The sequence below is a fragment of the Lepisma saccharinum genome, assembly GCF_977018435.1.
Source record: "Lepisma saccharinum chromosome 12 unlocalized genomic scaffold, izLepSacc3.1 SUPER_12_unloc_1, whole genome shotgun sequence".
NCBI classification, from domain to species: Eukaryota; Metazoa; Arthropoda; class Insecta; order Zygentoma; family Lepismatidae; genus Lepisma; species Lepisma saccharinum.
Window position 1 is genome coordinate 9,981,683 of NW_028142891.1, and position 72,089 is coordinate 10,053,771.

Below are 72,089 nucleotides of genomic sequence, written 5' to 3' on the forward strand. Positions count from 1 at the left end.
CATTGTCATGTAGAATCAGAATTCGACGATTTGCACCTTCGCGTCGTTTATTCTGAACTGCTCGACGTAAATCTTCAAGTGTTTTTTTTTGTAAGTAGTCCCTGTGATGGTATGTCCCTTTGGTAGAGGTTCAAGCAAAAGAATTCCTTCCCTGTCCCAGAAAAGAGTTTCCATAACCTTGCCAGCCGATTTGTTTGCCCTGAATTTTTTTGGAGTTGCTGACCCCTGATGCTTCCACTGCATGGACTCTTGTTTAGATTCTGGGTCATACCAGTGAGCCCATGTTTCATCCCCTGTCACTACATGCTGGTAGAAGTATTTATCTCCTTCCATAAAATCCAAATTTTCCTGACACATTTGCACTCGAGTTTGCTTCTGAAAAACGTTCAAATTGTGAGGAACCCATCTGGAACAGACCTTTGCGAGCCGAAGGTGTTGGTGTAGAATTTCCCAAACACTATGAATATCAATCCTTACTTCCTCCGCTATCTCTCTGATCTTTTTTCTTCGATCGGACATTACCAATTTTTGTACAATTTCCACGACCTCAGGTGAAGTTGCTGTTTTTGGTCGACCACTCCTAGGCTCATCTTCGACGTTTGTTTTACCACACTTAAATGAGCTTATCCATCGTGTTACCTGTCTATGCGACAGTGCATCATCACCATACACTTCCACCAAGTTTTGATGAATTTCATTAACACTGACGCCCTTACGAAAGAAAAAACGAATCACATGTCTCTGTTTAAAATAGTGTTTTCTGGGTTTTGCTCAACTTGTGCACTTGTGGAGGCCCTGGTGACCCGGTCACTTGACATTTTCGCTTGAAATCTTGTACACCTTCCTAATATGCTTGTCCTTTATGGCTAGGTTGCTTTCATTTACCTAGAAAAGAAAATAGAGTTAATTAGACATGACTTTCCCAACACCCCTCGTAAAGAACTCAAACATTCCATCTTCAATGCGTTTCGGCATTAACCATGACCACAAAAATATGACTTTTTTTATTTTTTTTATTTTCTTTATTTTTGCAATACCCTTTCACATACTTATTTATGTACATTAGCTTACTCACCAAGATATTCAACGTCGCTGTCCACACAGTTTTGCAGTGGGTCAACTTACTCTGCAATTAGGGCGAGTAGTTTCCCTGATGTCAGTTTTTGGTATGAAGCTTCCTCCGCCTGTTTTATGATTCTCCATCCTGTCGTCGGCATCGTCCCTTCTTGCCTTGCGTTTTAGGTTGTCGTAAAACGACTTCAACTGCTTTACTGTTCTTTTTGTAACGCGTGGGTCACAATTGAATCCTTCTGCCAGGCAGTCTCACACATTTTGCTTTTCTCGCAACAACGGCCCGTCAGTTTTCAGACTCTCAATTGTCCGTTTGTATTTGGGCAAAATCACAAGAAATAAATTTATTTTCAAATTTGTGTAATTTGATGATCACGATCTTTTTGGTTTAATTTTCATTGCAACAGACCCACAGATACAATGTGCTAAAAGAGAAGAAAAAATCTTTGCAATGCAGCAACCAAAACAACAGATAACTTTGTTCTCTTGTTTTAGGCACAGATTAGTTTGAGCTTAGGCACAATTTACTGTCGGGGTGTAAGGGGTGACCTTCCATGTAGTACACCCAAATGTCAACCTCACTTCCACGTTAGTACACCCTGGACTGAAGACTAACGAGGCTCTGGCGACTGGCCCCATGGCCAGTATAATTTTGTTTGTCTTGTCCTGTTCTTTGGTCCTTATGTGTGCTGGGTGCCCGTTTGCAGCCTCAGCTTTTAACGAAAGTCAGAACATTTTAATATTTTATGATTTTAGTTTTGCAACGTTAGAGTTGTGATTTGTAACGATAAGGGGCTGGACCCCGTATAATGTGAAGGGTGCAAAATAGCCTTAGTGCTGACGCACCCAAAATTTTAAATTCAAATTCACAATTTACTGTCCATTAGCAGCAACCAATCAAAAGATTGCATTTATCGTGTGAAGTTGTGAGAATAGGAAGGCATAATGCCTCTAACATGGCATTAGTTAACAAGCCTATAAAATCGCTTGAGCGAACATTAGAAGTTTAACAGGCTGGTAAATTTTAATGAAGCTTTAGCTATCAGCTTGTTAAGAACATTAAGCTTAGACGAACCGGCCATGGGTGTATTAAATGAACTTTTTACACAAGTACCGAAAACTATTATTTGGGCATATGGCGCAGTTCCACCGAAACTAAAAAGGAGCCAAAATATACCGATTCAATTTGTGGAAGGAATACCCAATATAAACAATATGGGAATTGAAACTCCAGGTTAATTGTTATTGATGATTTAATGAGTGAAAGTGGAAAGGATTCAGCTGTTGCAGATATTTTTACCAAGTATTCACATCACAAGAACATGAGTGTCATATTTATTTATTGTACCAAATGTATTCCACAAAGGTGCAAAGATGCGTGATATAAACTTAAATGCTCACTATTTAGTATATTTTAAAAATCCTCGCGACAAGCATCAAAGGGTCAATCCATATGAAGTGGTGCAAGATGATTGCTTGACCATTTTATAAAAGTATATTTTTTGTGTGGTGTGAGCTTCATATGTTGACAGTTCAGAAACACTGTTTATTTTTATCACTGATTTGAAGATGGCAGGCATTTTTTTTATCATGCCACGCGTCATTTTCTCCATTCGTAAGCATCAGCGGCAACGTTTTTATCTCAGCTCTGGTAAGTCCTACAACAATGACACAATCTGTGATGTTAAGCAGATTATAGGCTACAATTATATTTGTGTGTAATTTTCTAAATATTATTCCTTCATAATAAATTGTAAGGTCAAAATTGTGTATTTTAATCGCTCACAATGACATTTTTGGACATTTAGGGAGAAGGCAGTTTGTTTGACACTTGAATTTTTTTGTGCAAGTACTAATAGTGTGTGTCAAAATTATTTGAAGCTTGAGACTTTAATCCTTTTTTTTCTACAGCGTCATAAACGTACTTTTTGTTAAAAAAAATCCAAGTTCAGGGTAAACTATCTCTGGTGGGCAGTTGTTTAAAAATCTAAAATTAGTACACAATACAGTACTCCATGATAAGTAACTTCAGTAAAAATTTTGAGTTTGATATTCAGGGGTGTAATGGGTGACCTTCCACATAGTACACCCAAATGTCCACCTCACTTCCACATTAGTACACCCTGGATTGCAGACTAACGAGGCTCTAATTTTTGTTTGTGTTGTCCTGTTCTTTTGTCCTTGTGTGTGCTGAGTGTCCCTTTACAGCCTCAGCTTTTAACGAAAGTCAGAATATTTTATGATTTTAGTTATACAACGTTAGAGTTATGTGTAATGGTAAAGGGCTGAACCCCGTATAATGTGACGGGTGCAAAATAGCCTTAGTGCTGACGCACCCAAAATTTTAAATTCAAACCATAAAGGAAGGAGTTTGAGATTCAATTAATTTAAGAGATACAAAACCCGTGAAAAATTCAATATTTTGCGGGGTGTAAGGGGTGATTTTCCACGTAGTACACCCAACTGTCAACCTCACTTCCACGTTAGTGCACCCTGGACTGCGTTTTGCAGACGAACGAGGCTCTGGCGACTGGCACTCTGGCCAGTATAATTTTGTGTGTGTTGTCCTGTTTTTTGTCCTTGTGTGTGCTGAGTGCCCCTTTACAGCCTCAGCTTTTAACGAAAGTCAGAACATTTTAAGCTTTTAAGATTTTACTTATGCAACGTTAGAGTTGTTCTTTGTAAAGATATGGGGCTGGACCCCGTATAACGTGACGGGTGCAAAATAGCCTAAGTGCTGACGCACCCAAAATTTTAAAATCAAATCAAATCAAATCAATATTTTGCATTAAATATGATATGCCTAATTTCATTTCTTATTGACATTTTGTGTTACATTTCAAGTCAATCCATACCTGTAATATCTATGACACACACAAACACAGAAAATATATGCAAAATGAAAGCTGATATGTCCATTAGGGGTGTAAGGGGTGCCTTCCACTTAGGCGCCCAAAAGTCAACCTCACTTCCACGTAGTGCACCCTGGACTAAAGACTAACGAGGCTCTGGCGACTGGCACTATGGCCAGTATAATTTTGTGTGTGTTGTCCTGTTTTTTGTCCTTGTGTGTGCTGAGTGCCCGTTTACAGCCTCAGCTTTTAACAAAAGTCAGAACATTTTAAGATTTTTAGTTGAGCAACGTTAGAGTTGTTATTTATAATGATAAGGGGCTGGCCCCCATATAACGTGACGGGAGCAAAATAGCCTAAGTGCTGACGCTCCCAAAATTTTAAATTCAAATTCAAAAATTCGCGGCACCAACTTTGCGCAAATTTTCTTCATTTGCAAATTTTCGTGCACAATTTCATGAACTTGGGTTTTAGCAATGCCAAGTTCATTGGCAATCATGCGAACAGTTAATCTTCGGTCACTGTCCAGCAAATTCTTCACTCTTGCAACATTTTCCTCAGTTTTGGAGCTCGAAGGTCGTCCTGACCGTGCGGCGTCTTCAACTTCCTCTCTCCCCTTCCGAAACAGCTTGTGCCACTCAAAAACACTTGATCTTCCAATGGCGTTATCACCGTAAGCCGTCTTGATCATTTCATGGGTCTCTTTACCAGTTTTACCGAGCTTCACGCAAAACTTGATGGCGTAACGCTGTTCGAAAAGTTTGTCCATGATGCAGCGTGACGAGGGGCACTCGCAGAGGTTACGATGACGAGCGATCTTCACTGCTATGGCTGGCAGCCGACTGGCGCTGCTTCCTGCCTTTCCTTAGACCCACCTCAACCAACAACTGGTGGAGTAACCGCCGTCAGTCTGTAAAAAGAAAAAAAATCAGTCCTACTACTTTGACAGACCCTGTACATAATGGTAAGGGGCTGGCCCTCGTATAATGCGACTAAAGCAAAATAGTCTTAAGTGCTGATGCTCCCAAAATTTTAAATTCAAATTCAAAATTATAAGACTTTCCCGCTTCTCCATTGAAGGTTTCAAACTTCTATGGACAGAGGGTGCTGAACTATAACGAGAAAAATGGCAGCATGTAACATGCAATGTCGGTGGAGCGCCTGAAGTAGCTTGGCGTGATCGAGTTTCTAACCGCAGAAAATGTGCTACAAATTTACATTCATCTGAGACGGAAGGCATTATGAACCAAAACGATGTCCCTCGGCAAACTGATAACATATCGTGGTCATTTTTTCAAAGGAATTAATGAAAATTAATATTTGTTTAAATCATATCTGATGAGAAATTCAAGTCGAAATTTTCAGTATGTACCCAGTTACCGACCCAATGTTAGTTGCGGTGTAAGGGGTGATTTTCCACGTAGTACACCCAACTGTCAACCTCACTTCCACGTTAGTACACCCTGGACTGCGTTTTGCAGACGAACGAGGCTCTGGCGACTGGCACTCTAGCCAGTATAATTTTGTGTGTGTGTTGTCCTGTTTTTTTGTCCTTGTGTGTGCTGAGGGCCCTTTACAGCCTCAGCTTTTAACGGAAGTCAGAACATTTTATGCTTTTAAGATTTTACTTATGCAACGTTCAAGTTGTTCTTTGTAAAGATAAGGGACTGGACCCCGTATAATGTGACGGGTGCAAAATAGCCTTAGTGCTGATGCACCCACAATTTTAAATTCAAATTCCTCAAATTCCAATGTTAGTTTTCACTTTAAGTGTAATAAATAAAATTACTATGAATCGACAACTTATGAACAATGTATTAAAAGAAAATTAACAACATACACACTTGCATTTTCATACTATTCAATATATACAGGGTGTTTCTAAAGGTCGTTTACAACGCTTGGGAGGTGATTCCTCACACGAAAACAAGCAAAAAGTCTAAGTTCCATTTTTACGACTGAGGCTTCGTTTCCGAGATAGGAGCCTCGCAAAAGGTGACAAAGTGAACGTCACACCTGACTGGGACGAATACTATAACAGATAGAGAGGCGGTTCCAAGGGAATCATAAAGGAATCGTATGTACTCAGTCCGGAAGTCACTATGAAAAGTTCACTGCACGCATGCGCAATGGAGTCCTCAAAGGAATTGGGGATTTCCAGCAAGAACAATACATGGAAAGGGTATGTAACGCAGCAAGAAAGACCGTGACAATGAGAAATGCGTTAAAGACAACACATCCCGACCTCAAACATCAAAACATGAGCACGGAACACAAAATCCGAAAAGTTGAGCACGGTTGCATACCCCAGTTACACGCGAGGAATGAACGAATCATGTCATGTGGCATACGAGAGACACACTACTCCACCAGGAGGAGGGAAAGAAAAACACAATATCAGATGATTGCGACAACGTGTATTTTTACACGCGACAACTACGTAATATCCCCCCACACACAACAAACAACAAATGCTACAATATCTTACGCACAGACAGTTCTGTCACTGTACACCAACTGAAGATGTCACTTTCACCACACAAAGGGGGTGGGGAGCAATACCAAGAGTGTTCTCACTGAGATTGCTGAGGATAATAATCACAGACGGTTTTCAAAATGTCTGGCGTTTACTTCTACGCAGAGATGACAGCTACGAATCAAGGATTGTCGAGTACGAGCAAACAAGCCAGGTGTATCTGCTACCGTCGCGGCGGCGACGTTGATGCGAGCAACGAGGTCCTCAGCTGATGTGACAGGTGTGTCGTATACGAGGGTTTTCATTTCTCCCCAGAAGAAAAAATCGAGAGGGTTGAGATCTGGCGACCTCGGTGGCCAAGGCACAGGCTCATCCCTACCAATGAACGTATTGCGAAACACGTCATGCAGGAAATGTCGTACATTACAATCGAAATGAGCTGGTGCACCATCGTGTTGGTACCACATTTCTTGCCAAAGGTACGGTCTCCAACAGTTCAGGCAGAACCTCACTAAGAAATGCATGATACGTGCGACCATTCAGGCGAACAGGGAGAATGTATGGTCCAATTAAATGATCATGTACTATCCCGCACCACACATTCACTGAAAACCTGTGCTGGTGATGGGCCACAAAAAGTGCATGTGGGTTGTCAAAGTCCCATACATGACTGTTTCTACTATTGAAGACATCCATCCTGGTGAAAATGGCTTCATCTGTCCACAATGCGTTTGCCCCGAAGTGAGGGTTTGTGTCCAGCTGATGCAACAACCATTGGCAAAACTCCATACGAGGGCGAAAGTCACGAGGTAACCGTTCTTGTACTTTCTGCAGTTTAAAAGGGTGCATTCCTTCCTCTGACAACACTCGCCACAAATTCACATGAGACGTGTTTCGTGCCCGAGCGAGCACTCGCGTACTGGTGCCAGGATGTTCTGCGACCGCTGTTAACACATCTTCTGCAAACTGATGTGTGCGTACACTTCGGGGTCTTCCAACTTCTTGCCGCGGTGGTAACACTGACCCTGTTTCACGCAGTCGACTGTCCACTACCTGAAAGAAGGTGTGAGACGGTAAACGTCTATGTGGAAAGCGTTCTCCATAAGACGCCTTGCCTCACGGCTATTACCACGTGCCTCCCCATACATGAGATGCATGTCTGCTAGCTGCTGGGTCGTATACGCAGCCATCTGTGTAATAGGGAGCTGGAACTGCAAAGTATTGTTTTTGTTTAACACTGGCCCACTGCACAAATTGGCCGTATCACCGTACGAACACAACTGCTGATCATATCCCAGCACCTGCAACACGACTGGAACGACTGCCGGAGAGAACCAACCCTTCGAGCATTTGTTGTTTGTTGTGTGTGTGGGGGGGGGGGGGGATATTACGTAGTTGTCGCGTGTAAAAATACACGTTGTCGCAATCATCTGATATTGTGTTTTTCTTTCCCTCCTCCTGGTGGAGTAATGTGTCTCTCGTATGTCACATGACATGATTCGTTCATTCCTCGCGTGTAACTGGGGTATGCAACCGTGCTCAACTTTTCGGATTTTGTGTTCCGTGCTCATGTTTTGATGTTTGAGGTCGGGATGTGTTGTCTTTAACGCATTTCTCATTGTCACGGTCTTTCTTGCTGCGTTATATACCCTTTCCATGTATTGTTCTTGCTGGAAATCCCCAATTCCTTTGAGGACTCCATTGCGCATGCGTGCAGTGAACTTTTCATAGTGACTTCCGGACTGAGCACATACGATTCCTTTATGATTCCCTTGGAACCGCCTCTCTATCTGTTATAGTATTCGTCCCAGTCAGGTGTGACGTTCACTTTGTCACCTTTTGCGAGGCTCCTATCTCGGAAACGAAGCCTCAGTCGTAAAAATGGAACTTAGACTTTTTGCTTGTTTTCGTGTGAGGAATCACCTCCCAAGCGTTGTAAACGACCTTTAGAAACACCCTGTATATATATATATATATATATATATATATATATATATATATATATATATGTATATATACACACACACACACACACACACACACACACACACACATTCTGCGCGGAAAGTATAGACGCCACACCAGTGAAAGGAAGAACTACAACAGATGTATACACCAAACAGACAACAAAATCAATGTTGTACTACTCACCTTGTAGTCAGTATTTTGTCGACCCTCCTTTATGCTTCCGGCATTCTGTCAGTCGTTTTGGAACACTCAAAGCCAGGTTTTGGAGGAGATTAACTGGCAGATTGACCCAAATGTCCCTTATGGCAGCTTCTAGCTTAAGGAGTGTAGATGTGTCCCTGTTCCTTAAACGTTGCTTCATGATAGACCACGGTTTTCAATCGGGTTGAGGTCGGGGCTTTGTCCTGGCCAATCATGAAAATAAGGGACACAAGCATCTTTGAGCCATGAAACCACACTTTTGGCTGTGTGACAAGGAGCCCCATCCTGTATAAAAAAAGATGCTCCACTTTTTTCAAAGAACACTTCCAAAACATCATTTAAGAGCTCAAAATAGGAGTACTGATTCATGGTCTGGTTTTTAGGAAGAATAAACTAACTCTCCTACACCACCATAACTAAAGGAACCCCAGACCATAATACTGGGAGGGTGTTTTATAGTTGGATGTGTGTACTGAGGAAGGGTGGGATCATCACCGGGAGAACGGTACACTCGCTTGGAACCACTACCAGTAACAAAGAAAGTGGCTTCATCACTCCACAACATTTCTTTCCAGTCATGAACAGTCCAGGTACTGTATTTCTTACAGAAATCCCGTCTTTTCTTACGATGTTTCTCTGTAAGGCAAGGTTTCGGGCGAGCTCTGTAACTGCGTAGCCCTAAGTCGTCATGGATCTTCTCCTGAATTGTCCGGAGGGACACATTATCAAGCAACAGAGGATTTTTTCTTTCAGTTCCCTAGCTGTTAACGAAGGTTGGTTCCTTAGCTGCCTTCATGATGTGCAGTGTTTTTTCAGACACTTTCCTAGGCCGACCAGACTTAGGTTTTGGGCAAGGCATTTTGACCCCACCTTCGTTCTTGAAGCGTTTCACCAAACGTTGCACTGTTCTCAGGTTCACGCCTGTTTGTGTCGCGATTTCTGTGCTTTTTATGCCTGCTCTAAACAAGGCAATCATCTGCTCAGTATCACCAGGCTTCAATATGTTGTAAGGCATCGTTTCACACACAAAATCAACTCAGAACACCAACACAACAGCCCAAAATTCACAGGAAATACCACACGCACGTGCGCACGTACAACAACGTCTCCCACTCGAAACTGAGCGAGTTGAAACTTGCAGCTACAAACAAAGGAAGATCGCAGGTGGTAGTTTACTGCCCATGAACGACAACTCTTTTCACGGTGTCGTTTAGGAGATAGGTGGTCCTACGTAAAAACGCGAAAATAATTGACGTCAATGCTGTTGGCGTCAATACTTTCCGCGCAGACTGTATATACATCATAAATTAAGATTTTGCATTTTTCATTTCACTCTTACTTTTTTTTGTTGTTTTCCAATTAAACGAGATACCATGTCACTTTGTGTCCACATGTAAAATCATTCAGTTTGCGAACTTTTGATCGAGATAACCAGTATTAATTATTCGATTTTGTCGACTAACAAAACTAGCACATGCAATATCAAAGTTCTGCGGATTCGTCAAATTTAAAATAAAAGATTATTGTCCACTTTATTGACTTATATCTTGCATATTTTTGGCAATTCGAGAATACTTATCTGAATGTTCCTTATGAAGATAAGATGGCCGACCATTTTCGTCTTTCCGACACATCACTATTTTTATGTCCTTTGGACTTTAAAAGCCCTTCATGGCCTTTTTTAAGATCCAAACACAAATACGATGCTTCTTTCCACAGGATTATCACCTTTTACGGATACATCTTTTTTTGTGAGATAAATAGACCCAATTTAAGTCTGTAAAAATTAACGACTCCACTCCATCCTCTGAGTCCGCAATCTTTTAGATGATGCAGTGTATAAAAAATCACACTGTTACAATCATATGCACAGAATATAAACTTGTTCATATTTTTCAAGTGACAATTGTACAGGGTTAATACATGAAAATGATTGTAAAACAAAGTTGGTACAATAAAACAGATATTACAATACTCTATTACTTGTTTATGTATTTCCTTTTTACCATTGAAGGTTATTTTAAGTTTTATAATTTTGGTGGGAAAAAGGGTTTTTTACGCACAAGATTTTTCCCTCTGTGAGAGTCGGCTATGTTTCACAACTTTATAACTTTACGATTACTCTTCAAGATGCTTATTGTAACAAATCTTAATTTTATTGTCGAAATTCCACCGAAACTTATTTCAAATGGTTTGTACGTGTTGGTAATCCATATGAAATACATGTTCGTGCCCATATACTTATGAATGATCAAGTAAAATCTGTTGAAACCAAACTTGTGTGCGTTTTTGCATTAATTTGGAATCTACGGCAAGTACATTCCTGATCCAACATAGACCAAATTATTTCGTTGAGTTATAAAAATATTTTCAAATGCTTGAAGTTTAGATATGTACTTCTTCTAAAACAAAGCCAAAGTGATGTAAATTTAATTTTGAGCAAATATAAACCACTAAGAAATAACTCAAATCAGTAGATTTCAACTGATTGCGTAATTGTTTTTATTTTTATAATGGTACTCTTTATGGAACCGTTATAGCATTTTATGGAGATGAATGCGTAGACATCAGTACTGTGCGATCTTGGGGTTTTCACGCTAGTAAAGAAAACTCCAGCTGAAGAACTCTCGGCGTATGTGAGAGGATGGAGTAGAAGGCCACTGACTACAACTGATGGAGGTCATCGGAATCGTGTTAAGCTGGGGTTTTCTTTACGAGCATGAAAAGCTCTAGATCGCACAGTACTGATGTCTACGCATTCATCTGCATCAAATGCCTTCAGTCTCGGATGAATGTCAATTTGTAGCACATTTTCTGCGGTTAGAAACTCGCAAGGCACGCTACTTCAGGCGCTCTACAGACATTGCATGGTTACATGCTGCCATTTTCCTCGCTATAGTTCAGCACCCCCAGCGATAGAAGTTTGAAATTTTCAATAGAGAAGCGGGAAAGTCTTATAAGTGCATTGTATGGTTACTCAAAATCCAAAATGCATTTATAAGGTGACAAAAAAAAATAGAAACATAGGAAGCTGTACTTTTCACAGTGTCCTCGTATATACCAGGTAAAATACGAAATATCTCGAAAAGTACGCATCTGATCAAAAAAAAGTTCTGAATGAAATTTGTTCGTCACGAAGGGGCTCATCCAATGATGCCAAACTTCACCCCCCTGTGGGGGTGGGGCGAGGGGCAACTTTAAAATTTCAAATGGGAACCCCCATTTTGTATTGCAGATTCGTATTCTCCAGACAAAAATACGTAGGTTTTGTCTTAAACTTGTTTGTAAATTGTGATAGATGGCGCTGCAATCGCAAAAATGAAATATTGCGGAAATGGTAAAAAATGCACTTTTCATCGCAAAATTACGTGAGGCATGTTGAATTTTTATAAGAAACTGCATTTAGCATAACCCAGGAACAACGATGTGGACGTAGCGGTAGTTTGTTCCCATCGGGGTGCTTTTTTTAAGGTGAGTCCCCTCGCCTGTCACCATGGATGTGCTTGTTTTTAATAATCGGGGTGTAATAGGTGCTCCTTCCACGTAGTGCACTCAATAGTCAACCTCACATCCACGTAGTACACCCTGGACTGCAGACTAACGAGGCTCTGGCGAATTTTGTTTGTTTTGTCCTTGTGTGTGTGTGTGTGCTGAGTGCCTCTTTACAGCCTCAGTTTTTAACGAATGTCAGAACATTTTAAGATTTTAGTTATGCAACGTTAGAGTTGTGTGTAACTATAAGGGGTATAATGTGACGGGTGCAAAATACCCTTATTGCTGATGCACCCAAATTTTAAATTCAAATTCAAATATTTAATAATAATTTTACAATAGGGGTGTAAGGGGTGACCTTCCACGTAGTACACCCAAATGTCAACCTCACTTCCACGTTAGTGCACCCTGGACTGAGGACTAACGAGGCTCTGGCGACTGGCCCCATGGCCAGTATAATTTTGTTTGTGATGTCCTTTGTTTTGTCCTTATTTGTGCTGAGTGCCCGTTTACAGCCTCAGCTTTTAACAGAAGTCAGAACATTTTAAGATTTTTAATTATGCAACGTTAGAGTTGTTTTTTGTAATGATAAGGGGCTGGCCCCCGTATTATGTGACGGGAGCAAAATAGCCTAAGTGCTGACGCTCCCACAATTTTAAAATCAAATTCAAATTCATTTTACAATAACTGCTCAAAAATGTCACCACCCACTTTGATACAATGATTTATCCGCACTTGGAATGATTGGACACAACTGAGAAGCGTGCCCGGTGTAATCTTTCGACATGCATTGGTGATTCGCTCAATCATGTTCTCACGCGTTGTTGGCAGTTCATTATAAACTTCACTCTTCACGTAGCCCCACCAACAAAAGTCATGCAAAGTAAGATCTGGCGATCTTGCAGGCCAAGACACTGGACCACCTCTTCCGATTCACCGACGGTTGTACACCCGATCTAATACTTCCCGTGCTGCAATGGAATAATGTGCTGGACAACAGTCATATTGAAACCACATTGTTTGTCGCATGTCTAAGGGAAGGTCTGCAAGCAATACTGGAAGTTCGTTCTGCAAGAAGTTTCGATATTTCTCACCATTTAAGTTCCCATCGATAATATATGGACCAATAGGTTTATCGCCAATTATTCCACACCAAACATTTACATTCCAAGGGCGCTGGCAAGGGCGTAACCAATGCAGGTTTTTGACACTCCAATAATGCATGTTGTGTGGATTAATCATACCGTGGTTTGTACAAGTACACTCGTCAGAGAACAAAACTTGAGTAAAAAATTGGGGTGGGTCTCCTTGTATTTGCTGAAGCGCCCATTGACAATGTCACTCGGTTCCGAAAATCATCGCCATGAAGTTCTTGATTCAACGAAACATTTGGCACACAGTAGTCTGCAAAATTCCCGTTTCACGAATTATTTGTCGAGTACTAACGTGTGGGTTATGAGCCACTGCAGCTAATACCGCAATTTCATTATTTTCTCGAGCAATTGTTCTTCGGCGATTCCTTTCTTTTTTTGGTTGTACAGTTCCCTCGGTGGAGAACTGTTGAATAACTGCGAAAAGAAGCGTGTGATCGCACCCGGTCTGGAAAACGTTGAGCATAAAGAATCACAGCATCATTGATATTCCTTCCACTTTCTCCATAAATGTACACGGGGGGGGGGGGGGGTGTAAAGGGTGACCTTCCACGTAGTACACCCAAATGTCAACTTCACTTCCACGTTAGTACACCCTGGACTGAAGACTAACGAGGCTCTGGCGACTGGCCCCATGGCCAGTATAATTTTGTTTGTATTGTCCTGTTCTTTTGTCCTTATGTGTGCTGAGTGCCTCTTTACAGCCTCAGCTTTTAACGAAAGTCAGAACATATTAATATTTTAGTTCTGCAACGATAGAGTTGTTATTTGTAACGATAAGGTGCTCGACCCCGTATAATGTGACGGGTGCAAAATAGCCTTAGTGCTGACGCACCCACAATTTTAAATTCAAATTCAAAAATAAATGTACACCATTTCAATTTTCTCTTGCACCGTTATAGCCTGCCTGCATTATAACCACTAGTGGAGTCAAGGAAGAAAAACACGACTTCCGTCCTCTTCTTCAGGCTTCGTGGCAGATGACGACGCTGTTTTTGTCTGGAGAACCTGAATCTGCAATTATAAATGGGGGTTCCCATTTGAGATTTTACAGTTGCACCACGCCCCATCCCCAGGAGGTGGTGTGGGGGTGGAGTTTGGCATCATTGGATAATCCCTTTCGAGACAAACAAATTTCATTCAGGACTTTTTTTGATCAGACTCGTACTTTTCGAGATATTTCGCTGTGTCAAGCTAAAAAACTCACCCGGTATTTGCAGGGAAATGTGCTAAAATAAAAATTCACTGACGAAACAATAACACATAAAAATCAAAGTCCCTAATTATAGGCATGCTTTGTGGGAACTACCGAACATGCTCATTACGGCTTTGGTCAATAACTTGGAACCGAACATGCTCAATACGGCTTTTGTCAATAACTTGGAAACAGGTACATTAAAATGAAGATCAAATCATTACAGGGCATGGAAACAAACAACTGCAGAAGAACATAAGATATATAATGATAGACTGATTAGAAAAATTTAGATGGAGCTAACTTTCTTTTCTAAGCTGGAGCATTTGATTAAACATTTCATTCCTTCATTTCTGAATCTCGTTGCTCTTGTTTTAGAGAGCATTGTTCTCGTGGATGGCCAGCCTTAACCTTTGAACCTCCTGCACCCTTGCTGCTGCTAGCTTCTCCATTTTTTTCCGGTGGACGTCAAGCTTCCGCCTTTTGGATATATGTCCATGTGAAACAGAGCTATTGCTGCTGAAGGGGGAATGGAGGAGGAAGAGGAAGGTACTGGCACCAATGACCCCAAGGAAGACGTTGACATAGGAAGGCCGCAGGAAGAGGCCAACGTAGGACCGAAATTTACTGTTCGATCTGTATCGAACAGTTCTAGGAATGTGCTGAAAAATTCCCAGCTTACATTTCCTCTCTCTTAAGCCTTCTTATTATCTATAATTGTAGTGAAGGTCTTCTTCATATTGCGAAATTTGTGGTTCAGCATGTCTTCTGTAACATCGTAACCTTCACTCCACAACAAATTATTTTTTACCTTGGGGTCTCGGAACTTACGTGCCATCTTCCTGTACTCCTCCAGAAGCAGCTTCGTGGACTCCTGCTTCCATGTAAACGTGCCTAGAAAAAAAAACCCTCTCCTTTATTAAATAAATGTTGATTTGACAAAATAAATGTTGATTTGACAAAGCAGTGAGTGCTACAAATAAAAGGGGAGTAGTTATTTACTTCTTGTAAACCAAGCTATTGTTCAACATTGAAAGTGCATCAAGTCTGTGAACACTTGATATTGGACAAGGTCTTATTTACAAGGAAATATTTTATTCAGAAAAGTCAACATGTAAGAAAGGGATGGCTGATTTTTTTTTGTTCTGTGTGAATGAACTACTTTCACATGATATGACCTTTGGCCAATTAAAATATATGCATGGTCACTCTAAACAATATGCTGTGAATCAAGTTTTTTGCTTATTGCATTCATTAAATTGTACTTTACTTTTGTGTTTGCGAAACGCATACATTGACTGAGGTTTACACAATCTCTTTGTAATGAATCTTCTAGACCTGAACTTCCTTGTGAAACCACATGTTCATTTGATATGCAATTTTCGTTAGATGCAAATGCAAGTTTTACTCTATGATCACTTATACTGCATTTCCTCCACTGCATTTTCTTCCAAGCTTCTGCCACCAGCTAAACCTGCCAGAAAAGAACAAAGGGATGTGATGTTTGAAAGTGAAATTTTTACTTTAAACAGTTCTGACTAGGGCTGAGCTGACACCACTTTCAACCAAAGCTGACATTCTGATTCCCACTGATACAGATGTAAAATAACTAATGCTTGTTATCGAGTCATACTAACTGATCACATCACATTCCTTTACGGCCATTAAGTAACTCCCAAGCTATTATCATATAGCATTACAACACTTTAAAGTGTCTTGCAAGCAGCTTTTCAGCTTCAAGAACCAAGAGAATTTTGCCTTCGTAAATTCAGACAACCATACAATATAACATTTCAGATACGAGGGTGGTTTGAAAAGGTCTCGGAATCACCACCAGATGTCAGTGCTAGGACAACGAGGTTCCCGCATAGTAATAGGCCATCCTTTATTAATAAACACGTGGCGCGTCAGTGTTCTGGGTAGAGATCTGTGGTGCGGACGTCACTTTGTAGTTGTTCCCGTGCAGTGCTTTGTGAAGATGGAAAAATCGAGATTCAAGCGGTGATTAAGTACTTCGTAAAGAAAGCCATGAAAGCAAAGGAAATTCATGCCGATTTTCTGAACACACTTGGGGACTCTGCTCCTTCATATTCAACTGTTGCAAAGTGGACAAACGAGTTTAAATTTGGTCGGAACAGCTTAGAAGATGATCCACGTAGTGGTCGCCCAAAATGTCCTACTACCCCAGAAATTATTGAAAAAGTGCATAAATTGGTCATGGAGGATCGCCGACTGAAAGTGCGTGAAATTGCTGAAGCTATAGGAATGTCATCCGAACGGGCGTATCACATTTTAACAGTTGAATTGGATATGAGAAAATTATCTGCAAGATGGGTGCCGCGACTTTTAACACAGGACCATAAACGCATCAGAGTGGACATTTCCGAACAATGTTTGACTCGTTTTCAGAGAAACCAAACAGATTTTTTGCGCCGGTTTGTGACGACAGATGAAACGTGGGTCCACTACTATAACCCAGAGACAAAACAACAGTCAAAGCAGTGGAAACATGTTGATTCACCACCACCAAAGAAAGCAAAGGCAATACGGTCGGCCGGAAAGGTAATGGGGTCAGTGTTTTGGGATGCGAAAGGGATTCTGTTGATCGATTATCTTCCCACTGGTCAAACAATTACGGGACAATACTACGCTAATCTCCTCGACCAACTAAAGCATAAGATACGGGAAAAGAGGCCAGGTTTGGCAAGAAAGAAAATCATCTTGCATCAGGACAATGCGCGCCCTCACACAAGTGTCGCTGCCATGGCAAAAATTCATGAACTTGGTTACGAATTGTTGCCACATCCGCCTTATTCGCCTGATTTGGCTCCCTCAGACTTCCATCTTTTCCCCAAACTCAAAAGTTTCCTCGGTGGACGGAGATTCTCTTCAAAGGAAGAACTAATAGTCGAAGTTGACACGTATTTCACAGGCCTGGAGGAATCTAATTTTCGAGATGGGATCAAGGCATTGGAACATCACTGGACCAAGTGCATTAGTGTACAGGGAGACTACATTGGGGTAATCTTCCACGTAGTACACCCAAATGTCAACTTCACTTCCACGTAGTACACCCTGGACTGAAGACTAACGAGGCTCTGACGACTGGTCCCATGGCCAGTATAATTTTGTTTGTATTCTCCTGTTCTTTTGTCCTTATGTGTGCTGAGTGCCCCTTTACAGCCTCAGCTTTTAACAAAAGTCAGAACATTTTAATTTTTTTAGTTATGCAACGTTAGAGTTGTTATTTGTAATGGTAAGGGGCTGGCCCCCGTATAATGTGACTGGAGCAAAATAGCCTAAGTGCTGACGCTCCCAAAATTTTAAATTCAAATAAAAAAAAATCACTGTTATGAGTCGTTTCTTTCTATTCCATTCCGAGAACTTTTCAAACCACCCTCGTAAAATAAACAATACCCAAGGGGAAAACAAGACAAAACAGGGCAATAAGGGGGATTTCATATATTCAACATATATGTGGTGCTGAAAAACAAGTATGTATCAACTCAGCATTTGCTGGAAGTTCCTGAGGGAAAATAATAGATTAGTAAGGACCGAGTTCGATGTCTGAACGAACTCCTATGGTTTCCTAGCTCTGGGCACTGAGATCAGTCCTGCGTTGGAAAACTGAGAAAACGCACCTCCACCAACTGTGACTGTTGGCGGGCCTGTGCCCAAGCACTACCGTTAGGGGTATGTAGATCAGACGTCTGGGCTCGAGCTGTAGAGGAATACATTAATGTTATGGTAGTCTTAATACTAAATAGGAGAACCTGTAATGTGTAGACATAATTAGGTGCATAAGTAATGATTAACAATAACAAGGTTTATTATACATAACAGATGTGGCTGATATATGCAGAATATCCCAACCTATGGATTAAGGGAAGGGAGTTGAAATGAGAGAAGGGTAGATTAGCGATACTTAGTAATCTTGAAGTGAAGTTCCTTGTCCATCTTCTAAGTACCTGAAGACAGCCTTGACTTGGCTGGGTAGATAGCCATCTTGGTTGGACACTGGACAGTGCCTCCGGCCGTACCTTGGATCTGTTGGTCGACTACCCCCACCTTTCGTCTTGTGACTAGAGCTTATATACTTTGGGTGTGGCTGAAACAACCTTAGACAGGGTTATTTCTGTTGCCTCGTGTCGTTGTCAGGAAGTGTAGAAGGTCAGGGAGGCATGGACAGAGGTTAGACTGTCATTGCATCGCGTCATCGGTCGTTCTCGCATGTGGTGTTCTCACATGTGGGGCTCTCCGCACGTGGAGTAACTGATTGTATCTGGTTCGTAGAAACCTTTTCAGTAACCACAGCTTTCCTGTTGTTGCCGACCTTACTTCACTGAAGGGTAGCAAGTACATGTGGACAGAAGACAGGCGAAGATAAGACCCACAGTGCCTTGAGTGCTTCCTGTTGTGAACCGCACCCATTTCCAAGTTTACAGGAAGTCGTGAGCGTACAGAAACTTGCACGTTACATTATTCACCCCAAATCAATGTGTTGGCACGACAATTTAAACCAGGAGAAAGTAAGTGTTTTTTTAGCATACGAAGATGCTAGTCAAACACCGCTCAGTTACTTATTATTTGATATAACGCAGATCTGCCCTGAAATTCTAAGGATGAGCACGCATATTTTTCCTGGTGAACAACTGACTATATATGCCTCTGGCAAACATGCAAACAAAACATTTCTTGTGCGATCGCCATAATGATGTCACTACTACGAGAACACGCTCCCGCTCTCCATCTTTTGATTTTTGTTGGGTAATTTTTCGATCCCTTTCTGCTTTCTGTTACTCTTTTTCTTTAATGTATCCACTTTCTTCTCTGATTATGTGGTCTGGTGACGTCAGGACTGTTGCTCTCTTGCATCTTGCTGTAGCTCTCTTTCTGGGTATTGAAGGAATAGGGCATAAGCCTGACCATTATACAAGACTAAGTAACAATACAGTTTCGTTTGTGGCTCATAGATGGCAGCACCTGTTGCCTTCACATAGTATATATATACATGTAGTATACACTGCCTTTGTATACTACAATGAACACATGTTACTGACATAGGATGCTCCTGTTTGCAACACACATCTAACACTAATGCTACATAAGAATATAAATCAACAAGAAAACAATATGCCTGTTCTTTACTCACCGTCAGACACAATTGTTTCATTAAAACTTACGTACGACTGAATAGAGCATGAAGCTCAACATTCACTGCCACAGGATGGTCGCCCTAACTCTCAATAACAGTTCAGTAGTACCCGAACAGATGTCTCTTCATTCGTCGTGGCACAGCAGTACAAAATATAATTTCTGGGCATTTTAAAGGACTGGCCGTATTACAGGACGTGACCTTATATATTATATGCCATTGATGTGTTTTCAAGGTTAGCGTTCTGTGTGCCAGTCAAAAGTAAATCGGGGTGTAAGGGGTGATTTTCCACGTAGTACACCCAACTGTCAACCTCACTTCCACATTAGTACACCCTGGACTCAAGACTAACTAGGCTCTGGCGACTGGCCCATGGCCAGTATAATTTTGTTTTGTGTTGTCCTGTGTTTTGTCCTTATTTGTGCTGAGTGTTCTTTGCAGCCTCAGCTTTTAACGAAAGTCAGAACATTTTAATATTTTATGATTTTAATTAAGCAACGTTAGAGTTGTTATGTGTAAAGATAAGGGGCTGGACCCCGTATAGTGTGACGGGTGCAAAATAGCCTTAGTGCTGACGCACCCACAATTTTAAATTCAAATTCAAATTCAAAAGTAAATCGGGTGAGATTATGGGGAAAGCAGTTATTAAGATTATAAGTATGTTAGAATAGCTTCCCCTGTACTGTCAGACAGATCAAGGGAAAGATGGGTGTAAGAGGTGAATTTCGACGTAGTTCACCCAATTGTCAACCTCACTTCCACATAGTACACTCTGGACTGCATTTTGCAGACAAACGAGGCTCTGGCGACTGGCCCTGAGGCCAGTATAATTGTGTGTTGTCCTGTGTCTTGTCTTTATGTGTGCTGAGTGCTTCTTTATAGCCTCAACTTTTAACCAAAGTCTGAATATTTTAATATTTTAGTTCCAACATGACATTACAGTAATGTTTATTTTAGTTCTGCTAGCCTGTCAGAATATTTTAGTCTTCCAATGTTAAAGTTATGTTATTAGTTACATTTTAGTTTAGGTAAGGGGCTGGACCCTGTATAAAGTGACGGGTGCAAAATAGCCTAAATGCTGACACACCCAAAATTTTAACTTCAAATTCAAAGATCAAGGGAAAGAGTTTTATAATGCTGATGTCAAGGAGATTTTTAACAAGTATGACATTCAACATTATAGTGTTTACTCACAGTTAAAATCTGCAATGGTTGAACGTTTCATTCGTACTTTGAAATGAAAGCTGTATAAACATTTCACTGCAAACAACACGTACAAGTATGTTAATATTCTTCCTTTGATAGATAGTACAACCACTCGTACTACAGAACTATAAGAATGGCTTCTGCAGATATTAATTTCGAAAAAGCTTTAGAAGTTTGGACACATTCTAGCGTCGTTAAGCCAATAGAAAAGGTCCAATTTAAATTGAATATTGGCTATTTAGTTCGCATTAGTAAAAACAAACTAAAGTTTGGAAAGGGTTATTTGTCCAACTGGACACGTGAATTTTTTTTTATTACTCAACGTATGAGTACTAATCCACCCACTTATCGTATCAAAGAATGGAACGGGGAAACTATAGAGGGTATATTTTATGAACGAGAGTTACAGAAAGTTACTCTCGGCCCCAACATAAAATTCGGTATTGAAAAAATACTGAAACTGAAAGGGGAGAAAGTGCTTACAAAGTGTAAGAATTTTCCTATCAGCGCTTCAATTTGGGTTATCGTGAGCCTTATGGTCATTGAAAGACAATTCTTTAAGAATGCGACAAAGTTTGTAATAGAGAATATTATAGAAACTTCAAGGGTTATAATTATTGTTTGACGCATAGAAAAATCACCCGTATGGAACATACTGTTTAATCTTTAAAATATTGCCATTGTACACAAATTAGTTCTACATATCACAGCTGCATGTTTACCTTTTGTGTCACAGGAGGTGCTCTGCTTGACATGCGGGGGTATAAATACAGCCTCGAAACCTAATTCTGGGGCATTTTCATCATGGACTCCGATGGATTAACATATACTCAACTCCCTTTATGGGAGGGTTCAAGGTCTTCGTTCTCAAATTGACTTACACATTTTTATTGTCGTATGGGTAGGTTCGCCCTGTAGACATGCTAACATGTCACCATACGAAAGAATAAGTTCATTTAAATTGTACTTAGAAGCTTTCTGAAATATTAGTTAAATCTTTGTTTAATAATGTTAAATTTCGACACAAATCTCAGAACTTATTGTTATTCTGACGCATGGTTAGATTCGCCCTGTGGACATGCTAACATGTCACCATGCGTGAGAATTAGTTAATTTAAGATTGCTTTCAACTTTGATTTCTTCGAAACTTATACATAATATTTTTTCAGTTTTGCATAAAGCACAGGACTTAATGTTATTCTGCCTATGAGTAGGTTCGCCGTGTAGGCATGCTAACGTGCCATTATGCGGAAGATAAGTTCAGATTATTTCATCCCCATGATTATTAATAATTTATCAGGTTATTCATTATTGATATATGGCATGGTTAGGCTCACACTGTAAACATGCTAACATGTTGCCATACCCGATATGAAGTCGATGTCTCTAATATTTTACGAATTATCGCAGTTTTGTATTCCTTCACATATCTTGAAGCCAGACCATAATGTCCAATTATATTAAATCGAAGTCAATACCCAAATTGTTGCCAGTCATGTCAAAGTTATGCTTTTATTATGTCAGCGAGCGTTCAGAAAGTTCCAAGCAAGTGCCTAGTCATCTTTATAACGGATTTGTCAACCTGATCCATGTTCAGAAAATGTAATATGAACTGCAAGAGTTGCGTATATTTGATTATAAGAAGGAAATTTGTTTTGTCCTTTGTTTTTGGAGATCTGTAACAAAGACATGTAAATTTATGAAAGTATCTTAAAAATAAACCATCTTCAGAAAGATAATTGAATTTAAAAAAGCCTACTGAATACTCAGACCTTTCTTCAGAAATAGACATTGTTCATTTATCTATTCTCCTTTTCTGTAGCCTGTGTCAAAATGATTTAGTATATTTGAAGCCTCATACCTAGTGCACTTCTCTTGCTATACCCGTACCTGAGAGGGGTAAGCATCCCATTATCCCATTGAGTTCAGCCAAGGTGAAGTAACAGATGAAACTGAATATGAAAGTGATCGATGGCAGGAAGGTAAAGATGAGGATGGACGCTTTCTCTTCGTGATTTTTTTTTTTAGCAGCTGCAATTGTATAATGTTTCGAAGGCAATTTATGCTCGAGGACACTGACGACAGAGGGTGGCCTAAAGGTTTGAGAGGAACCGCCACGAATCCTAGTTCAGTATGAGAGCAGCCTAAAGAGTCGCGATGGATGCTCCCGCTTACTTTCTTCGTCTCCTTGGAGTTCAGAGCTGGCGATCGAACACAGGTCTCCCCCAGCCATGCAGCTAAGCTATGATGATTTTAAAAGGATGATACATGCTTGATTTTTATTTTGAGCATTTTTCCTCATCATCCCGGAAGTTATTGTGTTTCCCTTCCTAATTTTGCGTAACGCTGTGTGTCGTTTGTCTGTTGATAGATAAGTTGAAATGATATGGAAGGAAGGTTACACACCTTTAAATACGGCTATCATCAGTTACAAAAATATCTGGGCATTGTCTGCCTTTAGCAAACTGGCCTCTTTTCCTTTCTAACTGCCTGCTTTAGTGCTCTATCTAAACTTTGTTGTACGTCATCATCATTTAGAGAATTGACCATCCCTTTTAACATGGTAAATAGCTTTCTGTGAACTGTTCCAAAAATGCCTGAAGTACATGGAACTTGCATAACAGCATGCACTATGTGGATATTTAACTTTAATAGCATATCTTAAACTACGCCTATCATCAGTTACAAAAATATCTGGGCCACGTCTCCCTTTACCAAAAAAGGCCTCTGCAGGGAATGATGACGACAGCAGCTCTAAATATTTGGTAATGACAAACTCAGATTCAGAATATCTTATCAGAATCCTTAACGGCAATCCTCCACAAATGCTTTGTCTCATCAAAATAAATACTCGATTGTTGTGCTTATCCATATTACTAGAAAAGTCAATGAACACAACTTCCCCAGATGCTTTCAGAAGGTGATGGACTCTCTTCATTAATTGGGAACAAATAGCAACATCATCTGATTCATCCAATGTGGCACATACATCACTCACTTTGTTGTTGTATCGAGTTACAATTTTTTTTCCCCCAAAGATTCCAGCATTTTGAGTCCCTCAGAAGCTCCATATTCTTTTGAGAATATTTTGTAATACTCTCTGTAACACCACTGCAAATCTGAGCATAAGGATCAATAAGCAGCGATCTAAAAGAAATGAAGGCAGAAAGAAAAGAAAACATTTTTATTATTCTAAATTTAGATTTGGAAGCACATACAGTGTGTGCATGGGGTGTAAGGGGTGACCTTCCACGTTAGTACACCCAAATGTCAACCTCACTTCCACGTTAGTACACCCTGGACTGAAGACTAACAAGGCTCTGGCGACTGGCCCCATGGCCAGTATAATTTTGTTTGTGTTGTCCTGTTCTTTTGTCCTTATGTGTACTGAGTGCCCCTTTACAGCCTCAGCTTTTAACGAAAGTCAGAAGATTTTAATATTTTATGATTTTAGTTGCAACGATAGAGTTGTTATTTGTAACAATAAGAGGCTGGACCCCGCATAATGTGACGGGTGCAAAATAGCCTTAGTGCTGACGCACCCACAATTTTAAATTCAAATTCAAAAATTAACAGTGTGAGCATTTGAAAGAGTAATATAGAATTGAACTGTTGCATTCTTGAACAGAAATTTGACACATCATCGGACCATATCATGACATCATGCTTATACAGTGTGTTTCAAAAGTTGTGCAACCCAAACTTTAAAAATTTATATCATGAAAAAACCGTAAGAGATATTTACACCGGGTTTTCTGCATTGTAAACCCTAATTTGTTGAGATATTTTTTAATGCTTAACATCATCAGGTCATCTCCGTAGCTGGCTGGCAACACTAGCAGGTCGAAATTTGTCAACACTTCGTCAATAATCCGCTCTTTTAACTCTGGTAGGGTGTGAGGGCAGGTTTTGAAAACCTTTTCCTTCAGATATCCCCAAAGAAAGTAGTCACAAATGCACAAATCTGGTGACCGCGCAGGCCACCGGACATCACCCCTCAAAGAGACGAGGCGTCCCGGAAACATTTGTGTGAGCAGTAGCTCCATCCTGTTGGAACCACAAGTCCCCCAGTCCATGTTCTTCAACAATCTCGTCCATTCTGGGTTGCAGAAAATTTTACAACATTGAAACATAACGTGTGGAATTCACTGTCACTCCTTCCTCCTCAAAAAAGTAAGGGCCTACCACACCAAATTGTGATATGGGACACCACACTGTCACTTTAGGAGAATGTTGCGGTCTTTCATGAATAATGCGGGGGTTATGTTCAGCCCAGTTGCGAAAGTTTTGCTTATTCACGCACCCACAAAGACGAAAATGTGCCTCGTCACTACTGAAGAAAGCTGCATTCGGAGGGATCTGAGCAAGCATTTGCTCACAGATTTTTACGGTTGGCGTAGTCTGCTGGGCGTAATTCTTGAGCAATCATTATTTTGAAAGGATGGAACTTCAAATCGCAGTGCAGAATCCTTCTCAAACTGCGGTCTGAAATCCCCAATGCAACAGCATGTTGTCGAGCAGAACATTGCGGCGATTGTTGAACTGCTGTTCTCACCCGCTGCACATTTTCTGGCGTTCTGATGGATCTGCGTCGGCCATGTGTATCTCTTCTTAGTGTGCTACCAGTTTCCTCCAACTGCCGAACCCACGACCGAATTGTGTTTTCATTAGGAACGCATTGTTGCGTGGAATGTTGAACTGGCGCCGAAAAGCTCGTTGTGTAGCAATCACAGATCTGTTGTTTTCATAATACGCGCGAACGGCAAAACCACCATGTGAACCGATCCAGACCATCTTAGCTACTGAAATGGGGTCAACGCCTGAACAAAGGCAGACCACGTGCAACTGCCTACCCCCACCACAGCTCCCGCGGTAATCGATAGAAACTTCTTAGTCGGTTCTGCCGCACCCTGTACAAAGAGAAGGAAGTGCTTCCTACATATCATTGAGCTGCATTATGCAGACATGAAAGTAAAGAGTAGAAACGGTGAGTTATCGACGAGACGATGATAATTCACAACACTTTACTAAAAGTGCCATACAGGTACTGCAGGAAGAATGAGCACACAAAATTTTGAGATCACATTTCCCTGGGTAGTTCGAAAATTGTGTGACCTGATGCTTGACAAATGAATGTGCAATTACATGATGAAGACAGAAATGTCGTTTATTTTTTTGTGATAAAATGATGTAATCACTCGATGTATCTTATGGAGTGCAAAATTTAAAACACGTTGTTGTTATAAATACTTCATACTGAATGTAAAGCTGGAATGTGAGTACATTATTTTTACATAGTTTAGAGTGTATAAATTCCTGTAAAGTAGCAAATATAAAACTTCTGCCTTTGTATAGGCAACGTGAAATTAACACGTTCGTCTTATGTAAGGCACGTAAGAATGCTTTAAGTAACAATTGGTTGACATTTTACTTATACGCTTTGAAATTGACATCCTATTTCACTTCTATGGTTGGAATAGCAATACGTTCAATAACACACTTAATATTTATTCTTTCGTAAAATTCAATGATAGCTACTAGTACGATTTGCAATTACATGAGAAGAACTGCGAACAAAAATATAAGTGTCACATAAATTGGGATCAATTACACCGACATGAACGTGAACAGCACAGACAGTCAGTACTTGATGATGGGATGGTGATGATGCATTGTTCTTATCAAAGTGCAATAGAGCTACTGGAGGGAGGAACAGCACACTTACTGCTCAGCAAAGATGAGAAAACCCCTGGAAAATATGCGAACTAAAATCCACTCCCACTTGTTGCTGTCGCGGTGAACGGCAGCAGACGAGAATCTGGGGGAAACCCTTCTTTTCCTCTGCTCTCAAATGGCACGCTGTTGCCACGTTGCCTCACAGCTGTTCTCTGACAGATGGGATTCTGGCGGACCTGCCACAAAATGCGACGTTCAGTGTGGCGCGGTTTAATTAATAACAATAAAATCTATTGTCATGGTTGTGATTGTTACTATGCAATAGTAAATATTACCATCTAAGAAACAGATTTCAATTTAATTATTAATTATAATTATATGCTTAGAGACAGTGGCGGCGATTGGGTGACCAGGCCAGAGGCTCCAACTTAATATAAATTTGGGGGGGCAAAGTTCACATAAACAATATTTATGTAAATAAATAAACTTTCAAATATACACACAGCTTACATTTTAAAAAGAATGATTGATTTGAAGAGGTTTTCTCGATTAATCAGCCAGGTGATTGCCTGAGAAAACCTCCTCAATATTCGCCACCAGGAAAGCTTCAAGAATTATTAAAGAATGATTTGTTTTGTAAACTTACCATTTACAGTGGAATGCAACCCAAATCCGACTAGGCACTAACATTCACCTGACTGTCATTATCGCACCGTTTGTCAACCTCAATGGCACTTCCACTCTCGTCTGAATCCGAATCCTCACCGCTCATGTGACTTTCATCCTCCGCGCAGTCTTCGATTACCAACTTGTCAACTTCTACTTCAATAATTCCACCCTGGACCTAATATTCCTCATCTTTCCCCTTTTCTTTTTCGCAAGACCTTTTCCATTCTTCGGGAAAGTTCTGACATTATTATTCTTGCAGCTTCCAGTACTTGGCCCAAGTTAGGATCCACATTTTGTGATGCAATACGACCCTTTATGATACCCAAACATACTTAATAGGGTTTAGACCCAAACATACTTAATAGGGTTTAGATCGCAATGATAAGGTGGAAGACGAAGTACTGTGTGGTCGTTTTCTGCTGCAAGAGTGTCGACCAGATATTGCGGGGGCTTTTTGTTGGTTTTGATAAACTGATATATATAATTCGGCCTTTCGAAGGTTATCTGAAAATTCAATTCAATTGTCTTTCAACAAGTCCTGCATTGCAGCTTTAGTGCTGCCTATTGTGGGAGATTTGTTGACTTGCACAGAATGGTAAGGTGCATTGTCCATGACAATAATGCAGTTGGAGGGAATATTCGGTAACAATTGACTTTCAAACCATCGTTCAAAATTTTCAGCATTCATTTCCCCATGATAATCTCCGGTTTTCTGTGTAGCTTTGAACATAAGTTGACAGTTTGGTACGAAACCGTTTTCACTCCCGGCGTGAAGGATGATCACCCTTCTTCCAGCACTGGTATTTGATAAAGCAACATGTACACTGCCTTCACCCTGCCAACACTTTTTTACCGTGTAGTTCTTATGGATCCATGTTTCATCTAAGTATATAACTGGCCTTTTCACGTCACTTTTCTCATTTCGCCTCAGTGCCCTCAGAAAACTTTTTCAATTGGACACGATGTCTAGTCACTCCTTTCCACCAAAGCACTTCTCACGTTTTTGCACTTTCGGAAACTAAATCCTAAGTCATTGCAAATAATGTTGCGAAGAGTTTCATGACTAACCCCCGCCCCAGAAAATTAATTTCGAAAGCACTTTTTATACTGCTGGCACTTCATGTTCAATCGTATAAAAATTACCAATAGTTCTTCGAATCAAACACTTGTCAAAGTCGTCTACAACAAATTACACTTTTCAGCAGACCTGCGCTTACCTGGTGTCATAAATTTCCCCCCGGAATTTCCTTCCTTTCTAATTTTCTTTATGAAAGTGTCTGACATTCGAACTGCAGTCGCCGCACGCTTTGTAGCTTGATTGACCGGAAACGTGTAACATCCTTCTCTCGCTTCATTGTCAAAAAATTTAACAACATTGGAAATCACCTCTCGGCTCTCACTATGTACGGTTTTGCCCTTCATTTCGGTACAAACGACATACACAACAGACACCTTTCGTCCATGTAAGTTTGGCAACATTGAAAGGGTGTCAGAAGTCGAGCAGTCCTTCCCACCTCCCACGTGACCCAACCCGCGAACAAATAAGTTGCTTACAGGACAGCAGCGCCAGAGAGACTTTCTCATCTTTGCTGAGCAGTAAGTTTGGTCACATTTTCCCGGATAGGTGGAAAACTCTGTGACCTTACAATGTAGTTTATTTACATATGTATTCGTTTACTATTAACATCACACGACTGTGACGTACATCACCATTGACGAACTCCAGATGATAAAAATAGAAATGTCATTTGTTTTATATAATCTAAGAATATAATCACTCTATTTATGCTATGTTGTAAATAATTTCAGGCATACTGTTACAACGGGCCTTGATACTAAAGATGAAGCTTAAATATGAAGAGATTAGTTGTTTATAGGCAGGTTGTAGACTTTAAATTCCCCGAACTACCACATATCAAAGTTCTGTCTTTCTATAGGCTACATGAAAGTTACATGTTGCTCTGATGAGACAGAGGTACCAAGAGGCATATAGAGGTACTGCGGTGAGGAGCAGCACATATAGTATTGATCACATTTTTATGAAAATGTTGTGACCTGACACTAGAGTTCATTTTCATGTAGTCAGTTACTGTCAACAGAACAGAACAGTACTGTAACGTACATCATGCTTCACGAACCGAACATTTTTTTATATGATAAAAATACAAATTTCATTGGTTTTCTTCTAAGCAAATAACATACTCACTTGATGTATCTTATGTAGTAGCGAGTATAAATTCCATTTTAACATTTTCACTACGTGAGCACTTACGCTATTTTCCACCTGCCATCTTATACGGGGTTGAGGAAGTTACCATAATGAATAGCGTATCTGTAACACTAAACTGTAGTGTCACGAACAAATAGTATTAATACAAATTAAGACTGTGTCAAATGTGGGTGGAAACAACTATAGTAACCATCGCCATTAAAAAATCACAATGCATCTATTTCGGCCAATAAGGCAAAAGTAAACATGTGCCTTTCTATAGGCAACATAATATTAACATATTCCTGTTATGCAAGGCACATCATAAAACTTTATATAATAGTCCCCAACATTCATATAGAGGTATTGCAGCGAGGAACAGCAAACGGCATGTATATTATTGATCACGTTTTCCTGGCAAGTTGAAAATTTTGTGACCTGATAGTAAAGTTGATTTATAAGTAGTCAGTTACTGTCAGCAGGACACCACTGTAGTGTACATCATATCTCGCGAATTGAACAAATTTAGTATTGGATCTATTGCTAGGATTGTCCAAAAACAAAGCGTGTGCCTTGGTATAGGCAACGTGAAATTAAAACGTTCCTCTCAACTAAGGCATATAGTAATACTTTAAGTAATATTTCATGTACATAAGAAGTGACTGGAAGTTGTAGAAAAACAGTCCTGTACGTTAACATGGTGAGCAATAGAAAATGCTGTACATGTTGAACGTTTTAATGTCTCAAACACAATGTACTTTCTGCAGGAGCATTTCTGAATGTTAGTATTTTGCAATTAAGAAATGTGTGAGTAATATATTAATACGTGGTGCACTAGAACAGTTGGACGAAGTACTTTCCTTGGTAGTTGGAAAGTGAGATGACCTGAGTGCGGACTTGATGGATAAGAGTATGGTAATTTTGTAATGGGGTGAACATATTGATGTAGCATTGGCAAGACGTTGAACCTGGATTGATGTTGAAATGTACGGAGTGAAAATCTTTCCCCGTCATAAACATATGATTTTTCACCTATAAGAATAACACTACATATGGTGTCGGCAGGAAGTGTATCATGGAATTCACAGATAATATTAATGTTTGTCCTGTCATTAACCACAACTTGTTTTCTTTTTGAGGTGTTGATGACAAACATGGGTCTGTGCTTTGAATTCATCTGGTGAGTAATACATGTCAGTATTCCCAATTGTAACCCTTTTGTAAGCTGAAAATGATTCATATAACTTAAGAAAATCATCCTTGGACATGTTTAAATTATAATTTTCTCTAGGGAACACCTCATTTCTGCCATTTTTAAGATATATGTTTTTGATGTTGCAGTTATCAAATTTACTTGAATTTTTTTCTTGATTATTGTGTCTTCCAGTCTGAAACAGTACCACCACAAAATCTGGCATGTCATATTGTATACTGGAGAATGAGTTTGTAGCATCAAATTCATAATAGCTGCCAGTGGCAGGCTTCTGCACACATTGATATGTATAAAATTGTAAAGGCACCTGTGGATTTTTTAGTATATCTGCTTTGTATTTAAGAGCATAACTAGCTTCATATTCAACTACTGGGATTCTTAGCTCCATAGTCTGAATAATGCACTTGCCTTCATCAGGTAGGGTATTAGGCAGAGCTGCCCCAGTAGAATTTAATGAACTGTACCTCATCAAAGCATTATTATCATTGCCAGCTCTTCTAAATGTAATTCTTAAACCACCCTTCCACATAATATCTTTGTAATCTGAGAAGAATCCTGGCAACAGGCGCATAGGGAACAATACTGTGTGACTCTTAGATATTATCTTATCACCAGCCTCAAATCCACCTATTTTGTAGTAAGAAGCCTCGGTTTTGGATAATTTTAGTGTGGCCAAAGCTGTAGAGGTAATACCAGGGTAATCTACTCTGTTTATAACAACACCATGTTTTCTAATCTCAATTTCAGAGAACAGATGTGGCACAAAATTGTCTACCAGTCTTATATTTGTGTTAGCCGGATAATCTGTACCATCGAGCTTGACAACATCAAATTTAATATGTAGGTCTGCTCTGTGAGGGTGTATAAAACCATCTCCTACATCAAGGTCAACCTCAATCTCTGTGTTGGCTTGATTTAAATTTGCAAAGGTCCTCCGGTTTGGGGGAAATGATTGTAACTCATAACTCTCAATATTTTCCATTTTATTTATTTATTTATTTATATTTTGTATGTATTTTTATTTAAATATTAATTTCTATGATAGCAGTTGTTGTGGCTCCAGCAAAATCAACCAATTCTTCTTTTTCATTAGTGACCATCAACTCAATGTAATCTATTCTATTATGGCACACAGGAAAATATAATGTTGGTGATGGAGTATAGATGATCGGTTCCATAAATTCAGAGTTAGGTTTGAATGTTGCAATAATGCCAGTTTGCTTGTGAGTGCCTATGCCATTTGATTTGGTGATCATACACTTTTTTGCTTGTGAGTGCCTATGCCATTTGATTTGGTGATCATTCCCTCGGCCACATTACAGTGAATATTTAGAGTTTCTATGGCTAAGAATTTAGGTATATTAATAGCAGTGTGTTTAATGGCTGGTTCAAGTTTTGTGTTCTCGAATCCTAATAGCTCTCCTATAGTACCCAATCTACTGTTTCTGTAGCAGACACAATTTCTACTCTGTGAGTAACAGAATTTTGAGTTAACAATATACCTCTAGGTAACTGAGCATTAAAGTAGACAAATTATACTGGCCTGGAGTGATGACAATTTTTTGGTCACAAACTGTGATTGGGTTGTTGTGGTGTGTAATATTAGGGATCAAATACATGCCATAGAATGCTCTAAGAGCTATTGTTTTGGGATAAACTATATCATCATGTAGTTTGAGTTTCAATATTGAATTTTGGCTGGTGAGATGGAATACTCCCATGATGTTTTAGATACCACAAAGCTTTTTGAAAATTTTCAATTGATGGTTTATTTATTTGAGACAGATATCTAAGAATAGATAAACATAGATGTCCACAATTAATATCTTTGAAATTTTGAATACGGGTATTATTATAATAAAGATTAGTTGATTTTAGATATTTTACTAAATTCTCAGGTGGAACACCTCCAAATGAATCAAACACAAATGCCTCATTATTTAAATATTTAAGATAACAAATCCAGTGAGTGCCCTGATTTTTGTACTTATGCAAATTAACTATGCCACACTCTTTTTTGAGTGGTTGTTCTGGTAAAGAATCAGACATGTATACTCCTCTAAAATGTTTGATGCCCAGTGGTTTTATTAAAGCTTCAATATCTTGGTTGGTAAGCAAGTCTTGTTTTTTAAACTTATAACTTTCTTAACACCTTTGCCTTGTTTTTCCATAGCCAGATTATGGCGCTTTTGTTCATCTAATTCTGCCTTATTTTTCTTGGCATCTATTACTGTTTTTGCTATGGCAGCTGATCCCCCAGCCAAGCTGCCAACTGTGCAGAGAGCTTCTAAAATAGCTGGGATACTAAATATGAATCCACCTATGTGATTTTTTTCTAGATTGCTGTAATTTTTTTTAATTGTGGGGTACTAAGTAATAATTTCATACCATGTCCTTTGGCAAGACAAGAACTTTTCTTCTTGCGCTGCTTTTTGGTTAGAAGACTATCAATAGTTTTAAGAGATTTAAGACCTGCATAAGGTATCTGATACATAACACCCTTGGCCTTCATTTTTGGTTTATTATATACATATTTAGGGATTAACTAGTTCAATTAAGTTGTAGCTAATTTAGTTAATTTATTACAACCCCCACCCCAATTTTTGTTTGGGGTTCATAGCTATGGTGGTCCCCAATGCTGCTATTCTCTCACCAAAAGAAACATTTTTGCTTACAAATCTACCAAGTGCAGCTTCTTCTAATTTTTTGTCTTCCACATGTCGCTTGTCAAGATCGGTATGTGTGTTGTATGCTATGTCATGGTCTCTACAAGCAGCATCTAGAGGATTAACACCAGGGTCACCTCTGTTTAGTCTATGGTCTAGTTCGGTACCGGGACCACAATACTGATAGCCTGGTATGTGTAGTTCAAATGGCAGCTTGTTTATGATGTCATTAACCAGCCCCCGACCCTCAGAGATGTTCCAAAATTTAGGTGGTAGAGTATTAATAATTTTTATAAGATATCCAATGCCCTTAGTGTCATTAACTATAAAATTAGACAATTTTGTGCTTATCATGTCCATAATTCCAACTTTTTCATTGTAAAAATTGTGGTTACCGGCATTTTCTTCACCAGCTATCACCAGCAATCTATCTACAAGTTTCCTGACATCGTCAAACCAGACAAATTCTTTAGGCAAGGTGTTGTACTGTTTGATCCCACTACCTGTTTTGATCTGTGACCATATGGGCTTGATTAAGTTGTTGTATTTTGCTCCACTGCTAGACTTGACTCTTTTTTGTGTGGGATCATTGTTCTGGTATAGAGCATCTGATTTTATTAATATTTCTTTGTAATGCTCATAATCTTGATCTGTATAGCTGCCAGGTCTCTTCCTAGTCATCAGTTCCCATAATCCAGGTGTTCCAGGATACTTAACAAAACCACCTCTTTCTCCAAGATGAGATTCTGAATATACTATTAGATCATCTCCCATAAATGTTACTCTAAAATTGCCAATTCTATGTATGATGCTACCATCAACCTCTGTGTCAGCATATAAGCCAAAAACCTCATCTTTGTTGTATTTAGGTGTACTTAAATATTTTTGAGCAAGAAGACCCAATTCAATAGGATCCTGAGTAGCTTCAATTCTTCGAGGAGCAACAGGACTAGGTGTATGAATACTAGAAAGTGGGGTGATTGGATAATCTAATATGTTCCTAGCAGTTACAGGTACAAGCTCTGTGATCAAATTTTGATTTTGTTCTGTAACAGTTTTGATATTTTTACCTACTTCACTAATAGCATCAATAATCGACTGTTCTGTGCGCTTGTGTTGTTCATAGATACCTCGGTTCTCTACTTTCCATCCCTTAAATCTTTTTACAAGATAGTCTCTTAATTTAAGATCATCAATAATTGGTCTTTTCATGGTTATTTATATATGTTTCAATGTCTAGAACATAGTTAATTTTATTTCTATATTTACCACTATTAGGTTTTCTTGTCATATCAATTGTGACAAACCCATAACTGTCCTGGTTCCAGCACCTACTGCAAAACTTAGAAAAATCATTGTGGCTCAAGTCCCCACCTACATATTCATCATGTATGTGTTTGAGGTTGGTATGGTCTTGATGAAACACACATATAAAATTGCTGTTGTCTCTTATCAGCTGTTTTGGTATTTTAGAAAAAGTCTGCGCCAGGTACCGTGCGTCCATTTCGATCTGCAGCCGAGAGATCGGGAGAAGCGTGGCGGGCGGCGCTGGCGGAGATGCCGACATTTGCGGCCTGTAATGCTCGCTTATTTTTACGGACATATCCAGACATTTATATAAATATTGCAAAACGAGCACTAACCTGGGTTATAATTCATCATCTGTAATTCATCCAAGTTCTGCAATTATATACACAAAAAAATACGCTTTAGAAGTGACGATAAGAGTCACAGATAATAAAACATTTTAATCATAGTTTTGACCAGCAACGTCCTGCTTAAGTTTATATCCTTGAAAGAGTTTTGTGTCGATGGGGATCGTTTGGAGGTTTCGAATGTGCAACACTGTATCAAGATTACGCTGCCGACGAAACCATTAAAAGTCAATGGTTTTCGTGAGCTTCCTCGATGAACTCGATGAAATTGGGGCAGCGTTAGAAAGTTATCCAAACAAACCTCTACGCCGTGTTTCACAGGAGATGGGAGTGTCAAAATCATCAGCACATACAGCCACTAAGCTACTAAAATTAAAACCATACTCTTATAACACAGGTTAGTGCTCGTTTTGCAATATTTATATAAATGTCTGCATATGTCCATAAAAATAAACGGGCATTTCAGGCCGCAAATGTCGGCATCTCCGCCAGCGCCGCCCGCCACGCTTCTCCCGATCTCTCGGCTGCAGATCGAAATGGACGCACGGTAGAAGCAATCTATGTTTTTGTGTCGGCCCTGTGTAAAAAAAATTCTAACCTTGTTTTGGTTTTCCAATATAATATCATCAAATACAACAACAGAGTTATCGAGACATTCGGGGTGTAAGGGGTGATCTTCCACGTAGTACACCCAACTGTCAACCTCACTTCCACGTAGTGCACCCTGGACTAGAGACTAACGAGGCTCTGGCGACTGGCACTATGGCCAGTATAATTTTGTGTGTGTTGTCCTGGTTTTTGTCCTTGTGTGTGCTGAGTGCCCATCTACAGCCTCAGCTTTTAACAGAAGTCAGAATATTTTACGATTTTTAGTTATGCAACGTTAGAGTTGTTATTCGTAATGATAAGGGGCTGGCCCCCGTATAATGTGACGGGAGCAAAATAGCCTAAGTGCTGACGCTCCCACAATTTTAAAATCAAATTCAAATTCAAATTATCGAGACATTCATGAAGTGGTTTAACATCTGATTCAAAAGTAGCTATATCCAATCCATCATATAACTTCATCAGTTGCTGATATTTTAATTGTTCCAAGCTCTTAGAGAAGACATACAAATGCCTATTTTTCCAATCTAACCAATTAGGTGCCAATAAAAAATTATCAATCATTAGTGTAGTTTTACCACAAGCCGATGGCCCAACAATAAGACATCTAATATTATCAAGCAACAGTTTGCCATTTCTCTTATTCTGCTGTTCAGGATCTGGTAGTCTTTTTATAACATCCCAGGTGTTCATAGTATCACTTTGTCTGCCTCGATCCGGCTGTGTTCTGGGAGACCTAGCCATTTGACCTGTATTTTGTTGCCTTTTTTGCGAATAACTTTTTCTATAAGATATGTGTCCGGCTGTTTAGTTTTGTTGAGTTCTTCTTCATAAAACCTGCCTTTGAGAATTTCACCTCGGTGATCTTTTATTATATATGTATTACGAGCCCCAGGTTTAACTTGAACCACTGTATATAATTCAGTACTCCAATTTCTGGTAAAACCTCTTTTGAATAAGTGCTTATATTTGCTAATTCTTACTTGATCACCAATTTTGTATTTAGGTTTTTTTGTTGTTGGTTGGTATCTAGGATAATAAACAGTACTGATCAATTTTTGCTCATCAGATGAAGTTACCTCAGAGGGTTTCATGTTAATTGTGGTGTGAACTGAATTATTATATCTATCTAAAAGTTCTGGTAGGATAGTAAGCCATTTATAATTACCTTGAAGGGTAAATTGTTTATACATATGATTTTTTAGAGTTCTGTTGAATCTTTCTACAATAGAGGCCTTGAGATCACTGTAACTCGAGTAATGTTTTATTGACCGGAATTTAATAAATTGTTGGAACACCAAATTATAGAATTCTTTGCCATTATCTGTTTGTAGATAGCGTGGTGATCTTCCACTCTGATTAATAATTGTCCTAAAAGCTTCTGTAACACATTTTCCAGTCTTAGATTTGAGCGTCAATGCGCAGGCAAATTTTGAAAATGTATCTATGACAGTAAGTATATACTTGTATCCTTTGTTGATCTTGTCTAAGTTTTTCAGCTGTCCCCCATGAGGTGCCATTTCCACCAAGTCACACTGCCACAAATCATCTATGCCTTTTGTAACCACTGGCAGTCGGTTATAGTTATGTCTGGCTGGTTTGTGTAATTCATCAACAATAATTTGTCTAGACATAGTATGTAAACAAGAATATTGCAACTATAGGGTGTTGAGCAGCTGATACTACAGGATTTTCTAAATATAATTTGTCTCCTATTTGTATATTAAATTCAAGAGATCCATCATCTTCAGCATAAGATGTTTCTAATGTATTGGGATCTGTAAAATCCTCTGACTCTATATTGGTGACTTTTGGTTTGTTGTCAGCATTAGTTATTGATAAGGTAGGGTAGTGGTGTGCTTGTGGTTGTAACCAATATTTGATCTTAATTGGTCTAAGTGTGCCTCCAACAAAAAACTGGTAATAAAATTGTGCAGGGGATAGTTTATACAGTTTGCCACCTGGTGTAAATGGTGAATCGTATTCTTTGTTAGGGATACTGTTTAATTTAAGGATTACTGTATGCTTAGGATTCTCGATTAGGCCAGTTATTTCTTTTTCTGCTGTAAGCAATCTACTTGTTACAGATTCAAGGTACTCATTGATAGTCCTAACAACATCATCGTGGCCTGGCTTGATTTTTATGTCCACAGCAATTTTTTTGTATTGTTGGATAATTACTTGAAGTTAGGTGGCAAAAACAGACAGAGCATTTGCTTGGTTGGATTCCATGGTCCCTAGTTGTTGCTTGATGTTTCCTACAATTTGCTGTAAATTTTCAACAACTGCCAATTTAGTATTTTGGGCAGTAAGATCATGGACTTGTCTTCTGATATCCTCAAACAAAGCATAAAGTTCATTAATATGTTGATTGGTTGGAAGAGTCTGATTAAGCTGTTTGATTTCTGTCTGGATATTCTGTCAGATCACTTTGTACTGCTGCTATGGTACCCTCAAGATGGGTTATGGTACTCTGAAGTTTTCCAGAATCTTCATATGTCTCAAGTTGCAGCTTAATATTAGCTACACTACGAGTTATAGCACTCAGAGCATCAGAAGATGGTAAGTTGTTCATAAAATTTTCAAGTGTCAATTTTTTCTTTAACCTCGGCTATGGCATTGTTCAGAGGGTCCAGATTAGGTGTCTGTAGTGATTGAATTTGTTCTTTTAGAAAAATCTTCTTGTGACTTTATGCTTTTGACAATTGTTTGGAGCTGTGTCTGGACACTACTAATCTGCTCTTCTAGTTGTTTCAATTGTTCAGAGTTGATATTCTGAGTTTTTAATTTGGTTTGAAGAGCTGCTACAGCTTCCTCTAAATTTTGAAAATTATCTAATGTTGCCAAGTCAGTATATTTTTGAAGCAATAATTTAAGTTCAGAATCAATTTTAAGAAGAGGGTCCATGCATTGTGATTGTAAATTTGTAATTTCTAATTGAAGACTGGCATTGAGTGTGGTTTGTAAAACTTGTAAATCACTTCTTAATTTTTTAACTCTGACATCAAGCATCAGAATCTCATCACTGTGATCTTCATGTCTTGTATGGCCAAATATATCATTAGGCATTTTGATTTAGTGGTTATTTATTATAAAATATCTAATTCTTAATTCTATAAAAAAAGGTATAAAATTGTCATAGTATCCCGGGACCTCAATATATAAACAGTCACCGGCAGAGACGGTATATACAGTACCAGAAATCATGTTTGAGTGCTTAATTCTATATTTCTCCCTACTGAAATCTTGACATCACCCTCGGGAGTTGTAATAAATTGTAATTGACCACCTATAGGTAATTGATAATGATTTAAATTATTGTTAAATATGTATAATGTTTTACCTGTTTTATCATCAACATCTGTAAGTATGCTATTCAGATGAATAATTGAGAAACCACTTAGTTTAGATATTATATCAGGAAAGCGTGCTGGTGTCGGCAGGTCCATAATAGCTTTTTTTTGAACCCAAATAAATTCATCGACATGTTTATTTATTTCAAATCATGCTCTGTAATTGGGCATTGATTACCACTTCTCAAGTCACAATGACCCCACGGTAAAGTATGTATGCCACATGATAAAATACATCTCTTATCATCATGTGGGTCTAGAGCTACTTTTCTTACAATATTGCTTGTTACCAAGTGATCTTGACTCTGAATTTTACATTCCGATGTTCGGATTAACCTCTGTGACATGAGACAATTTTTGTAATCTTCAAATTCAAGCTCTTTGTCTACAATTTCTCTACCAATGCCCTTAGCTTTTTCGGCAACAGCACCACTACATGTTTTAAAACTATACATTTTAGCTCTTAACCCAGCAAATGCCACAATAACATCGCCAAGTGTCTCATCTTTTAACTTGCCAGGCACCTTTTTGTTGTGGGGTTGAATTTTTGAATGTTCACTAGTATCAAAATATTTAATTAATTCAGGATGTGATATATCTTTATAAACTTCTTCTGTTTGAATATCAAGAATAAAACTATCTGTGTCCATATACATTAATTTTATACTATTACCATAAAAAGGTTTCAACACATCATAATAGGGGTGTAAGGGGTGACCTTCCACGTAGTACACCCAAATGTCAACCTCACTTCCACGTTAGTACACCCTGGACTGAAGACTAACGAGGCTCTGGCGACTGGCACTACGGCCAGTATAATTTTGTTTGTAATGTCCTTTGTTTTGTCCTTGTGTGTGCTGAGTGCCCGTTTACGGCCTCAGCTTTTAACAGAAGTCAGAACATTTTAACATTTTTATTTATGCAACGCTAGAGTTGTTATTTGTAATGATAAGGGGCTGGCCCCGTATAATGTGACGGGAGCATACTAGCCTAAGTGCTGACGCTCCCAAAATTTGAAATTCAAATTACGTCAAATTACTGTCATCAAAATCCTGAAGATCTTCAATATTGAAATCTTCAACCCACTCAAGCCCTGCATATGGCAATTTATCCATCATAGCATACCCATACAAGTTGTTGGCATCCACATAAAGTGTATAATTTGATGGCAATTCTGGATCATAATTAGAAATATATTTATTATTAGCTCTGGCATATCTCCGAGAGCATTGCACCATGCCTCCTCTTATACATTGCTCCATAAACAAGTACATATCTTGATCTTGGATTAAATTTAACTCCATTTTAGTGTTTAAAAACGTTGCAGACCATGCTAGACCTGGAGCACTATAGAAATAAATTGGATCCAACTTATAATTTTCTATTGAAGATTTTCTAAATGCCTGAAGTATATCGGCTAAAAGAGTCACATCAAGTTTTAAATATGCCTTACGATAATCACCAAATATGACATTTTAAATTTGTCCACATGAACTGAGCAAGGTGATAATCTTCATCAGTAATTTCGGATGCCCTGAGTTTTCTATAGAATGCTTTTTGTGGTGGCAAACACACTCATCAAATTTAGAAAAATCTGTAACATAGTCATATGGGTATACACCTTTTCGCCTAATTAATTTCAAGTCCTGATTTGGAAACATGTCACAAGTAATTTTAAATTGATCATCAGATAATTGAGGGGTGTAAGGGGTGACCTTCCACGTAGTACACCCAAATGTCAACCTCACTTCCACGTTAGTGCACCCTGGACTTAAGACTAACGAGGCTCTGGCGACTGGCCCCATGGCCAGTATAATTTTGTTTGTATTGTCCTGTTCTTTTGTCCTTATGTGTGCTGAGTGCCCCTTTACAGCCTCAGCTTTTAACAGAAGTCAGAACATTTTAAATTTTTTAGTTATTCAACGATAGAGTTGTTATTTGTAGAGGTAAGGGGCTGGCCCCCGTATACTGTGACGGGAGCAAAATAGCCTAAGTGCTGACGCTCCCAAAATTTTAAATTCAAATTCTAGTCAAATCAGATAATTGACTGGCCAGAGTAGCCAAGCTAGCTGACAAAATTCTGTATGAATCAAGAAATCTTAAGTGAATGGGAACACCATTAACTTTAATTATCTTGTCAAACCCCTCGTACCTGATCAGATGATGGAAATCATAATTAGATGCACCATGGCAAAATATCGGGACAAATTTTGGTCTCTGGATCTTAACCCATTAGTGCCCAGAATATTTTTTTTTCAGATATCTGTTTTATACTTGAATATAAGGCTATTTAGGGTCAGATAATATGCTTAACTTCAGTTTTGATATGATATCTTTACTTGTTAAAGAGTGGAGGGTGGCCCACAAATGTGGGCACTGGGCATTAATGGGTGGGGTGTTTACTTGATCACAAATGTGGGCACTGGGCACTAATGGATCTCCTGATATTTATTATGATAGAGCAATTATATAAGTCACTCTTCTACAAGAGCTTTAAAGTAATTTATATTGCAAAGGTTCTAAATTTATTAAAGTACAGTTGGTCTGTTAAATATTTTATGCACAGAAGTATACTAGAATTTACATAATATCTCCTTGTATATATAATGGTAATTTTTTTTTCTTAGTAAATTACTCCCAAAATATTTCGTCTGCATGAGCTTCAAATAAATTTATAATGAAAATTTCAGTATTTAGAAAATTATCTCTTCGATTTTTCAAAAGTTTATTTGTGACTGTCAAACCGTTCAAAACATTTGATGTGACATCCCACGTTGCACTTTCTGCACTTTTTCCAAGTATTCTTCTTGCACTCTCCACATCGTATTTGTGTCTTGTTGGTTTCTAAGATGTGAAGAGCACCATCCAGTCGAATATTATCGTCAACTCGTTTCTTCCCAGTTGTGGATACTCGTGACTGCCTTGGACGCTCTTGTGTGTACCTAGCCAAATAATTCTGAACCACAAAGCGGGTGAATGCGAGAAGATCTAGACCCTGCTGGTGCCCAATGGGTGTTAATCTGTACAGCTGCCAAGCATTATTCATTGTAACATTTAAAAAATAAGCAATGAGTTGCCAATACCATTTTCGGTTTCGAATTGTGATGCGATAAGTAGATACGTTCTGATCCATTTGGTCTATTCCACCCATGTAAGTGTTGTACCTCGCAATGCAAGTTGGCTGATCTATAAAAATATGCTTCTTTTCTGCTGGACACCATCTTTTACTTTTCCCCAATGGATGCTACAGTTACAACGTTGTTGTCATTGTATTGCACCAAAGTTATTGCAGATTTTGTGTCCGTTACCTGGTTATACGAACCACGGATTTCCTTCTTGAACACTTTGGAATTAATAAGAGGAGCATTTTCAACTCGATTTACTCGGATTGTACCAACTGCATCATGCCCCTTTTGAAGTAAGGAGTCAAACAATCTGAGGGACGTAAAGAAATTGTCCATGTACAGGCAATATGTAGTTTCAGGTGGCATTTTGTTGACCAGTTCCGTAACGACAGAACCACCTACTCCAAGTTCAGGAATAGTATTACCTGTTGAGGCCCCCTGGTATGGTTCTGCTTGAATTAGATATCCTAAACGATTCGCAAGACACCATACCTTGTACCCGAAACGTATAGGTTTCCCATGAATGTGTTGTTTTGTGGGATGACGTCCATAATACGGGACCATGGATTCATCTATGGAAAGATGTGCATCATTAGGAAAGAAACGTAGCCAACGTTCATTCATCAACAACAACAATGGTCGAACTGTGCAGAACTTGTCACTTTTGTCTAGCTTTGTATTATCACATATGTGGAAATATCGTAAAATATCTTCAAAACGGTTTCGAGTGAAAGCCTTTGAAATTCCTTCATGATGTGTGTCTTCAGCAGCTTCCCAGTACATTCGTTTGCGAGACACTGTGCAATAGCCACTCAAAAACAACACTGCCACAAACAAACGAATGTCATCTTTTGAAACATGAAATGAATGATTACCACGCTCCAGAGCATAACCATTTGTACAGTCAACAATGTGTTGCAAAACTTCATCATCGAAAAACATTTCAAACAGATCTGTGGGACTATAGTCATTTTGCAACCAGTCGGGCCTTGACCACACTCGTTCAGATTTGTATGGTACGTCACAGGATGCCCATTTACGTGAAACTGGCAATTTTGGCTTATTACATTTGCTTGAAATTGGATGGGTTTCACGTTCTTCAAGAGGAGCAGAACCTTCATCCCCTCCAATCCGGATCTCTGCAATTCCATATTCAGTTATTCTTTTAGCAATAACTTCGGCGCCACCTCGAAGCTGATTACCAGATAAATGTGTGATATCAAAATCTTCTTCAGAAGCGCTATCCTCATCGCTGGCCAATGCATTTTCAGGTGGTTGAATGTACACATCCGCATGAAGTACGTCATCCTCTTCAAGAAGAGCTGCAATTTCTTCAACATTTAGCCTGGAAAGAAAAATAAATGCTTGTATTTACCTGATACCATTAGATATAAACAAAATTTCATTCAACTTGAAAAGAACGAACGGCAAGGAGGCATTAAATGACAGACAAGCCTACCTTTTATACCTTTCCAGGCCTCCCCGATGGCGCAGTGGTAGCGTCGCCGTCTTGTAATCAAAGGGTCCCGGGTTCGATATCCGGTGGAGGCACATAGTGGTTCGGATCCCACTTTAAACTGTAGGTCCAGTCCCGATTAGCCTTACTGTGCATAAAGTGGACTTAAAACAACAAATCAATCCAATCAATATACCCTTCCATTTAGAAAAAATCCGATGGCTATATAACAAAACATACACAAAGGAAATCCGTTTCCGCAATGAAGAAAACTCAAACTTCAATCGTTTTGGTATATAATTTATAAATGCGATGTAGTAAATATTCTATGATCCTTTTGCAATCCATGTTTTTGTGTAAACTACAATTCATGTGAAATATAGGTCTACGGCTCAATGTTAAAAAAAAAATAGCTACGAAAACTGCTGTGGAAGTTCACCCACCCTCTTGTGCCCAGTGCCAACAAAAGTGGGCAGTAAAAATTGTACCCTTACTGTTACTATACTATGAAGTTCAAAGAACCTTTTACTTAATAATAATAAACATAGATCATAGTAGTTTAAAATGACCCTAACAAATAATAGGTAGACCTGTTTAAAAACAATGAGAAAATAACTTACCTTCTGGAACTCGCCATGCTCGTAGACTTATCAACTACAACGTACTTCAACAATAGCTCGCGCCAAAACAAATGCAACGTTCAATTTGATAACGTTACTGCAGATCACTGTTGCCAACTCGTAACTGATAATACCAACAATTTCATGATCAATTTGTATTTACATAGTTTGTGGGCATGATCAATAACTGCCAACATGCGCCAACAAATGTGGGCACTGGGCACTAATGGGTTAATATTACAGTTATTACACAGTGCCATTAAGAATTTACCACTTGTATGGGAATGGTGTTTCACCTTGATATTTGTATCTGAAAATTCACAATCACATGCCGGACATTTTTTTGTATTTTTGAAATTTTCAATTTGTTCTTCTGTTAAAAGTATCATGGGTTTTGATTTTAATAAGATATTAGATGCTATATCATGGCACTCATTTTCTATTCTATGTGCAAATTTTTTGATAGCATTTGGTCCCATGTATAATTGTGGTTCACTAGCAACTCCATTCTATATAACCATATAACAAAAACTAGAAGGTTCATGTAACTGGTATGATGTAATTGAAGATTCATCAGGATCTGGGTTGCAGAATGCAAGGGGTTTTACGTTTGATTCAAAATCACAAACTATATATGCTGGGTGTTCCAACAAAGCTTCAAATTTTTTAAATTTGGCATTTTCACTTGGATTAGGCATCACCATATGAACAGGTTTATGGTTCCCACAATATTTTAAATGTTCAACTAACTTGTTTTTAGCAATTTCTGCATTCTCTTTACGAACCCCACTTACCATTTTTTGACCATCAAATACAGTTCAAAATCTTCGGCACAACTTGAATATTCTATTAGATTTATTTATTTGTTTTCTTCCTAAAGTTTCAAAATTATGTATTCAAGTGTAATAGTATGTGCCATCCCCCTCAATTAAAAGCAAATCAATCGGAACAGCAAAATCATCATCAACTGTACTAATTCTGAGAGGTTCTATCAAGCAATTCAAAGCACCAGTAGAACAAATAAATACATTAATTGATAATGGTTTACCATTAATATCTCTGGCCTTTTTTTTTTTCAAATTTATCAATATTCTGAACATACATTGGATATTCTAATCCCTCCATTGCATCATTAAAATCATTTTCATGTTGTTTATAATAAGTTATTCTTTCTGGATCCCTTAAAACTGGATACAAAGCAGCTAAAATACACCACAAAAAACATTTCTCATCATTATTTTCTATGTTAACCACGGCCTTTTTGTTTTTAATATTGGCAGGTAATGGCAGATATGTCGAACCTTGTAGTGGGTTAAATTTAGAAATATTAATATATAACTTGTGTGGACTTCCACATAAACTCCATCCTGATTCTTTTGCAGCAAATTCAGTGTGTTTAATAATTAATTGCTCTATCAAACTGCTTATTATTTTATCTAAATTTCTATTTGAATAAACAGCTACAGTTTCTGTTATGTGGGGGTGTGTAAATTTTGTTCCATTTAATTTTTTATATTGTGTAAATAATTTGAAAGATAATTTGTAAGAGCTATTTTGTTTATTTAGAATATCCTGCACATCAGAATTTATATTGTTCAAAAAATTCTTAATATCACATTTTGGGTCTGATATAAAACGGTAATCCTTTAGTTGACTATTAAAACTACTATGAATAGGATCATAGCGGAGCTGCTTTGCTGGTTTATAATTAATAGGTGTTTCAAGTTTTCTTTTTAGACCAGATGAAGATGTAGATGGTTGTGATAAAGTAGAAAACTGTGGAGAACAATTATTTTTATGTTTATATAAGAAATATTCCAGCTTATATTTTTTATGACATTTTGGGCATATTTTTGTAGGAGTTCTATATTTGTCTAGATCACAATTCTTTTGGTGCCTAGCCCAATTAGAACTAGAAATATTCGTATTGCATTGATCACAATATTTTTGATTTGGCATTTTTGTTATTAGTTATAAAATTTCTTGGGGTTTAAATTAAAACTCTATATTTAATATAAAATATGAATTGGATTCAGCAGTGTACTTTGTATAATTATTGTATATATTTAATATGTTAATATTATTAATTTTTATCCTAGGTTTATTATATCAGATTTCTTGGGTTTCAAATCAAAATTTTATACTTAATAAAACTATGACAATTTGTAATGCCAATATAGCTTACATGCACGAAGGTGGAATAAGTATTGATCGACAGAAAAGCAGTGACCTACTGAAACACTAACCTGCCTCAATTGCGTGTACAGACATGCACGTCGTGATGTGGCAATTACCTGATAGCGTGTGCTATGTATCGCTTCTGTATGCCACTGTTTTTCTGTGGATCAATAATTTGGCAGAGCTTGGTAGAGCTATGTTCTATCCCTCGGTTCCTCTGCTAATCTAGCAAACGTAGGAAATCGGCACTATGCTCTAATTTATATAGATTTATAGAGCTAATAGAAATTTTGCTTATTTAAACCAATCAGAAAACACCACGTATAAATTATTAGCCAATCAAAATCTGTTTTTTTAGCTATTATATTTAAAAAAATGCAAAATATCCCAGTTTCAATTCGATCCATTTGTCTGAATCGAAGAAACCGACAATTCACATATCCCCCATGCTTGCCCTATTAGGATCCTCTTTTGCTGTTGTGCTCAATTAGTTTTCACTAATTGGCGATTTTCTTGAAGAGGTCTAATAGAACAAGATACGGCGGTATGAGAAATATGTAAATTAGAGATATTTTAGCAATATACGATGTCTTAAGAAAGGTATATTCGGCTCCAAAGTGCTTTGTCTAACGCTTACTACCATTCCCTATTGCTGGCAGAGAGAGTTCAAAATGATGATGTATTGAAAAAAGTTGACTTGTTGACTTGGGTATTGACCCGAGTCTGTTCACCAAGTTCAGACATTTGTACATAGCTTAGGCTTATAGCTTAGCTCGCTCATAGCTTAGGCCAACAACAGTGTCAAGAAAAAAGCCATATTTTTTAACAAGTTTATAAACAGCAATTTTAGCAAATTTAGGTTTAGCCACATCAATTTGAGGGGGTCATCTTTTCTCGGAGCTTTTTTTTACAAAAATCGTAGGTTTTACACAGTAGCAATGAAAGTTTATAGACATTTTGCCTTAGTTTTAAGTATTTCTATTCAGTCAAAACACATCATTTATCGCGCCAGTTATATCATCAATTTCACTACTACAGGGTCTGTGAATGTTCTGCCCGGTGATCAGCTCGTGTAACGTTGGCTCTCTGTCTGCGCCCGGAAGATCCGCGGAGATCACCTTGTCCACGTCTTCCTCGGTGATAATCTTGACCTCTGGCACGAAAGACAAGATGTGTGCATGCGGTAGCCCACGCTTCTGAAACTCGACCACATACATGTAATATTGGACCATGCCGTAGAGCTGCTTGCCGTTGAGATCGTCCAACTTTCACTTGAACGCCCGAGACACCAAGTTGGGTCGATGAAGGTAGCCTGCCGCAAGTTGGACACAATCTCGATCAAGTTGCACTAAAAAGATTTTAACAAATCCACAAAAAGAAGACCTTGTTTGACGCCTACCGTGCTCTCGTGCGGCCCAGACACCACCCCCTGCCCACATTTGACACAAAATTTGACTCCTCTGTACATATTATTTAGCGTGTTAATCTAGCCGAAACCTCCTTGTCCCATAACTTCCCCCATAGCATTGGCCTATTGATAGTCAAACGCCTTTTCAAAGTCAACGAAACAGCAATATAATTTCCCCCTTTTCTCATTTAATTTGCGTTGAATCAGTGTGTTCAGGACAAAACCATTATCTGCAGTGCTATAATTGGACCTGAAACGAGCCTGCAAGGGAGTCATTTTATAAAAAATATCGGCCCATTTTCTTAATCTGTTGTATAGAATGCTACAATATACCTTCCCTAACGGGCAGGAGAGAAATACCTCTGTAATTATTAGTGACATTTACATCCCCTTTCCCCTTGTACAGAGGGCAAATAACGCTCGTTTTCCATATTTTGAGGAAGGTTCCACTATTGAATATGTTGTTCAGCAGAGACCTTTCCGTTTCTGCCAATCGCTCGTTACAATTCAGCACCTTCACGAAATCTGGCCCGATTCCATCAATACCCGCCGCTTTGCCGGTCCTCAGCGAACATCATATTCCAACTCCGACACACTTTCGTCAAGGATTGAGACAAAAGTGTCCAGGAACCTGCCCTCGTTTGGAATAGCCCCTAACCCCCTTCCAGCAGCTTGAGAAAATGATCCTCCCAACTCTGCGCAGAGATACTGCCTATTGTGTACCAACCCCCTTGGAGATTGCGAATAATCCGCCACAAGTTCCTCGTATCCCGGCCTTGGATGGCCTCCTGAAGAGCCCTCACTTTCCTCTCCCCCACCTCTCCCTCTCCAAAACTTGCACGTAACGCCGGCGTTCTTCTAAATAATTTGATCTAGATTGCTAAGTTTTGCGAGTACGGAATTGCCCTAGAGACTGATCCAATATTCGTTTGTGCATCTTACATACGTCATTATACCACGTGTCAGCCGTGCCGGGAGCTTGCCGACGTGTGTCCCGCAACATGTGCCTCGCTGCCCGCATTATGATGTGGTAGTATACAGAGACCGCTCCTTCCACTTCGCCTTCGCCCAACGCTCTTTCCATTTTCCTCATCTATCATCTTGGAACCTTTGTTGGAACCACACTAGCCCCTCCTCTGAAATCTTATATTGCCTCAGAAACGAGGTTTCCTGTTCTCTCTGCCAAGGAATCGCCATTGGATTATAATTAACCGCGATCGGACACTCCACTTCCAGCACCAACGGGAAGTGCAGACTTTGTCCGCTCGTCAACATAGAACTCCGCACCCTGTTGGCCAATCCGCAAGTTGAAAAAATATAATCAATCACAGACATCCAGACTTCGCACAAAAATGTCGGTCTTCATCCTTGCCGAAATACGAATAGCCATTCAAGACATATTTGGATTTTACATCAACTGCTAACCAGAACTTGATGGCAAACTTGTGCGGCTTATTCGCCATGTATTGGATAAATCTGCATCTTGATTTACATGGCAAGAACTGTTCATCAACGGTTATATCTGGTTCACGACTATAGCACAAATAACAGTTTTCAATCAGCTTGTACTAAGTGTCAGAAGCGAGAGCAAATTTGTTAGTGGCCAGGCGTTAAGCTCTGCTGCTTCAGATGTCAAAGCGAGATACCACATGATTTAAGGGAACCGATTGCGTGACATTGTTTCTTTGAACACAGGTGGTCCCCAATTCTTGTTCCACAAATTATGTGCACAAAGTATTCAATGACCTACTGCACAACGGGCATACAGGAGGGCAAGAAATGCATCCAGATCCTCCAGAGTAACATTCCAGTTACTGTCTTCTACAAGATGACGTCTTGCTTCGGCAAATGTACATGTTTGAATGTGTTTCACCATTGATTCATTCACCATCAAAGCCCAGGCTGAAGCAGGATTTGACTCAGTTACGGCGAGCAAAAGGCGTTGGTACAGTTGCAAGCGGTGTTGCTAAGGTTCATCGGGGTCCAAACAATACCACTGAATGATGTGTACTTATTGTCACTGCCGCCAGCAGAATGAGTGGGCATGTTGTTCCCTCGTTCTTGCCCACTACCACGTCCGCGTGAAAGTCCTTGTCCGCCCATACCAAGGAAAGTCACATTGCCACAATTTCCCCCCGGCATCACCGTCGCTGCTTTCTGAGGACGACGTATTCTGTAAGTTCACATAAGGAATACGAAAATCTTCATCGTTGCTTTCTTCACCACCTTAATGTAACTACTCCAGGAGAGCAAGGCACTCCTCTACACTCACTCCTCTCTTCATCGTTTACACGGAAAGACGCACACTGGTGGAAAGCTGCATGAACACTGCTGTGGAAAGTCCTGTCGCTGTGACTCATCGACACAAGGCGAAGTTTTCTTTTTGCCTCTGAGTCATCACGATAAGAAGTGCGTGGGGTGTAAGGGGTGACCTTCCACGTAGAACACCCAAATGTTAACCTCACTTCCACATTAGTACACCCTGGACTGAAGACTAACGAGGCTCTGGCGAACTGGCTCAATGGCCAGTAGGGGTGTAAGGGGTGATTTTCCACGTAGTACACCCAACTGTCAACCTCACTTCCACGTTAGTACATCCTGAACTGCGTTTTGCAGACAAACGAGGCTCTGGCGACTGGCACTCTGGTCAGTATAATTTTGTGTGTTGTGTCCTTTTTTTTGTCCTTGTGTGTGCTGAGTGCCCCTTTACAGCCTCAGCTTTTAACGAAAGTCAGAACATTTTAAGCTTTTAAGATTTTACTTATGCAACGTTAGAGTTGTTCTTTGTAAAGATAAGGGGCTGGACCCCGTATAATGTGACGGGTGCAAAATAGCCTAAATGCTGACGCACTCAAAATTTTAAAATCAAATCAAATCAGATCAATGGCCAGTATAATTTTGTTTGTATTGTCCTGTTCTTTTGTCCTTATTTGTGCTGAGTGCCTCTTTACAGCCTCAGCTTTTAACGATGGTCAGAAGATTTTAATATTTTATGATTTTAGTTCTGCAACGTTGGAGTTGTTATTTGTAACGATAAGGGGCTGGACCCCGTATGATGTGACGGGTGCAAAATAGCCTTAGTGCTGACGCACCCAAAATTTTAGATTCAAACGATAAGAAGTGCGTGTTTCCCCATGCCGAGGAAACAACAATGAGTCATTGGGAATGCGAAAACAGCCATTTGAAAATTGGTCATTTTTCTTATGAGGGTCAAAATGACCCCTATTGGCTATTCTAGGTATTTCTATGATTATTTATTTTATTAATTAAGATAGAAATATAAAAATTTGTCACAATATACTTGGAAGCATCTTAGGAAAAGTCAGAAAATTACAGCTTCTACTTTCCATTGTATGTTGAGATAAACCATAGTAAATTAAAAAAAAAACAAAAAAAAAACTCAAAATTACCCCAATGGCGCTTCTAGTGTTATTAAATGGATGAAGGGACACAACCATGTCTGGAAATTTGAATGTAGAAGTCTAATTGCAAGAGGATGATTGTCCTAATAAATATAAAAGAAATTAGTAAAGTTGACCATCATTATTGGGTAGGCACAAGTTTGTATTAGAAATAAATAAACTTTTTAAATAACTCAGTGTGCTTATCACCGCAACAAACAACATTTATCTTTTTTTTGAAAAAACAAAAAACAAAAGTGAAACATTGAGACTAGATTCCATGTTGTAACGTTACATGCATATTTCTGAATATGGAAAGTATCATGCAGGTGTGCTCTCACTAAAGAGATGTCCGTTGAAACTGCGGGCTGTTACTGTGAGTCGGGTAGCGACAGCTCGTGCGGTGTCGCCATGTTCACCATACATCTTTCTCTGTTGAAGAAAATTTGTTAAATCGGTTTCGTAATGCGAATTGACATCGATAATGAGTTTTTAAAACAGTTGCAAAGATGTTTACAACATGTTTCCCCCAAAAATCAAAGTAGTCCTTTTAGCAAAACATCCCCCGACCTTCCCCTATGCCTTCACAACATTCAAACCTTAATGCAAGTAACACTTGCCATTTCCACAGCACAATTTTAGAAGAGGCACAGTCTAGTCAGCTTAATATTCTATTTTCACATATTTCAGTTTACAGAAAATATTTTTATCCCTTAAAAATTGAGAATTACAAAATGAAATGCACATCTGAACTTAGTGTGGCTATTTTTTGGAGAGTGCTGCATCTGGCCATGTGATATATTCGTGCATTGTTATACGCAGCTCCAACCACTTCACTAAATACGTAATGGGCTGTGATGTGTGAAAGGATAAAACTGTCTCCTGTATCAAGGAAAAATTCTTGCTTGGCCCCACCACCACCTTTTTTCCCACTGGCACAGGATGTACTTTATGCTCTCCAACAGACCTAGCCAAATATGTTACCAAGCACTGCCAAGAGAAGCATAATTTGAACAATGAGATACTGAATAAAACATTATTACTAGGCCTCCCCGATGGCGCAGTGGTAGTGTCGTCGCTTTGTAATCAAGGAGTCCCGGGTTCGATACCCGGTGGAGGCACAAGTGGTTCGGATCTCATGTTAAACTGTAGGCCCAGTCCATATTAGTCTTACTGTGTATAAAGTAGACTTAAAACAACAACTCAACTCAAATATTATTACTGAAATCAACAAGATTAATTATAAGCATAACACTGTTATACAATTTTCAATGTATGCTCGAGCATTTCTGTTCTTAAATCTTATTTATTGTCAAATGTAATAATGGCATTAAACTATTTACGAATAACTATTTCATTCCAAATCACATTTTCGGAACTAATTTTTCCATCAGTTGCTGTTTGTTATATCAAAGGTTTACAACCGATGAGGGGACACAGGCACACACACACACACAAAGTTGAGCTCTTTGTCGAGCTTGTACATCTGTATGCAAATAAATTGTAATTTACAGCCATAATATGGATTCCTGAATGAAATTAACCACATCCTTTCTTCACATTCTTAGCTACAGTTCTTTTGGACGATTTTAATTCTTACCATCGTTTGTGGGGCTCCGTGCATACAGTGCCCCTGCGTCAAATTGTAGATTAATTCCGTGAGACGTCAGGTTTAACGTTGCTGAATGATGGAACTTCCACATATTTCAGTCCATCCTCAGGCACACACTGTGCGTTGGACTTGTCCTTCTGCAGTCCCAGCTTTGCTCCTACCACATCTTGGAGCCTTTACCCTGATCTCTGTGGGAGTGATCACTTCCCACTCTTTCTTACTTTCGAACATCTTCAGCACTCAGGCACTTGAACAACCCCCTCACTGACATCTCTGTCGGCCCGACTGGGGTGCGTTCGATCGTGCAGTGGACTTGAAGTCTACTTTGCCAGAGGGGTGTAAGGGGTGATCTTCCACGTAGTACACCCAAATGTCAACCTCACTTCCACGTTAGTGCACCCTGGACTTAAGACTAACGAGGCTCTGGCGACTGGTCCCATGGCCAGTATAATTTTGTTTGTATTGTCCTGTTCTTTGGTCCTTATGTGTGCTGAGTGCCCCTTTACAGCCTCAGCTTTTAACAGAAGTCAGAACATTTTAATTTTTTTAGTTATGCAACGTTAGAGTTGTTATTTGTAATGGTAAGGGGCTGGCCCCCGTATAATGTGACGGGAGCAAAATAGCCTAAGTGCTGACGCTCCCAAAATTTTAAATTCAAATCAAATCAAATCGACTTTGCCAGCAGTCAACGCCTTAGATATCTTTGTGTCACGAGTGCATGATGCTGCACGTACCTCCATTTCACATCCCAGTGGACCTGCGAGGCGACGCCCAGTCCGCTGGTGTACTGCGGAGATCAGTGCAGCCGTCAAGGACTGCAATCATGCCTTGGATCGATTCAATAGAGTAACGAACTGTTAGGTTCGTGGGATCAAACCAAGAATCTTAATCATTGTGCTTTGGTGATGTAGTTTTGTCATTAATTCATCCTCACTGGTGAGCACTCACCCTTGGCAGATAATTTGTTGGTAATGGGCGAGAGGTTACTTTTTACACATGGAAATGGCACAACACTAATAATTTGGGTTTATATCTTCTAGTTTAGATCAACATTGTTAGAGAAAGATGTTACCTGTCCATTCGATGATAAGTAGTTCCTCGGAGAAGACTCTTCGACTTGCGCTATGCAGGCTCGCTCAAGCTCCCCGATGTTTCTCGTTCCTCGATCCAAAGCTAGAAGACCCCATGTCACCCACTACTCTCTAACTTATCCTTTTTCCTCGACCCCCTGGTTATTGCTCCCTAATACCCGTTGATCAGCAACTTAATTCCAATCAACCAGGAGGATTGATTTAATAGTGATCTAGCACTCTTTGAATGCTTGAGAGATAAACGGCCGACGAAGGAGGTTATTGCTTCTGGCTTGCTACATTTCTCTAATCAGGGGGGTGTAAGGGGTGACCTTCCACGTAGTACACCCAAATGACAACCTCACTTCCACGTTAGTACACCCTGAACTGAAGACTAACGAGGCTCTGGCGACAGGCCCCATGGCCAGTATAATTTTGTTTGTATTGTCCTGTTGTTCTTATGTGTGCTGAGTGCCCGTTTACAGCCTCAGCTTTTTACAGAAGTCAGAACATTTTAAGATTTTTAATTATGCAACGTTAGAGTTGTTCTTTGTAATGATAAGGGGCTGGTCCCCGTATAATATGACGGGAGCAAAATAGCCTAAGTGCTGACGCTCCCACAATTTTAAAATCAAATTCAAATTCAAAATTCTAATCAGGGGAACCTGTTACCATGCCTCCCTTGGGAATAAATTTCCAAAATTGAAATTTATATACGAAATACCCATGTTGATCTATTCTTAGAAGTTGGAGTTTTTTTTTATGAAAACATAGAGAAGGAAATAAAATAAACCATATTTTCCCTGCCAAAACCCAAAAATGAACAGAATTAAAATTGTATGAACACATCAAGTGCAGATACGGTAATAGGCGATAAGTAATTTATTAAGTCTTAACTGTTGATATGGGGTGTAAGGGGTGACCTTTAACGTAGGCGCCCAAAAGTCAACCTCACTTCCACGTAGTGCACCCTGGACTAATGACTAACGAGGCTCTGGCGACTGGCACTATGGCCAGTATAATTTTTTGTGTGTTGTTCTGTTTGTTGTCCTTGTGTGTGCTGAGTGCCCGTTTACGGCCTCAGCTTTTAACAGAAGTCAGAACATTTTAACATTTTTAGTTATGCAACGCTAGAGTTGTTATTTGTAATGATAAGGGGCTGGCCCCTGTATAATGTGACGGGAGCAAAATAGCCTAAGTGCTGACGCTCCCAAAATTTTAAATTCAAAATCAAATTAACTGTTGATATAACTGGCCGTAAAAACAATGTAAGCACGTGTTTTTCGAAGAGAGAGAAAATGTTTTGTTTGTCGTAAGCAATGTTTTCCGCACGTAATCAGTCTGTCGGTGTCATAATCACTGGAGGGCGGAGCCCAACGTCTATTTTGTAATGGCCGCCATGGCTATCACTTGACCCTTCAACATAATGCACCCAATAGTCAACCTCACTTCCACGTAGTACAACCTGGACTGCAGACTAACGAGGCTCTGGCGACTGGCCCCATGGCCAGTATAATTTTGTTTGTGTTGTCCTGTTTTTTGTCCTTGTGTGTGTGCTGAGTGCCCCTTTACAGCCTCAGTTTTTAAAGAAAGTCAGAAGATTTTAGTTATGCAAGGTTAGAGTTGTTATGTGTAACGATAAGGGGCTGGACCCCGTATAATGTGATGGGTGAAATATAACCTTAGTGCTGACGCACCCAAAATTTTAAATTCGAACTCAAACAGTTCGAGGGCGTGGCTTGGTGCACAAAGATGGCCACTAGTCACGTGATTGTTCCCAAGAATTTCACAATGTCGCATGTGTTTGGCAATGGCACGCCAGAGGCGAGCGGCCTGTTTACTCAATTATTTGTTGTGTAGGAACTGTATTGCATAACACTGAAACAATGTGATGAGTGCAATTCACACTGGAGCTCACACAGTAGTTTTATAAAACACACGTATTCGCAGAAAGTGTTGTCACTATAGTTCGTTGATCACAAAGGTTCCTAGGATCGATGAGGTACTAACTGGAACTACAAAAGTAAGTATGATTTATTTGTATCCAGGAAACACACACGTACTCTTGTGGGTGAAAATTGCCGTTGATTCACTGCGGGATTTCCCTTTGGAAATTGATACACTTGATAACTTTACTGCGATGTTTTCTTCAAATACGGGGGTGTAAGGGGTAACTTTCCACGTAGTACACCCAAATGTCAACCTCACTTCCACGTTAGTACACCCTGGACTGAAGACTAACGAGGCTCTGGCGACTGCCCCATGGCCAGTATAATTTTGTTTGTATTGTCCTGTTCTTTTGTTTTTGTGTGTGCTGAGTGCCCCTTTACAGCCTCAGCTTTTAACGAAAGTCAGAACATTTTAATATTTTATGATTTTAGTTCTGCAACGATAGAGTTGTTCTTTGTAACGATAAGGGGCTGGACCCCGTCTAATGTGACGGGTGCAAAATAGCCCTAGTGCTGACGCACCCACAATTTTAAACTCAAATTCAAATTCTTCAAATACTGGCAAGAAAACTATAGACAAGGGCATGTAAGCTTTTGCACAACATAACATTGTGTTGTTATAGGTGCATGGAGATATATGCCGTGTTAAAGGCACTGTTGATTAGCATAGTTCGGTGCACTTAGTGATGAATAAATATTTTGAAACTTTTTGCATGGTATACTCCCATGCAAAAGTTACACAACTGGTTGCACACAGATTTTCAACGGTTCTTTCAAGGAACTAAGAAACTGTCGACAAATTTGTAGACACTCACGAAACACGAATTTTGTCATGCAACATTTTCACTTGAACCATGTAAAATTGCACCGTTGATAAGCATAGTTTGTGCATTTGTGGAAAAGTGAATCAAACATGATGCGTTGAATCTCCCTCAGTACACTCCTGTGCATTACGTTAAAAGACATGTTGCACACACTGGAAGGTTCTTCTTTGTGGGTGTAAAACTGCTTTACATGGAAGTTGTAGAGTTGAATGTGACTCATTGAGTCACATAAAATGCACTTTTGTAAACACTGCGGCATGACCTTGTAGGAGGGGAAGTAGCGTACACAGGATTTTATTAAGGGGTGGAATTTCTAAAACTGTTAAGCCAAATTCATATTACCAGTGTTTTATTATAGTTTACTTTATAGTACTAGTGCTGCTGCTGTTACTACTAGTATCACTACTACTACTACTACTACTACTACTACTTAATAGTAGTAGGGATCTACGTACATAAATATACTTATGAAAGCAAGATAACGAAATTATTTTCTAGTCATTCGATTTTTAACAAATTCCAGGAACATGTCAACTTTATTATGAAATAATTGTCTAGTCAACGGTTATTTGTATATGATACGTAAACATTTTAAAAGTGAAGAAAATCCATGAGAACAAGCAAATATATTGTAACAAATTTAAATAATCAACGTATGGAACTCACCCTACAGGATGATGAACAGGCACGATGAATTCACACTCACTGTATACATGTAGGTCAATTTCACCGAGTCTACTTTTGCGTTCAAAAGTAAGTTTAAACTAATAAATAAATCAAATAATATGTACGTATTTGTCCCTACACATTGGAAATCACAGCACAATGTCCAAGCTACGACTTTTTTTTTATTAGTTCATTCAACACATCTTATGCAGTTGGAGTGTGCTTGTTATGTATGTTCAGGAGTTACAATCCATTTAATCGTGTATTTCCTGTAGAATTGCGCAAATATGTTTTTAGCAGCGCAATCTTTAGAAAGATAATTCATTTGTGCATGTGGACACGGGCAGCATAGCTAATATTTCTAGCAATGCAAATACACAGGTAATGGACAAAATAATATGAACACCAATGCAATTGCAGAAAACTTGTATTAGTAGGGGGTAAGCCCCCCCCCTTTGCCTGAATGACAGCTTGTATCCTACGTGGGATAGACAAATAAAGGTCCTGTACAGTGAACTGGAATACGTAGCCACTCCTCGCACAAAACAGTCCCAAGTTCCGAAAGTGTCATTGGAGGTGGAAACCGATTACGCACTTTGGCCTTCAAAATACCCCACGAAGGTTCAATGATGTTAAGATTGGGGGACTGTGGACACCAGATGAGATGTTCTACCTCATCACTGTGCTCATCAAATCATGCATCAACGCACCTAGCAGTGTGAATAGGGGCGTTATCATCTTGGAAGATGGGGCATGCATCGGAAATCAAAGTCTGAACCATGGGATGGAGGTGGTCACTCAGGATGGTGCAGTACTTCTCTGCGTTGATTCTCCCACGCAGGACAAGTGGGCCAACGCCATTCCAAGATATAGCCCCCCAAACCATCACAGACCCCCCACCATGTTTCACGGTAGGCACTAAGCAATCAATATCAAATGCTTCAGGGGTGTAAGGGGTGACCTTCCACGTAGGCGCCCAAGAGTCAACCTCACTTCCACGTAGTGCACCCTGGACTAAAGACTAACGAGGGTCTGGCGACTGGCACTATGGCCAGTATAATTTTGTGTGTGTTTTCCTGTTTGTTGTCCTTGTGTGTGCTGAGTGCCCGTTTACGGCCTCAGCTTTTAACAGAAGTCAGAACATTTTAACATTTTTAGTTATGCAACGCTAGAGTTGTTATTTGTAATGATAAGGGGCTGGCGCCCGTATAATGTGACGGGAGCAAAATAGCCTAAGTGCTGATGCTCCCAAAATTTTAAATTCAAAATCAAATCAAATCAAATGCTTCAGCGGGAGTTCTCCACACATAAACACGTCCTGTGGTCTGAAATAATGTGAGAGACGATTCGTCTCACCATATCACATGTTCCCATTGCTGCTGTGTCCAATTCTTGTGCTCTTGGCACCCCCTTCTTCGTGTCACTGCATTACGTGGAGTCACCAACGGTTTGGGGATGGCAACTCTGCCATGAATGTTCACAGAATGCAGCTCCCTTTGAATGGTTTTCGTTGATACAGGGTCCTGGAGGTGATTGTTCATCTCTGCAGTTATCTGGGACAGTGTTGTCTTGTGCTTTCGAGTCACTATTCGCTTTAACACACGTCGATCCCACGGTCGCCCACTATTCTCCTTTGCAGACGTTGTCTTTCCATCTTGTCTGTAGGCTGTCGGGACAGTTGACACTGTGCTCCGTGCTACACCAACAAGTGTAGTTGTTTTTGTCACAGATGCTCCAGCCAGGCAGGCTCCTATGATCATGCCTCTTTTGAAGTCTGAAAGGTCGGACATACTTGCATTTGACGGATAGCTGACTGCTCGCATGCAACTCTCACACCAGCTTCTGATAGACTGATATGTTTGCTTTCATCGCCACTAGATGGTTGAAATCTCTGCTGAGTGTTGTTCCTTTTCCACGACGGCGTATATAGGCCTTTGCAAACCAAGGTGTTCATATTATTTTGTCCATTGCCTGTATTTGGCATTATGTCTGGATTGCAAATGACTAATCCATCTACCCAACACCAACATTACGAATCTATATACAGGGTTAATCAAAAGTATCGGGACAGGCCAGTAATAACGAGACGCGTCGACGGAGGAAAATCACATGTTGCAAATGGGTATTGGTGCGGAAACTGCATTGAATGGGGGTGTGACCATCATGGCAGCCATCTTGGATATCGCGCAATATTTTCAAATGGAAAGGGGTATGTATGACACATCAATTTAGGCTAGAATCGTTCCACAAATGACAATCCGAACTCATTTTGGACCTATCGCCATTCGTGGAAGAGATAGGGTGTGCTACGTTTAACTGCAAAAAATTAAATTTGTCTGAAAGAGACGCGTGGACGGAAGACAATCCACATGTTGCCATTGGTGTGGAAACTGCAATGAATGGGGGTGTGGACATCATGGCAGCCATCTTGGATTCCGCCATATTGGATATCACGCAATATTTTCAAATGGAAAGGGGTGTATGTATGACATCAATTTAGGCTAGAATCGTCCCACAAACGACAATCCGAACTCATTTTGGACCTATCGCCATTCGTGGAAGAGATAGGGTGTGTTTGTTTGACTGCAAAAGATGATATTTGTCTGAAAGAATTGTTTACTGTATTCATGTGGGTAACTGTACACTGCAAATTACAGAGTATGAACAAGAAAACATGACATTGACTTTGAGATTGCCTCAAAGCTGGTGCTGAAACTGCTTGCCATCGACTGTCTGACAATATGCCAACCGATCGTAAAAACTGCAAAGTGCAAGTTGTAGCATATCCCGAGAAAGTCCTCTTGTTTCGTCCACAGTGCGATTCCGTATATCATTCAGGATGTGTGGTTTGGCTCGAACCCTGGCCTGTGCATGAGTGTTCCTCTGTAACCACGTTTCATCCGTTTAATTTAATCAACGTTCATCGTCATGGCAGAAGTTAGGTAAAGTGATGGAAAAGCAACGATAAAGAAAGGAAAAAGAAAATACAAATAATTGCATTTGCAGGGCACTGTGAAATCAGGAGTCCAGAGTTCTCCGTTTATGATTGTCCCTTGTGACTTCCATAAGCTCATTAGCTACTTGTCGCGATTAAATTATACTGCAGTAGTGTAATCAGATACGTTCAAATTCATACTTGGTACGAGGCCTATTATTTTTATTAATTTAAGCATAATGGAAAACCTATTTTCATGATGTTTTTGTCGATTTTATACTATTGCAAATCTGTGATTTTTACCTCATACTTGGTACGAGGCCTATTGTTTTTATTAATTTAACCACAACGGTAAACCTATTTTCACGATGTTTTTGTCGATTTTATAGTATTGCAAATCTGTGATTTTTCATATCATATTTGATACGAGTGTCATAATTTCTTACGAGTTAAAGTACGTAACACCTACACCCACGCTCACCCACACAAACGAGGGTAGGCTGGTAAGGTTTCGGCTCCACCCTGGTGTCACTAGACCATTTGTTGTTCGTGCAGATGAGATGCTGTCAGCACTTGGTGTTGACAGTGATCTTCCTGGCGTGTCTCCACTCATTCCGCCTCTCCCGAGTTGGAAGTTTCCTGCACCTTCTATCGATTTTTCTCTGAGTGCCCTTCCAAACGCAGAAACACCGATGGTTGTATACCAGCAACGGTTTTTAGAACTTCGTGCTAAGCACCCCAATTTTAAGGTGTTTTACACGGATGGGTCCAATACAGTGGAATCTGTTGGTTGCGGCTTCGTCCTAGACTCTCAAAGTTCCAGTTACCCGCTACATCCTGCCTGTTCCATCTATACGGCAGAGTTGTACGCCATTCTAAAGGCACTGGACTCTGCAGACGTCAATGATCTGAAGAAAGTCCTTGTGGGCTGTGATTCGACCAGCGTGTTGCAGTCTCTCGATTCGCCGTATTCCCGGCATCTGGTAAGGCAACGCATATTCATAGGGCTTGTGTCCTTACCTGCCAGCGCGGATGTACACTTCTGTTGGGTCCCTAGCCACGTGGGCATCCAGGGGAACGAAGCTGCAGATCCTGCTGCCAAGTCTGCTGATGCAGATGGCGACGTTCTCGTCCACCTTTTGCCAGCTAGCGACCTGCGGAATGTGTTCCGTTGTTGTCTTCTTGACACTTGGCAGGGCGAGTGGGATACGGAAACGGGGAACAAGCTTCACGGTGTTAAGCCCACCATAGGTGCTTGGCGTTCCTCGTCCCGTCCCTCTCGGCGAGAAGTAGTCACTCTAACTCGCATGCGTCTAGGACACAGCCGTCTTACGCATAGTCACTTGCTACAAGGGCTGGACCCTCCGTTGTGTCGTGTTTGTAATGTTACTTTAAGCATTCGACACAGTCTCGTCGAATTTGTCGATCTTGCTTACGTCCGGCAGACTTTTAACCTTTCCGGCTGTTTGTCATCCCTCTTGGGGGATGACAGCAGCATGTTATCAAATGTTTTTAGTTTTTTACGAAGAGCTGGACTCTTCCATCGTCTGTAAGGAGGTTTTTAGTTTGTGTGTTCTGACTTTTTAATGTGTTGTGTTTGTCTCGTGCAGGTCTCTTTACAAACTTGCACTTTTATTTTTTTCCCTAGGGGCTATTTACCCCCCTTTTAAAGATTTGAGTCAGAATTTTAGATAAGGTGCTATTTCCCCGTTTACATAGAAGGGTGCAAGATGGCCTTTAGTGCCGGCGCACCCAAACATTTTTTAAATTTAATTTAAATTTAAGAAAAGGCAATTGAATGAGTTTGGTCTTGTGTGCATACCGTGAATTAAATACGCCTATCTTAGGCAGTTTCCTTTCATTATTATAATTTTCCTCTTATTTAACCTAACCTGTCTATACGAAACGACGTGGACGAGCAATGCCTACACCAATCATGGGCATTTTTTATAAAGGACCTCCGCCGAACCAGTCAACTACCATGCGGAGAGACTCGTCACTAACAACTTGAAGGAGGCATGCAGACATTTTTTTTAGTAATACTACAAGAGGACTACACTTTTACTGGGAAGACTGAATTCAACCATGAATTTCCCAGTGCAGTGGATCACAGATTATTGATTTATCAACCACACTTCGTGAAGGAACCAGATAAAATATCCCTCCACACTGTTTGCAGTTGGGACAACATTTTTCCCCATCTCCCAAGTTCTTCGGGTAATTTGTTACACCTTTTACATTGTCCCAAACTAAGTTAAAAAGACAAGCAATACAAAAGAAGAGAAGTAGAGAGAACATATATCCTACAAGCAGCAGTTTTGGTTACATCAATAATTACAGAGTTGTTGTTCAAATTGTGCTTCAGTGTTTCCCCACACATGCACAGGCTGATACCATGTGTATTTATGAGGATGTTTTCCATGCATCATGGAAACGAATATTTTTCCATAGCCCTTCTTCACATGTTCAGTTCCATACCATGCATGCTTGCCAGTTTTAACATGCATTATATTTCACATCATAATACAAGGAGGCGACAAGCACCAATTGTGCCAATGAACCAGCGCTAGCAACAACTAGTGTATATTTTTTTAAGACGAAATTTTCACAATCGATAACCAAACGAACATGCAAGTAATAGCAAAGCATTCCTACAGCACTTTCGAACATTTCAGGAAGTATGCTTTATTATGCCAATGTTTTATGCATATGTTCATTCCAAGCAGTTATTTTTTGTTTCACCAACATGGACACATTTGTACACAGGACATTTTTCTGATGTTTTCAAGCAGAGCAGACAGTTTTGAACACTTGCAAGATATTTTTTCTTTGTGCAGTTATATATATACAGTGTACATAATAACATAGTCAAGGAAATCGATGCGAAGTCTAGATGGGCGGGCAGAAGAATACACAACACATCCATAGTCAAGCTTCGACATGATGAGTGCACGGTACAGGCGAAGCAGTACCGTCCTGTCAGCACCCCAGGATGTATGAGATAAAACACGTAGAAGGTTGAGAACTCGAAGACAAGAGAACTTTAATTGGCGAAGGTGAGGTAGCCATGTTAATTTCTTATCGAAAATGAGGCCCAGGAAGCGGACCTCATTCATGAAGCACAGGGGAGATTTCCCCATGTACATGTCAGGATCGAAATGACATGTACGCTGACGACAAAAGTGAACACACACGGATTTCTCGGATGAGAAGGTGAAACCTGTTTGGGAGGACCACTCAACCAAACGGTTTATCGTCAGTTGGAGTTGACGAGAAGCTGACGCGAGATTCCGTGAGCGATAAAAGAACGTGAGTTCGTCTACATAGAGGACGCCATGTACAGGGGCAACAATGCTTGCCATAACACTGTTCACTGTTATGGCAAACAGAGTCACACTTAATACGCTGCCCTGCGGGACACCGTTCTCTTGTTCGTGAAGATCCGAAAAGGAGTTCCCAACACGTACGAAGAAAAAACGATCTGATAAAAAAGTTTTGAATTAAGTACGCCATATGACCACGGACGCCCCAAGAATGAAGCTGCTTGATGATGCCAAAGCGCCACGTTGTGTGATATACTTTTTGGAGGTCAAAGAAAACTGGAATGAAACGTTCCTTGTTGAAGAATGCATCCTAACGTATTTCCAGCTGAACCACTTGGTTCAGTGTGGAACGGTTGGAGCGAAAACCACATTGAAAATTACTTATCAATGCGTTTTCCTCCAAAAAACCAGGTGAGACGCTTGTTGATCATGCGTTCCATCAACTTGCACACAGCTAGTTAAGGCAATAGGCCTATAACTCGAGGCTGCGGTGCGTTGTTTACTTGGTTTCAGGATGGGAACAATAATAGCTTCTTTCCAGGAAGTGGGGAAAGAGTCCTCCAACCAAAGCCTGTTGAATACCTCCAGAAGGAAATTTTTGGCTCCAATGGGCAGATGACGAAGCATCTCATGGTGGATCTTGTCCACTCCAGGAAATGTATTCTTAGAATCTCGAAGCGTCTGATCGAACTCCCGTTCAATGAATCGAGAGTTGTATGGCTCGGTGTTAATGACTTCGAAACAGTAGAGGGCGTCGTTCCTGACGGTCCTTCTCACGGCTGAAACGTGGTTCATAATTTTCAGAGCTAGGCGCATCAGAAAACTGCGTGGCCAAGATTTTAGCTATGTCTCCTGAATCTGCGTAGAACGTCCCATCGTGCTCCAGAGCGCTCCGAGGAGTAGATACGCCCCCCTGGATGCGACGTACTTTGGTCCAAACGGCTTTCGACGAAGCCTGCTTCGTCAGAGAAGACACGTATTGGACCCAGCACGCCTTCTTACTGGCTCGAATGAGCCGACGACACGGGCACGCTTAATTCGGAACTGCTCGAGGTTTGCGGCTGTGTGGTTCCTATTGAATCGATTTAGTGCATGATTGCGGTCCTTGATGGCTGCACTGATCTCCGCAGTCCACCAGGGGACTGGGCGTCGCCTCGCAGGTCCACTGGGATATGGAATGGAGGTGCGTGCAGCATCATGCACTCGTGACACAAAGACTTCTAAGGCGTCGATTGGTGGTAATGTCGACGCAAGATAGGGGTGTAAGGGGTGACGTCCCACGTAGTACACCCAAATGTCAACCTCACTTCCACGTTAGTACACCCTGGACTGAAGACTAACGAGGGTCTGGCGACTGGCCCCATGGCCAGTATAATTTTGTTTGTGTTCTGTTCTTTTGTCTTTATGTGTGCTGAGTGCCCGTTTACAGCCTCAGCTTTTAACAAGTCAGAACATTTTAAGATTTTTAATTTAGTTGTTCTTTGTAATGATAAGGGGCCGGCCCCCGTATAATTTGAAGGGAGCAAAATAGCCTAAGTGCTGACGCTCCCACAATTTTGAAATCAAAATCAAATTTGACGCATGATAGACTTCAAGGTCCACTGCACGCTCGAACGCATCCCATTCGGCCCGACTGAGATGCCAGTGAGGGTGTTGTTCACGTGAGTGCTGAAGATGTTCGAAAGTTAGAAGGAGTGGGAAGTGATTACTCCCACAGAGATCAGTGTAAAGGGTTCAACATGTGCTAGGAGCAAGGCTGGGACTGCAGAAGGACAAGTCCAATGCAGAGTGTGTGCCTGAGGAAGGACTGAAGTATGTGGGAGTCCCATCATTCAGCAACGTTAAAGCTGATGCCTCACGGAATTGATCTACAATTTGACCCCGGGGCTCTGTACGAACGGAGCCCCACAATCGATGGTAAGAATTAAAATCGCCCAAAAGAACTACAGGAGACGGAAGTTGTTCGAATATAGAAAGGAGGTCCTCAAGAGAGAATCGCTCCTCCCTTGTGATGTAGACACAGCACACAGATATTGGCTGTGGTAGATGGTCCCGCACGGTGACAGCTTGGAGGTGGGTGGTGAGAAAGATTGGTGTTGAGTGGATGGTATGTCGAACACCGAGTGCAACACCACCGTGTGCACGACGACCGTCAGGAAGTTTGTCGGTGCGGTAAAGCGTGTATCCATTCAGAATCACAGATTCATTTGGACGAAAATGTATCTCTTGGAGACATATGATGGCAGGGTCAAATGCGGATATTAAGATTTGCAGTTCCTCGAGATGAGTACGGAAACCGGTAAGGTTCCATTGGAGACAATGAGCCACAGCTGGAGGTATTATAGTTACCTTTTGAGGCGTACTCTATTTCTAGGCCCTGTCACGTTGATAAATTCTTCATCCGCGGCTTCGTCCTGTATCTTGTCCTCGGGTAAGGACACAGAGCGAAGGGGATGAAGAAGGGGGAGTGGTGGCGGGTGTTTTGAGCGCCCGCCTGACAGTTTTCAGCTGCGCCTTAAGTTTCAGGGTGGTGGCTGCCACCCTGACTTGAGAGCTAGTCGACTTCAGAAAATATTCTTTATTATAGACTTGCTTGAATTTCTACTCTGTGGAGCGAGTAGTGGTTGCTGGTTTCTTCGTAGCGGGGTGAGCTGCTCCGGGAATAGTTGTTTTCTGGGTGGACTCGTCGCTGGTTTGTACGCCAATACTGCGACGGACAAGAGCATTTGAAGCAGCTGTAGTGAGTGGGACAGGTAAAGGAGTGCGTGCACTTTCACGGAGACGTTGTTTTGCTTCACCAGCTGAGATTTTCTCTGTGACGACCAACTCTCTGATTTTCTTCTCTTGTTGGAAAGAAGGGCAGTCACGATGCCAGACTGGGTGCCCGCCTTGGCAGTTAATGCATTTGGGACCAGAAAAACAAGGTTTGGTCCCATGATCAGGCGGACTACACTTACCACAGAGGGCGGTAGTGGCCTTGCAAGAAGGCTGAGTGTGCCCATAGTGTTGGCATTTAAAACACCGCATCGGGTTCGGGATGTACAACCGGACTTTCAGTCTCAAATATCCAGCACGTACCCTATCTGGGAGTGTGGTCGTTTGAAACGTCAGTATAAGTGAAGCAGTTGGCACAAGTTCTACGGACTTTCGCGTCTTTATTCGGTGCACTGCTGTTACGTGTTGATCGGAGAGCTCTTCAAGGATTTCTTCTTCTGTGCAGTTCAAAAGATCCCAGTGGCGTATAACACCTTTACAACTGTTGAGTTGACGGTGAGGTTCTACCTGAACAGGAAAGTCGCCCAAGGTCTTAAGGTTAAGGATGATGTTAATCTGGCGATCTGTACTGGTCTGTATGAGAAGGCTTCCGTTGCGCAGTTTTTTTATGTTAGGGACATCACTTCCAGCGGTATAGTCCACTTGCTTCTTTATAAGGAATGGTGTCGGGTCCCTTAATGTTTTTGCTCCATTCTTTTCTCTTTGTCTCTTTCGGGGTGTAAGGGGTGACCTTCCACGTAGTACACCCAAATGTCAACCTCACTTCCACGTTAGTACACCCTGGACTCAAGACTAACGATGCTCTGGCGACTGGCCCCATGGCCAGTATAATTTTGTTTGTGTTGTCCTGTGTTTTTTCCTTATTTGTGCTGAGTGTTCTTTGCAGCCTCAGCTTTTAACGAAAGTCAGAACATTTTAATATTTTATGATTTTAATTAAGCAACGTTAAGAGTTGTTACGTATAAAGATAAGGGGCTGGACCCCGTATATTGTGACGGGTGCAAAATAGCCTTAGTGCTGACGCACCCAAAATTTTATATTCAAATTCAAATTCTTTGTCTCTTTCTTTTCCACAATGCTTATTACAAGGTAACGCGGCACTGACGTGACGTTTCCTGTCTTTTCAAAGAAACTCGTCGGGCTCAAAGACCTCCGACGCTTTGAGGGTTTCCCCCCGTTAAATGTGATTTAGTTCCCATAAACTAAGATTTTTAAGTGGAGGGTCCATGAATTGTCGCCTCGACATGCCCTCTATGCCGAGGAAGGCCTACCCCTAGAAATGGAGGCTACTCGAGGACCAAACCGAAAGAGGCCACGTTCGCGACTGCACCTACCCCTGCAGCCAACACAGTCCCATCGGCACGTGCAACTCACACCTTGGGATAGGTTTTTTTTTATCGAGGTTGTTTCCTCTAGCAGGACCCTTAGTTATAGGGAGGTCAAAGATATGGAGATGAATGACGTGATGGAATGGTGAAAACGTGAGATATGGATGTGAAGAATGAGTGAAATGATGAGATGAAAATGGCCTCCCTACCTTAGTTATAGAGAGGTCAAAGATATGGAGATGAATGATGTGATGGAATGGTGAAAACGTGATATATATGGACGTGAAGAATTGATCAAATTATGAGATGAAAATGGCCTCCCTACTAAGCCTCCTCACCCTGTCAAGGCAGTCCTGCATGGAGGGGGTACTGTATTCTGATTTTATGTGCCAACCTCGTCTTGTCTTGAACAATGTGTCCATGAGAATTAAATTACATAGATCAAACGATGCACTTTCATTGTTGGCAGCTGAGAAGACTTCTTATCGTGTAGGAATACAGGACATTTCTCTTTATGTAAAGAAAGTTTCTGTATCACCAGATATAGGTCTTGCTCATGAAAACGCTCTTGAAACTACTACAGCTAAATACCCAATTACACGCGTGGAAGTAAAATCAATAACTATTCCTCAAAATATTACTTTTATAATCTAGATAATATATTTTTAGGCACTGTTCCTAAATGTGTAATATTAGGTTTTGTTGAAAATTCAGCTTTCAATGGGCAAATACATAAAAAACCCTTTAATTTCCATCATTTTTGATTCAAGTTGGAACTAAAATTATTCCAAACCAACCCCTCTGCCTAAACTTAAATGCAAATTGACTATACTTGGGACATATTATGTCATGGGAGTGTAAGTGCTAAACTGTCATTCTCTGCTCCAGGGCCTGTATAATTTTGTTCGTGTTGTCTTGTGTTTTGTCCTTATTTGTGCTTGTCAACCTCACTTCCACGTCAGTACACCCTGGACTACAGACTAACGATGCTCTGGCGACTGGCCCCATGGCCATTATAATTTTGTTTGTGTTGTCCTGTTCTTTTGTCCTTCTGTGTGCTGAGTGCCCCTTTACAGCCTCAGCTTTTAACGAAAGTCAGAACATTTTAATATTTTATGATTTTAGTTCTGCAACGATAGAGTTGTTATATGTAACGATAAGGGGCTGGACCCCGTATAATGTGACGGGTGCAAAATAGCCTTAGTGCTGACGCACCCACAATTTTAAATTCAAATCAAATCAACCTTATTTGTGCTGAGTGCTACTTTACAGCCTCAGCTTTTAACGAAAGTCAGAAGATTTTAATATTTTATGATTTTAGTTATACAACGTTAGAGTTATGTGTAACGATAAGGGGCTGGCCCCCGTATAATGTGACTGGTGCAAGATAGCCTTAGTGCTGACGCACCCAAAATTTTAGTATCAAAATGAAATCAAATTATCCCTGTGCAAGGAGTCCAGATTTCCTTCTCAAATAAAGGTTCCGTGAATTAATTCACCAGATAATTCTGGCTTCAGAAAGTGTCGCTTCAGTAAATGAAGTCTATGTCTCATATTTAATGTCACGTTGATCTCGTGGCAGCAAAATGCACATCACACCTTTCAAAAACAAACATTATAGTGTTATTTCACATTTCGTATTTTCATCAAAAACTAAACATACATGCCTCTACACATTTTACATCACAACAATGACAAGTGAATAAATGGCTAATATGAAAGTGCTTACCTACAATCAACCTGCAAAAATTTAAATCTTTGAAAGATTTCTTCTTTTTTGCACCAGCCCAGCTATACTGAAGTGCTACTTCGTTACTTAACACTCGCCTCAGGATATGTACTGTTACATTATAGAGGTCAGAACCCCCGATGACCTTAAGAGTGTTTGCCTGCAATATAAAGATTTCACAATTACAGTGCATGTGACAGAAATGTGTGTTATACGAAATATACAGCAAAAAGTAATCAGTGATGTTTGGGTTTTTAACTCCACTTTATGAAAATAAATGCTAATCGGAACCAAACCTAGTTTCAAATGGTATCCAAACAACTATGTGCCTCCACCAGGTATCGAGCCCAAGACTGCCTGATTCCAAGGTGACAAAGTTACCACTACGCCATCAGAGGGGAGGGGCAGTGTTGTATAAATCTTCTACATAATTGAACAATTTTAATAATTTAAGGTAAAGCACGAATAAGGCTCGCAATATAAGAATTGTAGTGGGGGTGTAAGAGGTACCTTCCACATAGGCGCCCAAAAGTCAACCTCACTTCCACGTAGTGCACCCTGGACTAAAGACTAACGAGGGTCTGGCGACTGGCACTATGGCCAGTATAATTTTGTGTGTGTTGTCCTGTTTTTTGTCCTTGTGTGTGCTGAGTACCCGTTTACAGCCTCAGCTTTTAACAAAAGTCAGAAAATTTTTAATTTTTTAGTTATGCAACGTTAGAGTTGTTATTTGTAATGGTAAGGGGCTGGCCCCCGTGGCTCAGTCGGTAACGCGTCTGACTACCATGCTCAAGGTCCCGGGTTCGATCCCCGGCCGGTTCAAATCCGGGAACTTTTCTAACGTTGGAAGCGGCCCCGGCGCCCACCCAGCGTCGAATAACATGGGTGCCTGGGGGAAACCCTGGGGGGGTAAAGGCGATCAGGGGCGTGATGCTGATCACATCACCCCCACTCACGACCGGATCAAGAAAGTGTGGGGCGTTACCCCCACACCCCCTATACGCCTTCATGGCGTGGTGCTAAGCACAGGGGAGCACTTTACTTTTTTACTTTTTTTCTGGCCCCCGTATACTTTGACGGGAGCAAAATAGCCTAAGTGCTGACGCTCCCAAAATTTTAAATTCAAATGAAAGTTGAAAAGAATTGTAGTGGAAAATGTTGATACTGAAAAACATTTTACGGGATTCAAGTTAGTGCATTTGCCAGCAGAATATTTTTTTATTGATACTATTGAGATTTTTTAAAGAAAAATTCGTTTTTCAAAACATGCTGAAAAAGATATAAATTTGTAGAAATACACTTACCAGCTTATCTGCCAATTCTGCATTCTGAAGTAAATATTCTACTTCCATCAGCGCTTTTAGTGTTGCTATTGGCAAATCAAGTTCCCCTGGTAGCAACTCATTCTTATCTAATTTTTCTTGGAATGACTTCTCCTCCAGATTTCCCAACAGTGTCTTTATTTTGTATACCTCTTTATAGATTTGATTCAGCTTCCGCAAGATTTCCTTTCCTAAATCTACATATTACAAAGAGAAGAGATGGAGCGAGGCTCTGGCCAGTATAATTTTTTGTGTTGTCCTGTGTTTTGTCCTTGTGTGTGCTGGGTGCCCCTTTAGAGCCTCTGCTTTTAACAGAAGTCAGAAATGTTTAAGCTTTTAAGATTTTACTTATGCACCGTTAGAGTTGTTCTTTGTAAAGATAAGGGGCTGGACCCCGTATAATGGGACGGGTGCAAAATAGCCTAAGTGCTGACGCACCCAAAGTTTTAAAAGAAAAAAATCATGCATCGTGTTAAAAGACCTCTGCCGATCCAGTGGATTAGGTAGGTGCCCAGATTATCTTGGTTCAATTTGCAAGGTGCTGATACCTTGCGGCTGTCTGTTATTTTATTTGTGGCGGTCTTGCGGGTGGCGGCGGCAGTTGATGTGTCGGGCGCAGTGGGTGCGCCGGCTTCTTTGTTTGTGCCGGTTCGAATTCTGACTTCGGTCGCGTTTTTGGTGCCGGTCTTCTGAATACGTTCGGTGCATGTCGGGATCTTTGGTGGCGATTGACCTGGTTTAGCGACAGGAGCTTTGTTTTGTTGCCTGTGCTGGTCTTTGGGTTGTTGCGGTGCTCAGTCTTGCTTTGGGAATTCCTTATTAGGAGCCCTAGGCTTGCCGACATCGGTACGGATCTGTGTTGGCAGTTGTGCCTTGTGTGGCCCTTGCCCATTCGGTTTCGGAGGGAGAAGTAGGTTTCTTTTACGACTCTTTTGGTTAACCTTTTTGAATACAGGGCATGATCCTGCGCTGGCAACATGGTTGCCATCGCAGTTGCTGAATTTAACTGGGTTTGCTACCCTGTTGCAGTCTTTGATATCATGCTGTTGCCCACATCGCACGCATTTGGGCACCATATGGCAGTTGCTTCTGCCGTGGTGGAAGCCCTGCATTGGTGGCATTGCAGTGGTACATCAGGTACGATATAGTCTTCCACGTAAACTATCACTATGGAGAGGTGTTGGATGTTTTTGAATTTTAGTAATTTTTCCTTATCTTGATCGAATGTTTTGACAAGGAAGGAATGGCTTTTCTTCTTTTTTGGAAAACTTTCAGTGAATCTGTCGAGGTAGGTCATTTGAGTTACCTCGGTATCGATTCCTGTGGCCACTTTTAGGTCCTCTTCAATTTCGTGGGGGTCCATCCATGCTTGGAGACACTTGATCAGGAATTTGTAGGGCTTGTGATCTGGTTACTTGTAATAATGGAACTCGAAATTTGCTTTCCTGAGTTCCATCAATACTTTGTTGTAGGTGTCGCTATCGTAAGTGGACACCTTCATTATGTTTCCTTTGGCTTTCGTATTGTGATCGGAGGAATCTGGTCTTACTTTTC